At 35.7% G+C, this 66,614-nt stretch overlaps 4 protein-coding genes across 10 annotated transcripts in view; 2 read left to right on the forward strand and 2 right to left on the reverse strand.

Annotated features, from left to right (window-relative positions):
- Positions 1–64, forward strand: part of LOC131144044 (uncharacterized mitochondrial protein AtMg00810-like) — a 780-nt gene extending 716 nt beyond the window's left edge. Inside the window, exon 2 of the mRNA XM_058092391.1 lies at positions 1–64. This exon is cut by the window's left edge and continues 218 nt beyond it. Coding sequence (XP_057948374.1) covers positions 1–64 — 64 coding nt within the window.
- Positions 65–14,559: 14,495 nt separating this feature from the next.
- Positions 14,560–28,678, forward strand: LOC131144763 (F-box only protein 6). The gene is made up of 2 exons (XM_058093615.1): positions 14,560–14,917; positions 27,019–28,678. Exons 1-2 carry the CDS (start codon positions 14,745–14,747, stop codon positions 28,265–28,267), a joined length of 1,422 nt encoding a protein of 473 aa, XP_057949598.1. The 5' UTR covers positions 14,560–14,744; the 3' UTR covers positions 28,268–28,678.
- Positions 28,679–30,183: 1,505 nt separating this feature from the next.
- LOC131144764 (uncharacterized) lies at positions 30,184–33,409 on the reverse strand. The gene is made up of 3 exons (XM_058093616.1): positions 33,216–33,409; positions 31,687–31,843; positions 30,184–30,393 (listed from the first exon to the last, which is right to left on the reverse strand). Exons 1-3 carry the CDS (start codon positions 33,216–33,218, stop codon positions 30,347–30,349), a joined length of 207 nt encoding a protein of 68 aa, XP_057949599.1. The 5' UTR covers positions 33,219–33,409; the 3' UTR covers positions 30,184–30,346.
- A 2,875-nt stretch (positions 33,410–36,284) lies between these two features.
- Positions 36,285–42,413, reverse strand: LOC131144765 (uncharacterized). 7 transcript variants are annotated; one of them, XR_009133904.1, is made up of 3 exons: positions 42,095–42,286; positions 38,270–41,011; positions 36,285–36,878 (listed from the first exon to the last, which is right to left on the reverse strand). XR_009133904.1 is itself a non-coding variant. In XM_058093617.1 (2 exons), exon 2 carries the CDS (start codon positions 40,878–40,880, stop codon positions 38,370–38,372), a length of 2,511 nt encoding a protein of 836 aa, XP_057949600.1. In that variant the 5' UTR covers positions 40,881–41,032; positions 42,095–42,413; the 3' UTR covers positions 36,430–38,369. The 7 variants fall into 7 exon arrangements, 2 of the variants coding, with proteins under 2 accessions (XP_057949600.1, XP_057949601.1); XR_009133902.1 differs by having other exon boundaries at positions 36,285–36,883; XR_009133903.1 differs by having other exon boundaries at positions 38,270–41,032.
- Positions 42,414–66,614: the final 24,201 nt, after the last annotated feature.

The following is a 66,614-nucleotide window of genomic DNA, read 5'->3' on the forward strand; positions in this document are numbered from 1 at the left end:
TTATTTTTGTGCGTCATCATCTTCAGGACGGGACACTTCACCTTTTGTCGGTTCCTTCGGCTGATCAGTTGGCTGATATCTGTACGAAAGTTCATTCACCTGATCGTCATCGTGCTTTAGTCTGCAAACTTCAGATGATATCTTCGATACCACCTTGCGTTTAAGGGGGGATGTTAGCATATCTCCCAAAAATACCCTTGTATATCTGTATATCTCCCTAAAATATACATGCTAAAACACCCTTGTAGTCTGTCTCCTTCCCCTATAAAAGGATGGCCTTGTACAGTTATATTTATACAAAAAGATTAATAAAATTTGTATTAATCTTAATAGTACTAAAATGATTAAAAATAAAGCAAAATTTGAAGAAAAAAATTGAGAAGAGCTAGATCTTTATGGTTAAGCAATTGTGAGGCTCAATGTGAAATGAATTATTTGACTTTGCATTTTGTATCTCTTAAGTTATTCAACGCACGTTTTGGAAATTTTGCCCAACACTTACATGTTATGTGATCATGGCTGCCACCCCAAACACGGCCTTAATTGCCCAACTAGCCTTTATGTATCCATATATCCATGTGGAAATAATTATGATCACCCATGTGGCTATATACGCAGAAAACAAAATAAATAGATAGACAAAACCAAAAAAGAGGGGAAAAAAATTGAATATACAAATCACATTCTTCTTTACAAAGAGTAGAGTAGGAATTCAGTCAAAAGGAGCTTCCCAAGTTGACTCTCATGTACATCCCCAATGGTAGCTTTTTGGTAAAAATAAAAAAATAAAAAAAATCATTAATTTTGTTAAGAACTCTTGATTTTAAAATACAACAATTAATATATTCTCAACTATCGTTGGATTCAGTTTTTTAGATGCGTTAATTACGGCTAAAAGGTTGTAGATTCAAGAGTTATGCAACATGATTTCAAACTCATCATTGATTCTCACGTGTTAATCTATTTTTTTATTATTGTTTTAAGATCAGTGGCACTCCAATCTAATTCTCGATAAAAGCTATAATTAATTAATTTTTAATTATAAATATATATATTAAAATACGACATTTGGATTTTGGGTATATATATATATATTGTTGGGTCATTCGTGTTTTCACTTGTCTTACATAATTTCTTTCCCTGGGAGGAAGCCTTTTTTTGTAATTAAGATATTTCTTTTTGTTTCAATTTTGAAAAATTATCATATATGTTATTATGTGTGCACAATCTATTAATAAAAAAAAAACTATTAAAAGAAAGAATTGATTTCACTTTGACTCATGCAATGTGGGATTCTTTTCATTTTCTCCTTAATGACTCAATTATTCTACATCTTAATTAAAACTTATTTTTTTTAAATTAAAATTAAATGTAGTGTACAAATTGGGATTTGTAAACTTTAGAAAAGCATTTAAAACAAAATAAGTAAGGAAATTTTTGTTCTTTTTTTCAAGTTTGAAAATTTACATTTTTTTTCGTTGCTAAGTGAGAAAACTAACATATGTGTCAATACTTAGTACGGATATTTACATAACTACGATCAAATGGGTCTAATAATAATATCCATTAATGTCTAAAATTAAGACATTTGTTAACTTTTTAGATGTTAACTTTTTCTGCAGTCCATTACAGGTCCAAAATCAAACTACCCAATTAGGTATTTCATTTCTCATTCCATACATGCTGCTTCCGCTCATAAGGTTCTAACCTAAAACTTTCAATGTGAAAGTTTTGATTTTTGCTATAGTTTTATTTGTCTGAAAAAAAAAACAAAAATATTCTAAAAAAGGCATTTAGTTGTCTTTTTGGCACAGTTATTTAAAGATTGTATCTAAAAATGCTTTGCTTTCAAGATTATATAAGAAGTCTTACATTTTATGTAAATTGGGATAGAACCAAAAGCTCTCGATCAATTCTCACCCCATCATTCATGTTTCATCATCCTCCCTTCTTCATTATTACAGACTATCGGCCATCAACCCTTATTAGTGGCCACCGCCTATATCATCGTCGTCAACCACCGATGTCAATTGCCACAACTTAGCAGATCCACTATTGCATCAAACACCAAGAACCCAAAAAATAAAAGAAAAAAAAATTATCCTTTGCATCATTATGATTTACTATTCTCAATTTTGAAAAACAAGAGTATGTATGCTTACAAAGTTTCACATCCTTAAACAAAATGGGCCTAAGGAATCTACTTTAAAGGGCAGTTGATATGTTTAATTTGCATCTTTTGGTCTTCTCCATGTAACCAAAATGCACACCAAAGAAAGAAGCTCAGATTCAAAAAGTGATGGAATGAGAAAACCAAGGCACACGTAAAAGAAGGAATCCATGATGATGATGATGATGAGACATCATATCTCACCCACCATGCCCAATTTTAAACTCATCTTCCCAAGACCATGATTCATCTCCTTGCTCCCTTTGCCAAACCTAATAATTGTGAAAGCCTTCCTTCACATTAACCTTAACTTTATACCCCACCTTCTATGTCATTCATCATCATTGCTTTCACCCAACCAAATTGTCCAAACACCCCCTTAAAATTTCATCTCATACCATTTTCCCTCATCTTCATTTGTAAATTCCTTCTAAATACACTAATATAGTTAAGATTGTGGCAGTGTTTTTTTTTTTTTTTTTTTTTTTTTGCGATTGATGTATTTTTTTTCTTTTAGTAATTTTTCTAAAAATTAAATTGAATTGATTGGTCCAACTAGTTAAATACAAAAAAATCATAGGTTTCTAACTCGACTTTAAATTGATTAAATGAGCGAAAATTGCATAAATTTGATTGAGTTGTGTAATTTTTTTCTTTAAAAATTCTTTTTTATAATAAATGGCCTAATTACAAAATAAATCATGTGTGTTTTATGAAAATCCAAATTTAAATTTAAATTTTCAATTGTTGTAATTTAAGGCTTAGATTATTGTTAATGATACAATACAACAAATTAATGAACTTTAAATTTTTGTATGTGAAGTGCACATGTTCTAATGATTTTTTTTTTTTTTTTGGGGGGAAGTCATATACAAATAGAAGCCCCACCAAGTTTGTGGGATACGATTGGTGATCCGAAAGGGGAAAGAATAGAAAAAATAATAGAGGGGACTAAAGAAATAAAATCATAAAAGGAAAAAAAAGTTTTGATTGAACTTTATTCCTGTATTTATGAAATTCATTGAATTGGCAACTTTTTTACAAAATCAATAAGTCAAAATTGAAAAATTAAAAAATTATAATTTTAAAAGACACTTCTTAAAAGACATCTGAAAAATTAGAGTTTGTGAGTTTTATGTCTAATGTCAAGTGTTGGAAGTGAATACGAAAGATATAAAATGGAGAGGAGCTGGTTTTTATTGCGTAACTTGGGTGTCGTGGTCCTCTACTTTTTACGGCACACATCGAGTTAGCCCCAAATGCACCTTATATATATATATATATATACACCATATCTATAAACATAATTTCGATTTTACACATCAGTAATGTTTCATTTTTCTTAATTTTTAATCATATTAAATAAACTTTCATTTTTATAATATTTAATAGAGAAGTAAAATGTAAGGAAAAATAAGTTTTCTCCTTATTTTCCTTCCCTTTCCTTTTTTCAAGTAAAATTCTTAAACCAAATGAACCCTTAGTCTAAACCTTAAATTGCACAAATTGAAAGTCTAGCACATAAGTAAAGAATTTTTTTAATTAAGCATAAAAAATAAATAGCACAAAAGACATGAGCTCTCAATTTGACAAAAAGGAGTGTCCCAAATTATATCCATCAACAATAAGTTAACCAAATTGATAAAAGAATAGAATGAAATTTCAATAGACAATATGATCAAATCAAATGATATATTTGATTATATTTTTTTAAATTTCATTCCATTCTCGTGTATCAAATGTACTGTAATTTTTTTTTATATAAAATTAGTATTCTATCCTTAAAAAAAATTATTTTTATTTAACCGTTAACCAGTTCAATCTTAGAAACACTACTTCTCTTGCTTCTCATTCAAATTCCATCAATCAAAATTTTGAGAATAAATTACACTTTATTTACACAATACTTTTTATGGTTACTTTAGATATTAGGGTTTGTGTTTTTTTGTTACACCGGGTGTCCTGGCACCCTCGACTCATCCAGTTATATGATAGATGATCACTGATGGCGTCACGAGGTACACTCAGACTAATCCTTCGCCCACGTTGTCTGGTCCCACAGCCAACGCATGAGGTAAATTCAGGTTTTTGCTCACCGAAACAGGAATTGAATCCGAACTTATACTATCAAGCAGCCCACCGCAAATTCCCTGCCACCTGGGCTAGCACCTGGGAGCTAGATATTAGGGTTTGTTGATTGCACAAATTGTGGATGGTCGTAGGCGTACTTTCATTGGTCAACATCATTTAATTATTTTAATACAATACTCCTCATTTCCCTATGTACTTACCTTACCCCAAATTAATTTTATTTATTTATTTATTTTATTTTATTTTAGGTCTCAAACACATCGCACGTGCGCGGTTGAGTAGGCCATTCCAAATGAAAGCTTATGGATGGCATAGGGGACACGCATTCCTTGCCTTTGTTTTGTTTCTTGTTTTTTGTTTTTGTTTTTTTGTTGTGACTATTTTTGCTTTTGAATGAAATTCCGTAGATTTTTTTTGTTTTTATATTTTTTTATTTCATTTTTAATACCCAAAAGCCTCTTCTAGGCTTTTAGCATTGAGAATGATGAGAATTACAAATCACCTTAATTTTTTTAATGAAAAATTAAACATTATCTTTTTATATACTATAGATAAATTAATTACTAGGCTCGAGATTGAGTCAAAGCGAACAGTTTTTTTATTATATTGAAACTTGTTAGTAGGATAGCTTTAAAATATATTTTTCATTTTTTATTTTTATAATCGTTTAGCTATTCATAAAAAAAAAATGGATGTTTTGAGTGGTTTACATTCAGGGAAATATTCTACTTTCATCGAGTTAAATTGATCTTAAAATTATATTTATTCCAAATAGTATATGTAAATATTTAGGTAAAACTCATGAATTATTTATTTGAATAGTTTGAAAAGTGATTAGTGTCACATCACCTATATATTCTCAAGAAATTAACTACAGAAGAGAACCTAAACACAAATTTCAATTCTGTCAAACATCAAATTAAAAGAGATAATTGTAGATAATCTTACTCTGAATGGTGACCATTGTTATGCTTTGTCAAAAAATGATTGATACAAAAGCTTAGTGTAGTGTTATTTTCTTTTTAATCAAATCACTATTCTTTCATGGTAATGCATCAATATAGGGAAAGCAATAGTGCGGTCGATTTTCGTACTAAAGAAGGAGAAATAGGAAACAATGTAATTTACGAAAAACAACACCTTCTACCACGTTATCTGAAAGGTATTATTCGGATGGATAGGTGGGATCTCATTTCCGTTCGTCGTTAGTTCGTCTCTAGAGTTTCACTTTGTATTGATTTTGGTTGTGTTTATGTTTTTATCTTCTTTCTTAGTTATATTTTAGTTTTGTTGTCCTAATTTGGTTGGTTTGCTGGTGTTGGTTTTTTTTTTGGAGGGTTTTTCTGTACTCTCCTTTTTGTTTTATCTTGTAACCACGGTATTCCTCCGCCAAAAGTGAGGGTATATTAATAAATAAATGGAGGTGTCGCCATCTTTTATCAAAAATAATTAAATAAATAAATAAAATAAAATAAATCACTAATCTTTTGAAGAGGTGGAATTTGCTCACATTCCTTTATGAAGTTTAAATGAGATGAATCTTTAATTTGAGGAGTTTGAAGAACAGTAAAAATTTATATTCACCCATCCTTAAATCCAACTTATATTTAATTAACGAGTCATTACTTAATCCCTGTGACTAGTTAGTACCTTGCTTAAGATAATAAAGAGACAAATTTAAAAACCATGCCTTATTTACGCTACCTTCGTGCACCCATTAATATTGAGGTCAAATAATCGTCCATAAGGTGTATGGGAAGCCCTACTGACATATGTTAGGATGGTGTCTTACTTGACTAGCACACGAGAAGGGTCGAGAGCCCAACCTCAAGATATGAAGATACCCAAAGAGGCGAATGCTGCCCCGCTTATTACTCAAATAAAGTATTTACTAGAATCAACTGGTAATTTGGCCATATTTTGTGAGATTTTCTAAAGGGAAAAATAATGACAACTAGGATATGAAAATATAATAGATGGTCGAATATGTAAGACTCGGTCATTTGGGACAACTAAAAATTATAATCAAACAAGGCAAGTGTCACGACCTGCTCATTTTCCACATTTTTTTTTATAATAATATCAACATCATACATCCTAGCTCAGCAGGTCACCATGCACCTGGACCCGTGAGTACCAGGGATTTAACAGAATATATATAGCAGAAGCTTAAGAAGCAAAAAACATATAATCATATACATCTCACCATAACATGCATTACAATATACCAGAGTCACTATACCATTGTATTTCTTTATATATACACCCCAAAAATCATATCTAGGGACATTTCCCACAAAATCTAACTGTCCCTACAAAACTTACATTTTGTAGAGGGCAGATAAACAACAGTAGCTCAGCGGGGCTTTTCCCGCTCTCCTATCTAGGGCTCCTGAAAAGTTTATGGAATTTAGGGGTGAGACACCTCTCAGTGAGGGAAATAAACGAATACTAGTGTGTGACAACATGAGTATTATGTATTCTACATATATCATGTATAACATATTCATTACTGTTTATCAAATATGGGAAAACATATGTATATCAAAACATGGCAGAATATACTGCATTTCATAAGCATATCTCATCTCATATCAAAATAATAATAATAATATAAAAACAATCCTGGTAGGTTAACTGGTTATTGTCATGTATTACCCCCACATGACTAGATTGTGTGACCCGAAGGCGGGACCTGACAATGGTTGGCCGACTACCGTCAAGTCAAACAGTAGTCTGTAGGTCCGATGGGTCTGCCAGACCTAGTCCGTACACTAGGGGCGATCAGCACACTTCTTATAAATCACATTGACCATCCAATCTCACATCACTTTGTATAGCGGCGTTAACACAAATAACATGATCACGAAGACCATGGACACATAGCAACTGTACCGTGCAAATGCTAGCCTAGACCAAGCCAGCCAGGTTCTGATATCATATAATATATTCTAAAACGGTGATACATGGATATCTCATATCATTAATTTTCACATCAATCATATCATATTGTATATATACGTGTATCATGAAAATCATTGGCCCGTACGCTGGCAAATTACAGTCACATAGCACGGCCCATATGCCGGCAAACATGGGCTGTCAAATCACATCACATAGCACGGCCTATACGCCGGCAAACATAGCACAGCCCATACGCTGGCAAATCACATCACATAGCACGCCCCGTACGCCGGCAAAGCATATAAAATCTCGGCCCGTACGCCGGTTTTCCATCATAAAATCCATATCATCCACATTCCCAGAAAACAGTATTTTACAACATTTTTACTCATGCCGCACAAATGTATTTTCACATATTCAACATACGATTATTTTCACAGTATTTTGTAAATATAAATCATATATATAAATATATTTATTTTTCCTGAAACCAAATGCTATATATACATATACGTGCATTTTTTCAAAACGAAACTAGTTTGGTTTATCCCCTTACCTGATTCCTAAAAAGCCCCTAATAAAACTGCCCCACACCCACAGGGTTCCTAACTCAACACCCTGAAAATGAAAACTCCGAGTATTAAAGTTAGGTATTTTCGTACGTACAACATTTTCTATAACTACCACTAAGTCAAATTTGGTTTAAAAGTCTTACCTCAACTTAGAAATGATTCCCTACGTTCCCAATTCAACACCCTTGGAAACAACATTACCCAGAATTAAAGTTTAGTATTTCTAAGCGTATAACACTTTTTACAACTGTCACAAATCCAAATATTGAGTAAAAGACCTTACCTTGGATTTAGGATGGTTTCCAACTTACTTTCACCAACGATCCGCTCCAGCAGATTTGGAGAGAACTTCCCCATGAGCGTCATGGTGACTTCGGATTGTCAATTCGGCGAAGATCTGGCTTGAAATCGACGAAAGAAACAGAGAGAACCGAAGAGGAGAGAGAGAGAAGGAAACTTGCTTAATAGTGAAGATAAAATCCGGATTTTTCTATTTATAGACAGGGGATTTCGTCGACGAGACACGTCACCTCATCGACGAGTCTTTCATTAATTTCTTCAACAAGACCCTGAATTTGTCGACGAAATTTAGGCTGCCCCAGAACCTCTCTCGATATTTTCTCGTTGACGAAACTTTGTGTTCGTCAACGAATTTTCTTATTCACTCGTCGACGAGACCTTGTATTATTCTATTTCTATTTCTGTTTCTGTTTCTATTTCTCTCTTTCTCTCTCTCTCTCTCCCTCTCTCTCTCTCTTATTATTAAAATTATATTATTTTTCGGGTCACTACAACAAGAGAAATTGGTTATAAGGTATGACATCCCAAATTCATGTATAAATATTCATATATGTAACTCAAAAGGAAAGGAGGTCGATTCATAATAAACAGTCTGATCAATCATTTAGTTTTGACTTTCGTGCCATTTTTATCATCTTATTCATCTTTCTCTCTATCTCTAATTATATTTCTCCCCCTGTCTCCCTCTGATCTCTATATCTTCTATTCCGAGCCCAATCACCTCCTTTCTCTATTTCTTTTTATGATTTGTATATTTTTTTTTACATTTTTATATGCCATATACACTTATCTAGCATGATATTCTCTTTCGTGGTATAGTACTTGTATTTTTCAAGGAAGTAGCTCGATCGAGTTTTCTCTTATACTCATACACCGAGAGTTCTAAATTTTTAGAACTAATCATCAATGAATATAATTAGAATAGAATGTATTTAATTTTCTAAAATTTAAAATTGAAATTTTAATTTATACATAATGCTTGATGTGACTAGATAGTTAACCTAACATTTTCTTTTCCTATGCAATCATACAAGGGAAGGTGTTTAGTGGTTTTTTTTTTAATTCAAAATAATTGAGTAGAGTGTTTAATGTTGACTTCCTTCTTCCAAAAGCTAGACATCCACGTAGTTGTATTAGAATATGAATTTGAAGTTTGTTTTTACACTTCAATTTCTTCAAAATGCCATGATTTTCATGAACCTTAGTATTTATTCAAAAGCAGTAATTATGCCTTGCAATATTTTTCCAAATAGCATGAGTTATTCCCTCTTGTAAAAAAAAAAAAAAAATCATATGTAAATAAAGAAAAAATATTAAGATTTATTGTTTATAAATAATTATTTTGGCATTAGTTTTATAAATTATAGCGGGATTGATACCTGTTTTTTATTTTTTTGAAAGAGTCGAAAGTCACCCACTTAATGGCTCCATCCCAAATTTATTAATAACCAATAAAACACCCCATACATCAAATCAAACAAAAGAAAAAAACAAACCTATGCCAATACCAAAAGGAAACCAACTAAACATAGTTGTTAACCTAATACTTGCATGTGACGACATTTTTAATTAACTATTTATTTTTTAACTAATTATTTTCTAATAGTGAGACTCCTTGCCATATAACAAGTACTTAATACTAAATGCACAAATATAGTGAGGAGCCCGATATCTTTATAGTTTTTCCAAATTATACTTAACATTTTAGAGTTTGAAATGAGAGAAACAAATTAAATGAAAGAAATTGAATGGACCAATTATATTTTTTTTATTTGAATATTTCATTAAATTGCAAGAGACAATTAGAAAAATAAATGATAAGTTTAATGTTTTCTCAAAATATGTATGACAAATAATTAATTTTCAATAAATTGTTTAGCAAAACATAGTCAATGAAAATTTTGAACATAAATTAACTTTAAGAATAAAATTAATCATTGAAAACCACCCAAAGAAAAATCAATTTCCAAACCAAACTATTACCAGTTTGCAAGCAATTTTACACTATCCAATTATCTTTACTTCAAAGTTTTCTTTAATATACCTAAAATCCTTTCAAAATACTATACTCCAAAATGGTTATGAACATTGTTGATTAAAATATTTATTCATAATTTTATTTAAAAATTTAATAAGAAATGTCATAAGAATACCCACAAAATGATTTTATAGGATACTTGACAATTAGAGTTGCTGAATTTTAATCTTGGACATAATTATTTTATGTTTCCTAACTCAGATCTAATAAGCTTTTAAAATGGCAAAAAAAAAATTTCTTAAAATCTCTTTAATATTCGGGACAAATTTATAAAATAACTTGCGTAAGATCGTAAAATAATGTACCTAAATTTCAAAACCTCAAACTAATTTTATATAACTCGAAATTTTGACAATTTCTTGCAGAGTTTGAGAGATATCATAGAACTCAAAAATTATCTATCACGGGAATGATCATGGCATTTAGCATTATTCAAAATTTTTATTTTTATTTTTATTTTAAAAATTAAAATTAAGCAAACAAAAAAAAAAGTGGTCAAAAGATGGAACAAACGGTCAAGGGCAATTATGATATTTCAGTCAAAGATGCACCAAATTGGTACTTCACTGTTCCGTAAGTCTAACAAAACCATCATAAACGAAAAAAGAGGTCTGGGGACAATCCTGCCGTGTGCGTTGAGAAAGACGGAGAAGAAAGAGCCCGGAGAGCGAAAGATGCAATATCAGCCGTTGATCTAGCCAGGAAAGCTGGTATCCCGTGGGCCCCCCCCCCTCTTCTTGACCACGTGATGCGTTCACACACGTGGAACGCAGCACTGGAAAATATTCGCTTTCCGGCAAACACCGAAACGTGCCGCCATTGCCAATTTACTCTATTGCCCTTGCGCTCCACAGCTATTACTGGCGTAGTTGCCAATTTAAGATTACTGGCGGGGCCCGCGGGTAGAGATCCGATGTCAGGCCATCCACTTGATTGCAAGTAGTTGTAACCGTTCACCAACACACATTCACACCCAATCAAGGACTCCGGCCCATCCATCGGACCGCGTTGTTAACACCTAACAGCGACCCGTCCATTATACGGATCCGTCCGTTATACGGATCCATCTGGTACGGGTTAGATTCTCGGCCGGTTTATTTTATTTTATTTTCCGGATAACTTTATTTGCATCGGGTGGGGTTCAATGAAACCCCGAAAAATGCGGATGATAATTGATATAGTGGGGATAAAGAAATTAAAAATTAAAAATTAAAACTATAAGACATTAATTATTGACACACCTGTTTTTTTTTTTTATTTATATTTTGAAATTAATTAAAAAAAAGCTATATTTATTGATTGTTTTGATTTTTTTTATTAAATTATTGTTCTATGTTTTAAATGTTTATCCTCTATCCATTTTGAATTGTTGATGATAAATAAGGCAATGAGATTGAATAATCATAAATTGTTATGAGTAGCTTTGAATAATGAAATATTTATTAATTATCCATAAAATACTTAGATCGTGCTTACTTGTAAATATAATTATTTTTATTTTAAATTAAAAATAACTACAAAACGTTACCTTGATTTTTAGTTTTTTAAATTTGTTCAAGAAAATTAAAATATATTATTTTATTATTGGACAAAAGATACTGACCTACTTTACGGTTTGACAAAAAGATGGAGATATCTCTTGATATTTCAAAAATTTCACCCTCAAAAGACTAATCTTTTTTATAAAATATAATAGTGATTTGTGTCTTTTCTTCAAGGGAGACCCTTAAATTTCTTGAAATCTTAAGGAAGATTTTTGAAAATTTGAAATCTCTGAGAATGTGAGTGTCTTTTTATCAAACTTTATGAGAGATTAGTCTTTTGTCCTCTATTATTTTATAAATTTATTTTAATTTAAATAATTAGGTGTTGCTCCTTTAAAAAAAATCAAACAAAATAAACGAGCATTGTAATTATTTTTGTATCAAAGTTTTAGTTATTTTTATTTAACATATGCAAATTTGTTTTAACAAGGTACTACTCTAAAATATCTTGACCTCCTATTTGAGAGTTTAATTACTTAAGTATATGGGTTGATACTTTAAATTTGAATTTGTCTAAATTTTAATAAAATATAAAATATAAAAATAGAATTATATTGATTTTTTTTTTAATCTACACAAATTCAAATCAAATTCTTAAATCCGTGCTCCTAAATATAGGAGAATTTTGAAGGCATTGAAAGATAGCTCGGTAAATATTACTGAATTTAATATGTTAAAGACATAGAATTAATTTGAATAATATTAGAAGACATATAAGAAAAATCTTCCAATTTATTTTTTAAGCATATGAAATTGAATATCAAAGTTTGTAATTCTTTAACCCCGGTCCATGAGAGTTTGAAGGTTGGATTTGGATTTATTTAGATTCAAATATGCAAATTTGTAATTAAATTTATCTAAATTTGTGAAAATCTCAACTTAAGTCCTAAATTCAAAATTAAATTTGGAATTGTATTGATTTAGAAAAAACTCAATATGAATTCCAAACAACATTTTATTTAAATTCGTACAAACCCAAAGCCTGAAAATATTCAAACTCCAAGTATTAAGTGATGTTTGATTCACGAAATGTGTATTCAAAGGATGTAACAATTAGAATGTATATAAGAATTTTATAACTAACAAGAGAAAATGTATTATTATTATTATTTATAAAGAAAAAAAATGACTTTCTTTAATGAATTCATGATCTTATCATAAATTTCATAATAGGAATGTCTATCCTATTTTTTTCAATACTAAATGAAATAATGCAAACTTTTACACAAGTCATATATATATATATATATATATATATAGTCATTAATTTAAAAAAAAATATATTTTACTTTTGAAAATAATTGTTATGCTATCCAAACGTAACCTTAATTTTGTTTTTTCAATCTTGTATATTGTTATTGTTTTTTTCAAAATTTTTACATCTTCCTATTACCTTTTTGCATATTATTGTTTTATCACAAATTGTTAGTTTTTACCTTTGATTCGCTATTATTTTTTCTTTTTGAAAGTTTGTGCATGTTATGAGTATGTCACCTAATTTTTAAACATCCAAAAGATTTATAACTCTGATGTATGCATTCTTTATTTGCGTGATTAACTCTGAAAAAAATCTAATTAAAATGTGAATAGGAATGTGTTTTTACATGGCCGACAATATTTTACTGACGTGTCAAAATTTATTGCAATTCAAAATAGATGAATATTGCGATTATTTTATATAATTATGGATATTTTGAGTAAAATAAAAGCAAAATATAACATTTCATTATTTTTTTCTAAAATATATTGAAAATGTTAAAACTTGATATATATTGTTGGTCCACAACCTAAGAGGTTAAGTTTTTAAATAAAGTGGTAACCTAACATGGTATTAGAGCTACCAAGAGGTTTTGGGTTTTAGTTTCGTCACCCACTTTTATTCTGTGGTGTTTAAAAAAATTATGTTCCCTATCATGCGTATTATTTATCATGTGTTAGAGGGAGTATTAAAGCTTGATATGCATTATTGACCCACAACCTAAAAATTTAAGCTTTTAGGTAAAGTGGTATTCTAATAGAAAATATCACCATAGAAATACTTGGAAACTTTTTAGAATTTTTCTTGATAAGTGCACAAAATTGTCCAAACTTAAAAATTTAAAGACAATATATAGAGTTAGCCATATGTTATTAATCTCATTTCAAAATTTTTAAGCACAGAAAATGAAAGTTCAAAATATCATATACTTATTTATGACATATTATGAAAGCATGATCGAATAAAGGCGCATGATAAACATAAATATTTTCAACTAAAATGCATTTATACTATGTGTGAATCTTTTTTATTTGTTATTTTAAAAAAAAAGATATTATCAATATATAAATTTTATTTATTATTTAATGTACATTATTACTATTTATTTTGAATTTCCATATAATCTTTAAACACATATTTGTGAATTTTTGTCTAAGTACTTGGCGGCATGAATTTCAAATTTTAGAATTGACAGCCTAAATTCAACAATTTTAATTATTTGTATTTATTTATTTACGTATTTTATTGTAGATAGTAGTAATTAAAATATAAATACAAATATGCATACCCAAGTTTTTATGATATAAAATAATTTTAATTATGATCCCCTTTAATTGTTTTTTCCCCAATTGAAAGTAAAAATAATTTTCAAAACATTTATTTTCATATACATTATATTGTAAATTCTTTTTTCATATTATAAAATATTATTTATTATTTATTAATATGGAATAAAGGGTGAGTTATGGAGCACTCATAAGAATATTATTATTGCAACGTAAGCGGTAAGAATTTAAATTACGAAAGCGACCTCTCTCTCCCGTGTCAAATTAAAAATTGTGTATTTTTGGCCTTTATAAAAATCCATGCGTTGGTGAGGGGCATTTTGGGGAAGAAGGGGGACACAGAAGTAAATATTAAGGAGTATAAGGACAGAGCGGGGGTATGGAGCTTATATTTATGGAATTTTGTTCAGAATTATCGCATGGGCCCTGCTGAGGTGGAAAAGAAGAGTGGGTTAGGGAGTGGAGAGAGAGAGGTGGAGAGAGAATAAGCACAGAGACAGAGAGAGAGCAGAGACTGGAGAGGAGTGGTTTTAGAGAGAGAGGAGAGGGAGGGAGGGGGGAAGAAGGCGGGCGGCTGGGGCATGGAAGAGCTGGCCATGCTGAGGCAGCTCATCAGACAGCTTCAGGAGCTCTTGGAACTTTACGGCTCTCCTCCTCCTCCGTATAATCATCAACATCTTCATCTTCATCACTTTCAGCAGCGTCTCAATAATCATCCACTGCCTCACAGCCACCTCCAACAACAGCCAAACAGGTCTCTCGCTCTCTCTCTCTCTCCGTTGTTCGATTAATCTTGCGTGTTTTGGTTTTAGATCCATATGTGCTTATGGTTTGTTTAGTAGGGACTGAGAGGGTTTTTCTCGCTCTATCGTTGATCGTTATTTTATTCAACGGTTTGTTTTTGAATTTGGATGTTGCTTGTTAGGTTTAAGTTTTATTCTTGATTTGCTTCCTTTTTAACTTTCTTTGTCGATTAGGCGGTTTTCTTGGTAAAACTGTGTTGGCGATTGATGTCGTTTCCTCTTTAGATTGTTACAGGTGTTCGTGGCTTTTCATCGTTTGTGCCTAATTGAATTGTTCCATCTATAGTATATACTGTTGCTGCGGTTCGACTGTTATTTTGTACTATCAGTGTGTGTGTGTGCGTGTGCTTTGCTTTATTGATTGTTTCTTATTTTCTATTTTTTTTTTTTTTTTGAAAGCACCTGCTTCAAATTGATTGTTTTTACGTGCCTAAAATTGTTATCTCCGGTCCCTGTTAGTATCTAGCAAACCGCTCGCATGGACTCTAATTCTTACAACAGCCCTACCCTCCAAAAAAAGAAAGAAAAAGGATACTCACTGGTGCTCTTACCACAATGTTTCCTTCATCTACAAAAAATTTATCACAGAAGTTGATATATTAATGCGCTTTCCAATCTCACCGATGATCGGAAAAGAGCACCCCTTTAAAACAATTTGCTGCAGAAGACCATAAAGAAGCCAAGTACTGAGTCCTTTTCCACAGCAGAGAGGATTCTTCTTCCTTGAGAAATACGAGCATTATTCCCCATAATACTGCTAAGATCCCACAAGTGCACAAAACCCAACCATATCGATTCTTCCCAAATCCTATATAAGAAACATGTAATAATTCCTCAACCAACCCAGCAGACCCAATTCATCAAAAAATTGAGGTGATGCAAATTCTTAGCTTTCAAAGCACAAGAAACAAACATTTTCTAGGGCCTTCAACTTCGCAGTTGGTGTTGACTCTATTAAAAACAACCAACCAAATTAAAGCCTTTATCTTAGAGGGGATTTTTTTTAGCTTTCCACAAAAAATGGAGGGGGAAAAGACTTAAAAAGGTTTTTGGTCAAATGCTTGAAGGAAGAGAAGAATAGACTCACGAAGAATCGAACTCCCAGGAAAGGAAGTTGGATTTAGCGGCCTATGAAAGTGGTAATCCCTTGAGTTAGTGCACCCATTTGAAGAAAAGAAAGGAAGTTAACCATTAAAAGTAAACCCAAACATAAAAATGGAAATGAAATGCTGGAATGAGCATTCCATTCCATTATTGCATGCCTAATGTGGCTTTCCAGATTAGTTTAGTCCATTCCTAAAAGCAAAGAGTTGGTAGCACTAAGGATCTAACAGATGGGAAATTGTTACCTACTTGTTTTCACCTCTTAAATGAATATGAAGAATGCTATCCTTTAGACATTGACTTCATTGATTTTGTTGTAAAACCTTGGGAAACTATTGCATAACCGAAAATTAGCTATGCATAGGCAAACTTGAGAAGTATAACACGTGGAACTTTGAAAATAGAACTCCAAACACTTTTAGTCTCACACATAGAAAGGGGCTTAATCTAATTCTACTTTTACCTAATTGCTTTCATTTAGAATTTTGAATATTTTCAATTGATTCCATTCTGAATGCAACTGCATCACAGAGGAATAATTTTCAAATTCATGAATTTCATCAGATGACTCACACCCACAATTACCCTGCCTCAAGAAAAGAAAAGAATAAAGGAAACCCAAAAAAGCAGGAAAGGAAAGGTAACTTTTCAATTTGATTTCAATTGATCTTCTCAAAAAGCTTCTGCCGGTTACCTCAACAAAGCACCAATTCCGACATGGGACATAGATACGACATGACAATGACATCTGTTTTGGCATTTTGTGAACATGAAAATCAGGGTACATGGCATTTTTTCCCTTTTAGATGACAAAAATTGAGGTAATTTTAATTTAAAATGAATTACAGGCATCATTAATGCTCAATTATGCACTACACGTTCTACAAATAAATCTGGTGGCAGGTGGGTCATAAAAAAAAAAAAAAAAGTGGCGATGGCTTTGGACTTTGGACATTTGGTCACTTGGTTTTCCCTCCCATTTTGTGGGAGGGGGGGTGGGGGGGGGGGAAGAAGGCTATATAATAGTTGGCTGAGGGCCTGAAGCTTGAACTAAAGAGACAATTTAGCAAAGGCCCAAGGAGCTTCCTTTGGCAAGTCAGTGACTCCTCTTTGTCGTTGTTGCTGTAGCGTTGCAGGGGAATCTGGGGCCTGGGAGGTCCACTGGTGCTCTGCAAGACTGGTGGCTGGCTTTATTTTTTTGAGGGGGGGTGGGGGTGGGGGAGTGGGATTGGTTACCAAATTCAAGTGTGAACAAAACATTGCATTTCATTGCGAGGCATGTCATGCTTTCCTTGCCATGTGTCCTTGCCATGTCGGGAAGTGTCAAGGCATGTCACAAATGTATCTGGAAATGAAAATAAATTAATTAATTTCTGACGTTTGTCAGAAACATGTTGGGTGTGTTGGGCATGTTACATTGTTACGTATCCGACATGTGTTGGATAGTAGTGTTATTGCTTCCTAGCCTCAACATTGCTCAAAATCATTTTAACATAAAAAGTAAAAACAAATGACCACTGCTTACCAGCCAATAAACAGTGGATGAGAAGTGACCATTTTGCATATCCCTTCGTATGCAATGAATTTGGTTAACTGAATTTCTGCCAATTTAGTTATAGCGGTATTTTGTCTTGCATTGCTGTCCAACTTTGAATTTAATCGCTGTAGTTGTAGAAAGCCCATGCTACATCTGCTAATGGAACCAGTGTTCAGGGGCACTTTAAAAAAAGTGTTGATAGCACTTATCAATTAAAATAAGCACTTTTGCTGCAGAAGACCATAAAGAAGCCAAGTATTGAGTCCTTTCCCATGGCAGAGAGAATTCTTCTTCCTTGAGAAATTCAAGCATTATTCCCCATAATACTGCAAAGATCCCACAAGCACACAAAACCAACCATCTCCATTCTTCCCAAATCCTATAAAAGGAACATGTAATTCCTCAACAAACCCAGACAAGCCCATTTCACTGAAAAATTGATGTGATGCTAATTCCGAGCTATCAAAGCACAAGGAACAAACATTTTCAAGGGCCTTCAACTCTGCAGTTGGTGTTGACTCTATTAAGTACAACCAACCAAATAAAAGCCTTTGTCTTAGAGGGCCCTTAGCTTTCCAAATAAAATGGAGGAGGGGAAAAGACTTAAGGTTTTGGAATAGAAGAATGGACTCATGAAGAATCCAACTCCCAGAAAATGAAATTGGATTTAGTGCCCTGCAGAAGTGGTAGTCCCTTAACTTAATACACCCATTTGAAGAAAGAAAGGAAGTTAACCATTAAAATCAAACATAAGAATGGTTATGAAATGCTGAAATGAGCATTCTATTCCATTCTTGCATACGAAGTGCGGCTTGCGAGATTAGTTAAGCCCTTCCTAATAGCAATTGCTTTTAGGAGAGTCGGTAGCACAAAGGATCCAATGGATGGGAAAATTGTTACCTACTGTTTTCCCCTCTTAAATGAATATGAAGAATACCCTGCTATCCTGTTAGACATCAACTTCCTTGAGTTTGTTGTAAAACCTTTGGAAACTATTGTGTAACCAAAAATTAGCTATGTATAGGCAAACTTCAGAAGTGTAGCATGTGGAAATTTGAAAATAGAACTCCAAATGCACTTTAGTCTTACACATAGAAAGGAGCTTAAGCTAATTCTACTTTTGCCTAATTGCTTTCATTTAGCATTATGAAGATGTTCAATTGATTCCGATTTTGAATGCAACTTCAGTACAGAGGAATGATTTCCAAAATTCATGAATTTTGTCACATGAATCACCCACAAACACCCTGCCTCAAAAAAAAAAGAAAAAGAAAAAGAAAACCCAAAAAAGCAGGAAAGGAAAGGAAAATAAACTTTTCGGTTTGATTTCAATTGATACCCAAAAAGCATATGCTAATTACCTCTATGAGGCACCGACTCCGACATGGGACATAGTCATGACATGATAATGACCTGTGATGTAGCAATTTTGGGAAAATAAAAATGAGGGTACCTGGCATTTTTTTTCCTTTTTAGATGACACACATTTAAGTAATTTTAATTTAAAATGAAATATAGGCATCATTAATGCACAAATATGCATGACACATTCTACAAATAAATCCTGTGGCAGGCGATGGCTCATCAATTTTTTAAAATTTTTTTTAAAAAAAGTGGTGATGGCTTTTGACATTTGGTTGTTGTTTTTTTTTTCTCTTCCTTCTTGTGGGAGGGGGATGGGGGGAGAAGAGGCTATAACAATGGACTTAATAGTTGGCTGTGGGCTTGAAGCTTGAACTAAGGAGGCAATTTAGCCAAGGCCCAAGGATCTTCCTTTGGTAGGTCAGTTTCTCTTGTTGTTGTTGCTGTAACATTGCAGGGGAATCCAGGGCCTGGGAGGTCCACTGGTGCTCTGCAAGACTTGTGGCTGGTGCTGGGTCTCCAAACATTGCATTTCACTGCAAGGCATGTCATGCATGTTCCCTTGCCATGTTGTGAAGTGTCAAGGCATGTCACAAATGTATCTGGAAATGAAAATTAATTAATTAATTTCCGACGTTTGTCAGAAACATGTAGGAGTGTGTTCAGCATGTTACTGTATCCGACACGTGTTGGATACTGATACTCCAATCTCTTAGTCGTGTTAGTGCTTCCTAGCCTCGACATTGCTCAAATTTGTTTTTACCTAAAAAGGAAAAAAAAATGACCATGACTTACCAGCCAATAAACAGTGGGTGAGAAGTGGCCATTTTGCATATCCCTTCATATGCAACAAATTTGGTTTAGCGAATTTCTGCCAATCTAGTGATAGCACTATTTTGTCCTGCATTGGTGTCCAAACTCTGAATTTAATCACCGAAGTTGTAGAAATGTCCATGCTACATCTGCTAGTGGAACAAGGAGCACTTAAAAAATGTGTTGATGGCACTTATCACTTAAAATAAGCATTTTTATAAAATAAAAAAAAAAGTGGTGTTTGGCTTCTATTGTAATAGGTACTTGTTATAAAAAGTGTTTTTTTAGAACCACTTATTTAAGAGCCTTTTAACTGAATTTTGAGAAGCAATGGGAGGTAGCTTTGTGGCCACTTATAAGTGAGACTATTTAAAGGCGGTGACAGTTCTGTAAATTTTATACCAAATTGGGCTTGATTGCAACTTTCCTCTCTCTTTTTTCCTTCCCTCCCACTTTTGCCTTCCCTCCTTGCTTGAGCCTCTCCAGATCTTAGCGCAGGCCTTCCTTTGCCGCTGCTGCCTCCACCTCGTGCTTCCATTGCTGTCAACTTCTCCTCTTCCTCACTATTGCCACTTCCTCCTTGCCCTGCTGCCTCCTAGTCCTCAGCCCACCTCCTCTTCCACTCACATCCTCTGCCGCTGCTACCTGCTGCTGCTCCTCCGCCTCCTCCACTCTTCTAGTCTAGGGTCAGAAATATTAGTTAATAAGATATTAATATGTTAATTAAAAATATTGAGTGAAAATAATAATTTATATAGAAATTACAAATTGTAACTAAAAATGTCAATTAATATAAAATTAATTAAAATGCCAATTAAAAATATTACTAATCTTAATTTAAAACATTTATTAAAAAGATCTTTATATTTTTAAGAATATTATATCTAACAATTATATATTAATTTATTATATATTATAATATATTAGTTTTATGTTGAATAATAATATTATTATTTTTAAATTAAGCACTTTAAATTCATACAGCGGTTGTTGTAAAATTTAGTTTCCAAACGGCACTTATTCCATCAGCACTTATTTTAAAGACCACCAAACTGCGTTCATGACTAGCACTTTTTCAGTTCAACACTTTTAAATCCAATGCTTCTTCAGAAAAATACTTCTTCATTAGCGGTTCCAAATGATTAGGACCTTTTGCCTTACCAAATATTTGCTAATCAACCCAGAGCAAAATCTTCTCCTGCATTGTGTCCAATCTCTGAATTTAGCTGCTGAAGGGGCAGAGAGGCTGTGCGGCATCTCTCCTTTTGGAAGTAGGCCCTAGTGGGCATCTTTGTATACAAGTAACTTCCTATTTGATTTCCTGATCAAATCATGCAGCGCTCGGCATATCTGGTTCAAATGGCACTTTCATCCAGTTCTTTATTATATTCTTTGAAACATCTAACATTTGTCTTACTTTATGATGTGGGAAATGAGATTGAGGGCTTGATTAGGTAAATCAGGATGTGAAATTAAAGGTGATATATATGCTTCATCAGAATATGTGATTAATAATGTGCTTGCATTTAAGTTTTCCTTTTCTTTTTTGTTGCCCCAAGAAAATGGAATTTATGCTGCTTCAAAAATTCTAACCCTATTATACTGCATATTTTCCATTTGAGAGTTTATAAAATGTGTTTACTCAATGATGCCATGTGTAATCCTGTTTAATACTTATACTTCATTCCCCCCCCCCCTCCTCTTCCGCCACTATTCCCTAAGCCATAATTACTTTTCTATTTGGTCTTTTTACCTTTCTCGTTTAATGTTTACATGTATTGTTATGGCCAAGACCTTTCATAGTGCATTCAACTCTTCTCTTGTAATATTAAAATTTTTAAAATTCAAAATATTCATTTTATCACACAGTTTGACAACTCATAACATCAATTTAGCCGTAATACTTGGGTAATCAAGGGCTGCTATTGTTTTGGGTCCACTAGGAGTTAGGAGGCTTTAATTAGTACTTGCAAATATGAAGATATGATTATGCTTGAAATGTGGCATAGGGCATAGGGACTGCAATTTTTATCTATTTGGAACTTTATTAGGCCTAGGCTACACAAGGACAACCAATACCCCTTTTTATAATTCATCCCTCTCTTCTCCAAAGTTTCAATATAAACCCTGTAGTATGAAAGTGCCGCGATCAAACTATTGGGATGCTCCATAGGAAAGGGGGTTGTTTGTTATTTCTGGGGAGAGTTAGGCTCGCCCACATTAGGTGGAGGATTTCTTGGCCATTTCCTTTTAGCTGTTTTGTGAGGTATTTGATTGGTGAGGAATGCAAGTATCTTTATTGGGAAGAAGAAGTCTTGGCCTTTGTTATGGCCAAATGCCATAACCACCAATCAAATACCTCACAAAACAGCTAAAAGGAAATGGCCAAGAATTTTTTTGTAAAAGGAGATTTTTGGAACAAAAATTTCTATTCGACCTATATATATATATATATATGTATATGATAGATAGGTCAAATAGAATCTTTAAATCTTGGTGGGGGCAATTATGTATGTAGCTCTGCCCCATGCTTCTCGTGCATGACTAAATTGTTCATGTCCTAACAATGCTCAACCTTGTAGAAGTCCTAGGCGACTATAGGTGATATTTGTGTGTAGGGTAGAATCTTGTGAATGCCTGGAAATAAGTGAAATGAGCAATTGTTCAATTCGTTGGATGTGTAGTAGTGGTTTGGGAAGAATTGCGTTGCTGATTGGCATATGCTGTTCTAGTAATGGCAGATTGTGATGAGCATTATGATTAATGTGTTTACAAATTTGATGAGGAATTAGTCCTTGTGGTTAAACATGCCTAGTAAGAAGAGAACTCTTAGCCTTTTTTTTCCCTTTTTCCTATTTAGTTGAACAACATTCTTTTAGATTGTTCTTGCTTTCTTTATTTTTTTTATTTTGTTGTTCCATTGGAAGTGGCAAAATTATCTTGCACCTCATACACGCATGTCGAGTGGAGAAGAAAATTTAAATGTTATACAATAAGACAAAATGTTAGTATTATTAAATATTATAGATAAATATTTTTATGAAAAAAGAAAAGGGAATGTTTAAGTCACTACTTTGACCATTTTACCTAAAAGCTTAATTTGTTAGGCTGTGGCCAACAATGTAAATCAAGGTTTTCAACCCTTACCATCACATGCACCCTGGTCTTGCTTGTGGAAGCAAATGATTGACTTAGTGCGCGAGCACAAACAAAACAAAGTGCTTTATAACAAATTATGCAGAACAACAGTGAGGATTACTGCTTTAGAGAAATAAAGAGAAGGGAAGAAGAAGGAAGAAAAGGGAGGAGAGGAGGAGGAAGAATAAGATAAGATGGGGGAAATTATGTTAACTTCTACTTTCAAATTCACAAAAAAAAAAAAAAAAAGGCCAAACCCTAAAGATAGAAGAATTACAAATAATCCCACATATGCACAAGCCTAAGTACAAATTAAAGTAAAAGCACATAATACCTTCTATTTAACTATATGCATTTGGGTTTGAGACACAAATTCTATTCTTTGAAATTCCCTCATGTTGTGTAAAACGAAAACTCAACTCTGTTCTGTTGGGGCACCTTGGAGTCCATCACTGTGAAAGAAATAATCACGCTTCTTTAGAAACAAACCAGCGGTGTGCTTCACTTTGTTTAGTGGAAGAGCTCGAGATGACATCATGTTATACCCTTTTCTTGTCAACGGAGAAGATATTTGAATTTCATAAGTAGGATATTTAACCTCCTGTCAAAAACCATGGATGCCCCAAAAGGATATGGCCAATCTTGAGAGAAGGATATGCATGGTCTCTAGAGTTGAAGTATTCTTGAATGTAAGCATTAAGCAAGCAACAATCATGGACCTTTAAGTTTGTATTTTTCACTCACGAAATCTTGTATGGATTAGGATGTTGCAAAATTCAAATTTAACCTTCTCCCAACTTCTTTAAAAACTATATTTGTACAACCACTAGTATCAATATCCATAGCACAAAACTGCTTATGACATATTACCGAAGTTTGGAAAATGATGTTCATCTCCAATCTTCATTTCTTTCAACCTTGCGGGAGGAGAGACTAGGTTGAAATATTAAGCAATCTCCTGTGTTGCCATCTTCATCCTTGTCACTTGGGACTCCTATCTCAGATTCAATCTCCTAGTCACTTGGGACTCCTATCTCAGATTCAATTACTCGGACGTCATCATCATCATGTTCCTATTCTTTTTTGCGATTTCCATGATTTGTTTAGGACATTGCACAGTTCGATGCCCTTAAAACCTAACATTTGAAGCACTTGAATGCTTGTTGGACCTTAGAAATTGTTGTGAAGTGCTCTGAAGTCTTCCAAAAGGTTGTAGTTTAAACTCTTTCTCCCAACTGCTCAACTGGTCTCTTGCACGACTCCTCTAGCAATCTTCTCTAATCAAAGGGTTAAGGTAGCCTTATAGGATTATGCTGCATATCCTTTATCTGAGTGGCAATGTGCACAACTTTAATGAGATGACATGCAACAAGCTTTGTGGTGATAGCTAGTGTTGGACATTTTGGTACAAAATGCAGTAATAAAATCTGACGCATCATGCTGGCAGTGGTAATTGTTCCTCTAAAATTTGGGCCAAATACTAGTAGTCAAATTCTACCGGACAGCTTCAGAATATGGTGAAGAAAATCAAAATCTGTGACTAGGACAGAAATTATTTTTGCAATTGCAGACGCATCAGAAGAAGGCTGTTGTTTCCGCACATGCATCACTGGCGCGTGGGGTGCGGTCTCCTGTGCTGGTGTCTGGCCAAAGTTAGATTGGGGGATTGTGAGCCAGATTGTTAAGAAAAGAGAAGATTGAACATTTGAAGGGGCGATGAATGGAATTTATTTTGCTGGAGCATGGGAAAATTCTCTTTTTATTAACTGAAGATAGAGATGAAATCTATGCTTTTAACTTTCTTTGATGGGTAGCTTCCGCAGACCTCATGAACATATTTTGAAACCTTATTGATACTTTGGCTTAACACAATGTAGTTTTACATATTTATGCACACACATGAGCACACATATTTATGGTTGACCCTCTAATGATTGATTAATAACCTTAATAGGTAAAAAAAATATAATTTGAAATGGTAGGACTTCACTATTAAAACAAAAGTAAGGTTCATTGCATGTATGATTATAGGCATTTAAAAATAAGTTCTATATGAGTTTATTCAAGCATTTTTTTTTTAACACAATATATAATATGTCCAACCTTCTCTTAAAAAGCTACTATCTTTTTGAAGAAGAAAAGATTGAGATTCTTGTATTTGTTGATGCCTTGCCTTCATTTGAGAAGTTCTGAAGTAAATAAGAAAGTTATAGTTTGTATATATCAGTTTTCTTATCCAATGTTTGGTATGCTAGAATGGAACGGATTGGGAGTGGAATGGAATGAAAAATTATATGGTGAAAATATAAAATTATAAAAATTTACTTAAAAAATGGAACTATTAATGTGCCTCAAAAAATGGTTTCCACAAAAAATTATTGACTTTTAGAATTATTAAGTAATAAAATATTAATGAGGCTCAACTGGAGATGGATCATATAATCCTATTTCAGTTGCACTTTTGAGAATTCCAAATTCCTAATTGGTATGTTATGGTTATTTTAACCATCCTAATAATTTTCTTTCTTGTGCTTTTCCCATTCATTTTGATCATTTACTTTGATGCTGATACACTTCTTGCTTTTGCAAAAGGAATCAAATTTTTACAAATTAACCAAAAACAGAAGTGATTTGTTTCTGATAAATAAGTTTCCTTTGATCAGCTTAGTTGAATTTTGACCTGGGTTAAGGTTAGAAACTCTTCCTGTTCACAGTTTCATATGACGAACAAGTCAAGTGGCCCACGTATAACTTTTCTTTTGCACCTTTCTTTCAATTTTTCTAGTCTGACTGAGCGATACTTCTGCTGTGTATATAATTTTGCAGATTACTTGAATTACAATAACTGACTCTATGGTAAATCATGACTTTAATTTAAATCACAGATCTTCAACCTTGAGAGAATCATCAATTTATTTTGACAATATCAAATTTCAATAAATATCGAAATTCATCATTTTTCATTCAACATAGGTTTTAATTTTGAGAGGTTTTTAGATTTGACATAGATTTCCCTTGGCACATGTTAGGTGCTTTATTTGATACTAGCATCACTTGATTCGGTTGCTGAATGTGCTGTGGTTTGACTTATGTTAATAAATGCAAATTTCTCATTACTTATATTAACCTGTACTCACCTTTCTCTGAGAATGTATACTATACTTTTTGAAATGAGGTTAGTTTTTTTATGCAAAACAATGTCGAAGAATATGAACTAAAAAAAAAAAATTTATGGTCTATGCTTGTGACATCTCTCAGAAATAGGCTATGTTTTCTCTAGACTTCTGCAAAATTTTCAAATATCTATCACCACACACCATTTGGCTGGGAAAATATATATCATATTGTGCAATTTTATGTTGGGACATGGTAACTCACCTTTAAGCTTTTCGATTTGGGCCAGCAATGTCTATCAAGCATCAACATTCCCCGCCCATAGGACGGTAAATGAACAATGAATAACATCAATTAGGGAATAACTGAATTACAGCATTCAATTTAGGATAATTGAATTACTTGACGATAAATGAAAGAAAATAGAACCTTATAGCAACCATGGTGCTGATAACATGTTATTTCAACTGCTTGATTAAAAAGCTTATAAGCTATTAGGTTATAGACTTACAAATACAATTCAAGCTTAACAGGACAGTTGCTTTGTTTTCTCAACAATTCATGAAGATTATGTTGTCTGGAATCTGAAATTGCATTAGGCTTTGTGGTTCCTCAAGAATTTAGGCAAATTATGGAAAAGGTGTCGATAGTTGTTGAATAAGCACAGGTAATTATGAGACATTGATAACTAGGAAATGTAGGAAATAAGATAATTGCAACAAGAGAGTGCAACCGTAAGAGCTTTTATTTTAATGTACTGTTTTTGACATCACCAGGGCTGCACTCAGTATTTTAATTTTCCCAGTTCATGCTCTTTGTGTAATTCAGGAATGAATTGGCCTTTGTTCTTTTGCTGCCCTTTGTCTGATTATCCTTTCTCGCAATTTCTTTGAACCAAATTGTTTTGGAGATAATACTTTGTCATCTGTATGCCAAAGTACTTTGAAGGGAATCCTAATGCACCATATGCTACATTTTGTGCAGATGGTGCTTCCTCAATTTGGATGACAACTCTCCAGAAGATGGTTCTCGCAATCTCATAAACAGCCCTGGGGAATCTGAAGGTTTCAAGATGTTGGAACCTTACAAGCCTCCACCTCTGAAGAAACCTAGAAAAGAGAGAAATCGAGTAAAATTACTGGGAACCAGTGCTTCAACTGAGATAATGGAACAGCAGATATGGAAGGAATTTCCTGAAGACCTGTTTGAAGCTGTCATAGCCAGACTTCCAATTGCCACATTTTTCCGCTTCCGTTCTGTTTGTCGAAAGTGGAATTCCTTGCTGAATTCTGATAGCTTTTCTCAGCAATGTGCCCGAGTCCTACAAGCACAACCCTGGTTTTACACCATAACTCATGAAAATGTGAACACAGGAGCTATGTATGACCCGTCACTGAAGAAATGGCACCACCCAACTGTCCCTTCTCTGCCCACAAAGATAATTGTCTTGCCAGTAGCTTCAGCTGGGGGTCTTGTTTGTTTTCTTGATATTGGTCACCGGTACTTCTTTGTGTGCAATCCCCTGACTCGGTCTTTCAAAGAGTTGCCAACCAGGTCAGTCAGAGTCTGGTCTCGTGTTGCCGTGGGGATGACTCTGAATGGAAATTCCACCAGTGGGGGCTACAAGATCCTCTGGGTAGGTTGCGATGGGGAATATGAAGTGTATGACTCGGCGAAGAACTCTTGGACACGTCCTGGAAGCATGCCTTCCAATGTCAAGCTACCACTGTCACTGAACTTCAGGTCACAAACTGTGAGCATTGGTCGCACGCTGTACTTCATGCGTTCAGATCCTGAAGGGATTGTTTCCTACAATATGTCCACTGGGGTTTGGAAGCAGTTCATAATCCCATCCCCGTTGCATCTTACTGACCACACACTTGCAGAGTGTGAGGGACGGATAATGCTCGTTGGGTTGCTCACAAAGAATGCTGCCACATGCGTGTGCATATGGGAGCTGCAGAAAATGACGCTCTTGTGGAAGGAGGTTGACAGAATGCCAAATATATGGTGCTTGGAGTTTTATGGGAAGCACGTTAGGATGACTTGCTTGGGTAACAAAGATTTGCTCATGTTGTCCTTGAGATCAAGGCAGATGAACCGGCTAGTTACATACAATGCATCGAGCAGGGAATGGCTGAAGGTTCCTGGGTGTGTACTGCCACGTGGAAGGAAGCGACAGTGGATTGCTTGTGGCACTGCCTTCCACCCATGCCTGACTGCTTCGGCTTGATTCATCATCTCTGTGCCTGGAATTTTCAGCATGCTAGAGATGGAATTTATTATTTGGTACTAGTTTGGTTTTATCTGTGATGGTGCTGGTATGGCTTTTATCCCCCCATTTTTGTTTGTTAAACAAACCGCATGACACAGTGGGGATTATGGTGACCCTTTTTTCCTTTCAGTGTACAAACATATGGACGTAGATTTGATTTCCTAAGACAGTTTAGAGTTTCCTTCTTCCCTGTTTTCTGGATGGAATCCAAAAAGCCTGAATCGAAGTTTAGACCAAAACCTATATTGTGACTCTCTTCCATCTTAAGCCCATCAATGTTTTTGGTGTGTTGGACAGGAGACGATTCAGGGTATGAAAAACTGCCTTGTTTCTATATTATATTGATGCGCCGTGCTGTTGCCTTTGAAAGCGTGATGGTACTGTATAGTATATATCTGTTTCCATTATCTTTTGCAGAGAAAGGTTGTATGGTGACAGTTGAATCAGGACATGCATTCCTTCGTTCATCCATGGATCTCACAGGACATTGAGCTTATATAACTCCTATTCTTATATTCCTATTCTCATAACTTTTGAGCCTTTGATCAAGTAAACAAATATATGTTACGAGAATTGCATGCAGGAATTCAGAATGGCATGGATGCAAGCCCAATGCGAAATGGATGCATTATGAATACCAGTGGTGCTACTACTGGATTCGATGAAGCAGTTGTGGGGGGAAAGTAGGGAATGATGGGGTGGAATTCAACTGCTTGGCACACATGGGCATTGAAGTCATTGTTCGTTGAGTCTGTTTGGATAAAAAAATTTTACTTGCCAGAAGAAAAAGAAAGAAAAAGAGGAAGAAATTCATTTTTTCTTGTATTTTCTTTTATTAAATACTATTAAAAATAAAATTTATTTTAATATGACTAAAAATTAAAAATAACTAAATATTAATGATGTGTAAAATTAAAATTTTGTTTATAAATTTTTTATGTTTTTTTTATTTTCCTTCTCACGTTCTTTAATAATCAAACATGTCAATATAAATTTTTTCACATTTTCCTTTACTATGCCTAATATTTTTTGAGTTCTAAAGAAAAAGCTTATAGTCTGGGCCAGCATGAGAGGTTAAAAAGGGAGGGCTAGCATAATAATTTCATCTTTTTTGTATAGACCTCCCAAAAAAATAAAAATGCATCTTTGTATGGATACTATTCACGTCCTTTCACAATCAATCAATAGATCAAAGTATTAATATCATATTTGATTTTTAAAATAAAAACCAAATAATCATTATATTGTGTTTTTTTTTTTTTGTGGGAGTGGGGGAGGCAGAGATGCATGACAAGCGACTGCACAGCACATTGAGCTCCATCCAATCAAATATAGAGTACCATATAAATATTCTATCCTCATGTTCAAATTAAGAATAATTCATGAAATATAATTTCACATTGGTTAGAACAATACTTTGCCAGTTGCTTGTAAGCAATACTAATTAAATTTTACAACCATATAAACTATTTGACCAACAACGTGACTAGACTGCATGATTCTGAGATGGTGAGAATTTAACACTGAACCATTCAACTCTTCTTTTCAAGTACAAATAGGCACGTTAAGAATCTGAATGGCTCGATCATATGATAAGTTACATGAACATTCGATAAACATGTGCGCGCCCACACACACAAACATTATTCTTTGAAAGCACAAATGACACAATTTTGGTAGGGGAGAGACATGAATTATCCTCCTCCACGCTTGCAGTTGAAGGAGTCTTCAGTTACGGAACACTTGGAAGTTGGAAGAACACATAGCCACGTTGTAATAAATGTAAAAACTTAAAAACATATTTCCACGGAGGGATTATGCATCATCTAGGTTAAACACGAAATCATAACTAAAAAAATGTTGGGAGATAAGGATAGAGAAGGCGTCTCATTTATTCAAAATCAGTCGGTCACAATTACGCAAAACACTATTACAAATTCCTAATTGTGGGGCTAACACAGTTTAAAAACACACACACACACACTACAGAGGGTTAGGCCGGCAGCCATCTCATATCATTATAGAAGTTCTGGTTGTCTATGCCATGCCTGCACTTGTAGCTGTCCTGATTATCTGAAATAGAGCTGCCACAGACAAACATCACAAAAAACCATTAATAATAAAACCAAAAAAAACAATCTACACGGTAAACATCATCTACGGAAGTTTTTTCCATCTCTCAATCTGAAGTTTTGACTAGGGAGTAAAATTTCATCTTGGATCATAAAACATTAACTTGGAACTAACCACAGCTTCTTTTATATCAAGATATTTCATTAATTTAGATATAATAACCACTAAAATCATTTTTCTAATCCAATATTTAGATTCTAAATGGAATGTGCCTACAACATTTGGCATGCGCGTGTCACGGTCCCACATCAAATGTGCAAGGCACCTTTTATAGGATACACCTGTGAGACCAGTGGGCATCAAATGTGTCCTACGAAGATCTTGGACTTATAAGGAAAGTTTGGGCTCCAACTAAGTGAGGCGCCTTTTATAGGACAAACCTATGAGGCCAATGGACCAAATCAGACACTAATTCACCGGAGTTGGGTCCAAGACTATTATAACATGTCATGTAGAGAGCAAAGAGGTTTAGCATTGATCACCCAATCCCAGAAGTTGGATATAAATGATGAGCGACTATCATGCTTGATTTCAAAGAAGAGGCCAACTACAAGAAAACCCAAGAGGCAATAGATTCTCCTATTCGGAAGTTGCAACATTAGTTAGATATCTGATTGACTAAGGGCAAATATGTTCCTAACTCGATAGAATGGGGAAAAACAGCAAAAAATATGTCCTTCATCCAATAGCAAAAGCTCCATTCAGACATTTGACCTTGTTTTGGAGATGTCAAAAAAACAAATCTTCTTTCAATTGCACTATTAAGGTGGCATTTGGTTTGTGGGATCTTTTAGGTTATGTTTGAGACCATGTTTTTAGGGCCTTGGACTTGAAAAGAACTCACTATAATTGTAAACTACATATCCACATAAATCTACTAAATCCAAGGTCCAAAAGGGAATAAGGATTTTTGGGGTAGCATCCCATTCTCATGTTTGTTTGGGGCTGAAAAGAGACATGGTGGTAATATCACATTTCACAGGAATCCTGCAACACGGATAAAACGAAAACATTCTTGATAGACATCTTGTTCTCAGAAACAAGATTCCCAGAATATGATATTCAAGAGCGAAACTTAGTTCCCACAAAACAAACAACACCTAAGGGTGATGTGATGTTCATTTGTTGCAGAAGACACTATTTAACATAGTGCAGCCCAAAGAACAAAGGGAACATATACCAACTAAATAACAGTAAAAAAAATATGTCAAAATTTGTTGGAAGAAAGAAATCAGGTATCTTACATGAACCAATGACAACAAATACGAAAAATCCAAGAAGAATAGGCCCCACAGGGTAGTCTTTTCCCTTCTTAGTAGCTGTTTCAGGCACAGCTCCTCTCTTGGTAATGTTCTTCTCAAACTTCTCCACCTTCCTGTCCGCAAGACGCTTTGAAGTTGTCTGCATATACAGCAAATAATCGAATTCAAGATCATCAAAAGAGGCACACAAAAAATAAAAAATACGTGGAAAAAATCCCCTTAAAAATAGCAATCACTTCATGCATTTAATTTGGGAAATAAGGGGAAAGTAATTGCATCTTAGTGTCTTCAGGGTCAACTCAACCAGAATACGAAGAATACAGATAACAAGCCATAGATATATATATTTTTTTTTACTGCATACAAAGGATTCACTTTGTATTACACATCTGCCTAAAAAACAAAAGAATAATTTGAAAATTTTTAAAAGCTGGGAACACATGACATCTTGTTCAAAAAGGGCAAGTGCAGGTTTTTAACTAACCATGTCGATGCAACCAAAAGCGGACAGTAATACCTAATTATTTTAATCAACAATGATGCTACAACTGGTTATCTACAACCTCAACAGGCTTGCATCAAGAATCAAATTGTAATCGAGGCCTAAAAATATTTGCAATGAGATCAAGTTAGTTCGTGGTGGCCATATATTAACATAACAAGCACATAAATCTCTCTATGCATATAGAACCGTGAAGTCCTCACGTCACTGCTGTCCATATTTTACTCCCTAAAAAAAAATCTCCACATAGCAATAAAGCTAATGAAAATAATGTAAGAAAACATTAAGTATTCCATATTACTAATAATTAAAATCAGAACTCATAAAAACTACCTACAGCCCTTTCTTTTGTTTCAATTTTTAAAATCATAATATCTATAAATCAATTCTAAATTTGAATACAAAAAATTTGACATTAGTCGGATCATATTAGCCAACTGGGAAAAGGGAAAATATATTGCACGATAATTATGGGGGAGTTTTTTAGATTCTAAAGTGTTTTCAGGTAAACAAGGCTAGCACATAAATATGTTTGGGTCTATGGTTGTTGTTCTCGTATTCCTCGGTAGTCGGTAATGACAATGTTTTTAGAAATATAATCCATTCAATCGTTGGTATTGACAATTGAGCAATTCGTAAGCCCGATCTTACGATTTTCGCCCGATCTAAAGATTTTCGGGGACTTCTGAGAGAACCTAAATATAATCCTCCATAAAACACATGTGAACGCTAAACCCTAACCCTTCCGGCTGAATTTTAAATAAAGTAAACGATTAAAAAAATGAGCTTTACATACGAGGAGATCAACGAGGGAAAACAAAGAAATTCTCAAATTGAAATCGTTCGTTGCCGTTTGGCTGCTAAGAAAAGATCGGAAAATAAAGTATACTCGAATTCCCGATCATATACATATACTTCACAGGCCTAAATCTACCAAAACGAACGCGCTAGATCGAATCAAGAAAATAAGAACTGAGAAAGAAAAGAGAGGCAAGAAACGGGAAAATACCATGGTTGCGAGGAGATCGGGTAGCCGGCGACGATCGGCGCAGAATACCGTCAGTAAATTTCACGGCGAGTCGTTCTCTTCTTCCTCCAAGCGAAAGAAGAAAACGACCTTCACTCACAATATCTTCTCTCCCTCACAACAACCAGAGGACAAATGAGAGCTCTCGTTGCCTTTTATACAGCTGGAAGTGGCTGGGCCGATAAAGACAAGGTCTGTTTTGCCACGAATCCGGTACACGCGGCACGTGTTGATTGGATGTAGAAGTGCTGTCGTGTCCCACGCGGCCGCGCCTGGTAGAATTTGGGATGAAACGGTCTCCTCACCAAAATTTACTATTAATATTTGATTTTTATTTTTTAATATATTAAAGATTCATTACTAGCATTTTAAAAATTACTAGCGAATTCCATTTTTCATTTTTTATATATTAAATAATAATTTTATTTCTTGATTTTTTTACAAGTGAAAAAATGAGAGAGAGAGAGAGAGAGAGAGGAGGGGGCAAATTCGTCATTTCATTTTATGAGAAAAATTGATAATTTTAAAGTACCACCTTTCCTTAAATAAATTTCGTATAATTTTGTTCATATTATCTTTTTCTTTAAATTCATATAAACTAAAATCTAAATATAAACTCAAAATTCTTAAAAATATATCAGTAATGAGGATAAAATGCTCTCTTCTCTCCTAATACGAATTATATTAGAAGAATTCAAACACCATACAATAAAAATTTTGCTTTAGAGACAACAATGCTAACAGCCACATGTGCTCCCCTTTGTGAAGCAAATAGGGCAAGTGATGGAAAGTATTTGTCAACTCAGGCAAGTGAAAATAAAAAAACTTCATAAATTCAAAGAAACTTTATCACTTTATATCTTGGATCACGCATTTTAAACCACTCAAAAAATACCGACAAACAAAAATTTATACTATGTAGGGGTGAAATATATACTACGTAAAAAATTTTTTAACAAAAAAGATAAATTAAAAGGTAGACTAGGAAAACTAAAAAGGGTTGGGGGAGCAACTATTCCTCTTAGTTGACCTATCATGTAATCTTATGCTATATTTTTCTCAATAAGACCTTTGATATTTTGTGGAATTTCTCAAATAGTTGAAAAAGCCTAAAGTAGGATCTTGATCGAGAGTCATGCCTAAATCCTCTCCTTTTTTTTTCATAGAACATGCTTAAATCTTCAAAATTATGTTCTATACCATATTTAACATTTAAGGGCCTCACCCCCCCCCCCCCCCCCACCCTCCCCAAAAAAAAAAAAAAATTACCAACCTCGAATTCTCGATCATGATGTCAGAGTTATCACTTGTTGAGTTAATAGTAAGCTCAAGATTCTCCTCAATGTAAAATATGGTGTTCCCGTTTTTTTTTTCTTTATTTTAAATGTCAAAAAAGTTCTGTTCCTTATAATAGACACATCGAGATTTGCAATTATCTTTACTATAACCTTGTATTTTAGCTTAGATATATGTTTTTCCAAATGTCAAATGCTACCATAGTTGCACCAAGTTTTATTAACTTTTTCATACTTAAATTCAACCTATAACGTACTCATCTCATCTATTTTTTAATAGAATGGTATTGATTCTTTATCCTTAATCTTATCATGTTGGTCCCATATCGATCTCTTGTTTTTACAATGAACTAGGTGATCCAAATATTTCACTATCTCTTCGCAAATTTTATTTCGTAATCTTCCTAAGGGAGTCACTCTACCTTGATCTATTGAGTTACCAGATCAATTTTCAATTTTTTTCCCTTTATGAAGATCAACATGTCATGTTGTCATCTAGAAAATAGAATTGTTGTATGACAAGATCCATCTCATCTTTTGAAGCACTTTGTCTCACCTCATATTGGCATTCTTCTCTTTTTGCAAATAGAAGAAAAACAAAATCCTATTTAGCTCTTGTACAACGAAATTAAGTTTTTCTTCATTTCATTTATCATTTTCATTTTCATTTCTAATCTCTTATATATCCCAACCCTGATATCCCCATGATGAAATTTTGGACTAATTATTCTTTATCTATTCCATATTATGGATTCATAAAATATTTTATATTGTCATTTGTTTTATAGTAACAACATAATTTCTTCCACAACTAATTGTAACTAACATATAAAACTAATCTATTCTTTGGATTCCGCAAACCAAACATAACCTTAAAACATACTCAAGATTTTGTTAGCATTTAGGAACCCACATTCCCCCACCACGATTCACACTTTTTAGCCTTGATTTATGAATTATTTTCAAAACTCTTTAATCATGACATAGTATATTCTCGTAGTTTATTCAAATCTTAGCTTGTCCCGTATTACATTACACTACTATATATTTTTATGGTTTTAAATGATAAGTTTCAATTTACTCCATGCCCTTACCCTCTATTACAACAAGACAAGAGGCAAATAGATTAATAACAGAAAATAGGATTAGAATGAATTGTTTGCTTCATCACATAAATAGAATTAGAATGAATTGTTTTCTTCATCAAATCATCACAAAATGTATTTTAATAGACAACCACACAAATTATTATGTTCATAGCTTACCACACCTCAATTTCATCACTACACATAACAAATGAAACCACTTTCCTCCTAAAGTCAAAAACAATATTGGTAAAACATCATTCTCACACAACCTTTAAACACAAATTCTTTACTCCTCTCCCACCCCACCAACCCACCCCCCCCCCCCCCCCACCCCCTCCTTTTTCTTTCCTAACTTTGAACAATGAGGAAAAGTGACATTCCAAGTCACCCTTTGGCCTCCAACAATTTCTGCCCATTGGGGATTTTTTTTTCCTAATCTTGCCATGGCATTGAAGAATTTCATTTCATTGTTAAAGGGCATTATATCGAATAAAATTTTCTTCTATAGCCAAAAAAATCAGTACAAACCACTGAGAAGGTGAGCTCATGAATTTTCCAGTCTTGCAGTCCAGAGGAGTTGGGAATATCAGCCTCAGTCAGGACATTTTTAAAGGGGTCTTAGCACACTCACGCAGCAAGCTAAATCACCTTCCTTACAAAATTAATAATAAGAGGAGAATTAAACTATACATTAAGGAACAACCTTTGCAGTACCCATCACAAATCTTTACCTAAATACAAATTTGATACCGCAAGAAGAAATGAAAATAAAATTCAACCTCCGAGTTGACACAAAACTCACAAACCCACAAAAAATCAAATCCAAATTACAATTCACCTTCAAAATTCACCCAGTCAAATGACAATTAGAATCAGTTACCCTTGAAGCACATACTAAAAAAACAGAGGAATTAATCATGGCTATAAATTTTGCTGCCACCATCATCTTTCATGTCTGCATATATAAGGAACACAATCTAAAGGAAACAAGAATCCACCATAACAAGACTGACTGTCATTCTGCCTCCAATTCTCCTTCGGATAAAAAAAAAGTTAGTTCCAATAAGAATCTGCAGTACTGCAATTAACCTAATCCATACACAATCCAAAGAAGTCACCAGTCATCCTCAAAATAGGGCAAGTTCCGGCTGCCAAAACAAAAGGCCAAAGCAGTCAGACACACAACTCAGAACTCAAGTTGCTGGATCTCCATTCAAACGTCCAATCCAACATATTTTACCACCAAGAATTTCATGTGTCTCCTGCACTGAAAATAACTGGATGTTCAAAATTATCAAATAATCATATCAAGTAATCACACCATTTGAATTAACTGTGATCATAGTTTCTAATCATTTGAAGATCATAAGAAATGTGGACTGAAGACATTTGGTACGTAAAACTGGAGTAAAATAGCATCAAAATTGGTAATACTAGTTCTACCCATTGCTCATTCAACTTTTCATTCTATTCCATTCTCATCCTCTTTCATTCTACAAACCAAATGTGATTTAAAAACAGAGTTGGCAATTGGCATGATGAAGTGATTTGAGTCAGGTCATGAACCACCGGACCCAAATTTTACTCTTTCATCGAAGGGCACAAAGTGAACCAAACATGTATGCCTATCATCAATAATACTAAAAAATTATCCCATTGCCATTTGCCAATAACCAAAATAGAAAAAAAAAAAAAAAAACAAAAACAAAATAAGAAGCATGCCAATAAGCATGCTTACATGAAATGAGGGAGTTTAGATGGTAATCACACTGCACACCTGAGAAGTAAGAGGTGACACTAGCTATGGGTAATTAAAAATAAATAGATATTATATGGTTCCACTTGATGAAATAAGGGACTGCAAAAATATGGATGACATTATAGTTCAGGTGAAGGTATTACAACATCATAAAACACAAGCAGAATGTCAAGATTATCACAATAGAGGAACGAGAGAGAGAGAGAGATGGCTTACAAACAGATGAAATGAATGCATGGCTTCATATAAGCATGATGGAAAAAGGCTCTGGTAATCTAATTCAAAGGGGAAAACAAGGGACAGGCTCAACAAACCTCTTGGGTGAAGTCATTCATCAACATCTTTATAAAATACAAATAAACAATGGACTATAGTCTATAAGTAACCATAAAGTGCAAATTCCATTGCCACTGATGCAGCATGAAAATTAATTTTGAAAGCCTATAGATCATCATTTAAATTCTAATAGTATGATATATCCCTTAGCATGATTCAAACAAGACTGATCAACTTATAATCTACACTATTATTTGAATTCTTATCACAACTAACAGAGCAGCTCTACAGACTCATGAATTTCATAAAATTAAAAGATGTGAAAAATAAAAGAAAAAATGAGCTAGTAAAGTGCCATGGAATTTTGAAAAATGGCAGGTCGCGGGCAGACTCATATTAACAAGCTCCGACTGATAAATGGATGTTCTCCGGGAGATAAAATGAGCTTCTAGGGGAGGTAAGCGCAACCCTCACCTTACAAATCCTGGAAAATTAGAAGCTGCAGTAGGCATCAAATATGCCAGAGAGAGCTTTCATACCTGAGCTGCTCAAACTACCAGGAACCACCAAGTACACCTTCAACACTATCTTCAAGTTGCAGATAAGAGGTTAGATTACCTTTGAGGTATTTCCTGCATATCTTCAAGTGAATTGGATAGTCCCAACTTTAAGAGGAACTACCCAGAAGTCAACAAATTCTATCTGCATCGGACCAAACTCAGCTGTTTGTCTTCGCTTTGGCACAATCCAATTTCTCAGCTTCCGCTGTATCCAGTCTATCATCCAAAATTTCTGCTTCACAAGTATCTTTGGAACTCACTGAAATCACATCTTTCTTTTCTTTTTCAGAATTTCCTAATATCTTCTCCTCATTAGTCTTGTCAGCATTAACCCCATTCTCTTCCTCGTTCTGCACAACTTCTTCTTCCTTGACATCAGTTATTATTTGAAGAAGTTCCAATGGAGTGGCTGCTGTGTCCAACTCCCGGCAACCTTTTGGAGCATTTGCAGCTTCTTGGCCAGTAAGCAAATATGAAGGGACATGATGGGAGAACCGAAACATCTCTTCTCTGGGAATCCTTTTCACTTCTCTGGGGTCCAAATGCTGGTGAAAGACCGTCTTGAATCCAGCAACTTTGACCAAGGGAGTAACGGTCACACCAAGCTCTTCATTGTAGTCTTCAAGCACTTCCACCATGTCATACTTGTGTATGACTTCATTAGCTGTCAATTCATTCCAGTCAGGGGACCAATTCCGATAAAGAGCCCAGACATCCCCCTTCCTAGGATATATACAAATGGCTCCACGTGCCCCTTTGGACCATCTTACCTTGTGTGAGAAAGAATTGAGTGAGCTGTTAAATTCATATCGGCCTACTCTGAAATCCCCACAAGTTTTTGAGAAACCAGAACCCACCCAGTTTAGCGGGCCCAATTCGCTGTTGGTTTTCGAGTTAAGCCAACTAATCCTCATCTTGAATGGATTCAAAGAAATCACATTATGGATCAATGCATAATAGCGAGGCATCCCATCATCATCATCGTATGCAGCCCATACCTGGTTTTCTTCAAAAGCTTTTTCAGTTCGATCCTTGTCAAAATCATGAAAATCTGGATCTGGGACATTTATAGACATTGATTCAATCATTTCTGCATCTGAAATGACACCAGAATTGCCGGAAAAAGGCTTTGTACAGACTCCATTCTTGTTGGTCAATAGCTCACAAGACTTGTTATGGCCATGAGTATCCCTGTTTACTGGAGGGTTTTCTCTTTCTTTCTCGTTCTTTTTATCATTCCTAATCTTCTCTTTGATAGCAGGTTTGGCTACAGTACCTGAGTTCCATTCATTTAATTTCTTGCGAATTTCTGCTCGAGCCTTAGTCATCAGCATATTCTGAATTTCTAGCTGGCTGATGTCCCTCATACCGTTGGACTTGTTAATCCCATTAACCCTAGCCATTTCAAAATTAGCCTGTCTAGATCCAGATACACTTGATATACCAGCCCCAGAAGTTTCCATGCCAGTTTGCATCGAAGTAACCCTTCCATAATTGCCTATACAAGCATCATCCATGCCTTTCCTTTTCTTCACAGCATTAGGGACCCCAGATGATGAAACACCTCCCATCTTTCTAGAGACATTATTCTTCCTCTTTAGAGCCTCCTCTCTTTTAGTGGCTGCCTGTGCTTCCTCACGCTCTCTCTTCACTTTCTCATATGCCTGCTGGACCACAGTTGCAGCTTGTGCTGTAGTTGAAGCACCAGTTGCTCTTGAGAATGGACCCCATTGGAAGTTTGACTGATTAAATGAATCAGTACCATTAAACCCCCCCTGTCCAACATTTGAAGGTGCTGCATTGTTCCTTCCTGTATTTATTGTGTTCTTGTTTGCTGTTTGGTGATTTGAGTTCTGTTGCTGCTGGGAAAAGTTCCATGTGGTAGACGATTTAGAACCATTAGTAGTTGGGGGTGCAGTTTCAACAGCGAAAAACGGCTCATGGCAATTGGGACAGAGTAGATTATGGTTGAGATAAACCCTGAGATATTCATACTGCATCTTACATCGATGGCACACAGTCCAAAATGTATTGGGTTTTGATTTCTGAAGTGGAGGAGGAATAGAAGAGGGAGCCACCCGAGAGGTATTCTTTTGAGCCTTCGCGGTTGAAGTTGTAGGTGGTGGAGGAGCAGAAGAGGGAGCCACCCGAGAGGTGCTCTTCTGAGTTTTCACACTTGAAGATGTATTTTTGGTGAAATTATAGACACCATTAGCCCCAGGTGGCACTGGTGAACCCCAACTGGGGGCTGGACCCTTCTGCTGGAAACCTTTTACTTTCCTCTTCTGGTCATATGCTATTCTCTTAGCCTTATCAGATAACAAACTCCATGCCTCTGATATAAGCTTGAAAGCCCCATCAGCACCAAGAGACTTGTTTTTATCAGGGTGAAGCATGAGAGCCAGCTTTCTATACTGTTTCCTGACTGTATCATCATCAGCGTGTGGATTGACACCAAGTATCCCATACCAATCTGCCTCCCCATTTATTTTGTTCTCTGCAGAAATATACACATCTAGTGTTGCTAACATTTGAGGAAGCCCGTCCAGCCCAGGATATAAATTTTGTGCCTTCAAAGCAAATTTCTTTGCCCCAGCAATGTCTTTTGCCGTGAATTTCTTCTCAGCGATCTCTTTTGCCCTGGAGGCCTCATCTTTATTACACTCCATTTACTAGTCTACTAGTTTAGTCTTAGTGGTTTCCACTGTGTAGTCTTGATACTGCCACCACTGAATTCAACAAAACTTACCAGCTATCTGACTTCACAGATTCTGGGTTTTCTCATACTTCAATGAAGGACCTGCGTCAATAGTCAAAAAACCTAATTCACAAAAAAATATCAATCAATCAATCAATAACCCAAGTTGGACAATTATTTCAGGAGAAACATGAAAGACATGGAAGCAAAACATGCAGAGTTTATGGTACACTCATTAGTCATCAACACCTCATTTGGTTGGAAAACAAGAGGGGAGAAAAATATATATACATAATACACGCGCGCGCGCGCACACACACACGAGAGAGGGGAAGAAAATAGAAGGGAAAAAAACTAGTTCCTCTCCACTTTGTTTGGTTCAATATGAGAAAGAATGGGGAGAACAGATGGAACCAAAACAAAAGTTTACTGTCATTTACTATGGTATCCTCTACATCCTGTACTCTCGCCACTTTTTAAAATTGTCCGAGGGTGTTTCACAGTTTTTGAGTTGTTTCTCTCCATTTCTCTCCAATCTGGGGTAGAAAATAAAGTTTCCCTTTTCCCTCTCTTCTCTCCACTTCTCTCTAATTCTTTTCTATTTATCTCCCTCTATGTGAACCAAACGAGAGAAAGGGAGATTCTTTTCTCTTCCCTTCTCTCCACGTCTCCCCAACCAAACATACTGCAAATCAGATTTAAAACGACAAAGCTTTAATCCAAATCCAACATTTCCATCACGAAATCATCGTCAACAAACCAGCATAGTAAAGATTTCGATACTACAATATAGTACCCAAACATCAAGAAATGCAAAAGAACAGTAACAGCATCGGGCGCTAAGAATTCAAATAACATTAAACCCAAATTCTAAGCACTTCTGCCTCCGCAAAACCTCAAATGCTCACTAACCAAGCCCGGCAAATACTACGAGCAAACAAAACTCGCCCAACAAATAACGAAAAGAAAATTTCCACGTAAATTGAAACCAAACAGCAAGAACCAAACCAAGCAACAGTACAAGTAACGGATCTACGTAAATCAAGACGTCAATTAGCTCTAAGGCTGAAATTCTCCGATCAAGTCCTCTGCGGAAATGAAACCCTAGAATCTATTCTCAGTGCATGGTCAGAAACTGAACAGTTCCACACGAAGTACTGTGGAAGGGAGTATAAGAGAAATTACCCATTTGAAAGTTTGAATCACAGAGATGACACCATGGACGGACCTTGCATCACCAATTTTTCATTTTGTGCCCCTCTTTTCTCGCCCAAATCGAAAAAATCCCCAAAACTAGACTTTTTGTCAAAACTACTCAAATAACATAAAGCAAAAACTATTAAAAATAAAAGGTGGGCAGGGCAGCTTGGGCTTTCTTTCCTTGCCTTTCAAGCATTTTGTTAACCCTAACCCAACCTTTTTGTAAGTGGTTGGAACCCCTAACTAGGGTTAATTTTTAACTCTTGAGGGTGGTGGGCATGCTTGCCCATTTTAGTGATGGCATGTTTGCCAATTTTAGGGATTTGAAGTTTTTATTTGAATGGGTGCCTTGATTTTTTCCTTGCTTGAAAAAATTGTTAACCGTCGATGCACTTGAAATACATACTCTTAACTTCTCTAACAAAATATCTAGATTTATCTGGTATAAGGTGGACCCCACAATTTTTTTCATAATTTGCCTTTATACAAAAAGTTGTAAGAGACAAGGCTCATGATATAACCGAGTTATCCTACTATAATTTCATACAACCATCCCTACTAGTTAATCACTCATTTTGAATTTTTTATACAAAATCTCTTGTGTGCACGACTCGGAGAAGGGGTCACCCAACTTCTTTTAAGAGAGCACTTCACTAGTTGAGGTGTTATATTTAGACCTTTGAGGGGCTTCCTCTAAATCAACCAAGGCAACTACTTACTCTTCCTACATGGATCTCCTACATATATTGGCCTCTTGTTAAGAAAACAGGGATCGGAATTCGATCCTCCTTCTCGAGAAGCTTGGGAACCTCTTCTTTTTTTTTTTTGCAATGACCATCTAAGAAGGATGGAGATGGTTGTAATGACCTCAAATTCCTTAGTATAAAATGTAACATAATAAATAAAAAGTCAACCTGAACCCGTGGGTAATGGGGACACCTGTCAATCACAGCGAAAACCTAAGCAGCAGCAAGTATAAAATCTCAATCATCCATCAATAATGCATAATACCAGAGTTTACTACAACATCATAAAATTGTATTTATATACATCCTCCAAAACATCAAAAATAACTCGAGGATCATACAACAAAATAATCCTGATCCTAGTACATTGCTTACCCTCCTAACGGGGTAATATCACTGACTCAACGGCGGCCTCAACTCGCCAGTCTCTCTAGGTTTCCTGAAAAGTTAATTAATGTTGGGAGTGAGACACTTCTCAATAATGGAAAATAAACTAAATACAATTGTGTGACAACATGAACATTTAAGGCAATTATACATATATAGTACATTTCACATTTCTGTAAACATTCATCATATCGTATTGAAAAATCATATATTTTCATATTTGCTAATAAATCATAACGTTCATATATTGTCTGTTATAACTGATAATACTGAAAAACATATCCAAGATGAATAGCTAACTAATGTTATGTATTACTCCCTATGACGGGTTGTGCAGCCCGAAGGCGGGACCCAACAATGACTGGCCGACCACTGTCGAGTCAAAAATGTCTGCAAGTACGATGGGCCCGCCGCACCCTAGTCCGGATTGTCAGGTGGACGTCTACAACTCTACACTGAAAGCAATATCGACTATCCATCTCCCACCCCCTCGTAGGGTAGTTAGCACAAGTCTGAACATAGATATCTGATTTATATAGTTACGGTACCAAGCTCCTGAACTGAACTAAACTAACATCCGGGTTCTGATAACATATAATACATGATATATATATATATATATATATATATATATATATATATAGCATCTTTCATAATTTCATAATATGGCCTCGTGCCAATATTTCATAAATACAGCCTCGCACTGAAATCATACGTAAATACGGCCTTGCGCTGAAATCATATATAAATACAACCTTGCGCCGGAATCATTCGTAAATATGGCCTTGCACCGAAATCATACATAAATACGGCCATGCGCCAAAATCATACATAAATACGGCCTTGCGCCGAAATCATACATAAATACGTCATTCTGAAAATAATCAATTTATCATGTATTTGTCAACATCATAATGTACTGTATACTTTCATAATTTCTCAATCATACTGCATTCATATAATTATCATATCATAATATTTCTCCACGTAAACTAATATCCATGCCACACATTTGCTGTATAAAACCATACATTGTATTCTAAAAATCATGATTTCTAGCATCTTATACATATATACACATTTCAACATAATAGCAGTATTTTTCCCAAACATGCATTTATTCCATAATATTCAAATATCGTTAATAATTTCAGGAAATCAACTTACTCATAAATAATAGTAATTTGCGTGAAAAGTAACTGCTTTAGTTATTCCCTTACCTGGTTACTAAGAAAAACCCCTATAAACTCTAGGCTCACACCCGTAGGACTTCTTGATCAATACCTTGAAAATGAAAACTCCTAACTTTAAACTTCAGTATTTTCATGTGTACATCATTTCCTATAACTACCATAAGACCAAATTTGACTTAAAAAACCTTACCTCAATTCAGGGATGATTTTCAACTTACTTTTACCAATGATCCGCTCTGGCGGATTTGGAGAGAACTTCCTCAGGAGCGTTGTGGTGACTTCAAACTGTCGATCCAGCATAAATTTAGCCTGAAATTGAAGAAAGAGAGAAAGAGAGAGCCGAAGGGGAGAAAGAGAGGAGAGAGTTAGCTTAGTTGAGAAGTTAAAACTCGGATTTTTGACATTTATAGAGTAGGGGATTCGTCGACGAGCCACGTCATTCGTCGATGAATCCTTTAATAATTTTGTCGACGAAATTCAGTCCTCGTCAACGAAATTCAGTTGGCTCAAAACCTCTCTTGGTATTTCCTCGTCGACGAATCCTATTTTCATCGACGAATTTTATTATACCCTCGTCGACGAATCCTGTCTTCGTCGACAAGTCCTCTAATAATTTCCTTTCCTCTTTATTATTTAAATTCCATTTTATTCGGGTTGTCACAATGGTAATGCGGGTACAATAAGAAGAAGGAGCACCTAGAGACAAATGTAAGGGGCAAGTCACCTCCTTGACATTTTTCTTCCAATTTGAGATAGAATGATGATAAAGGAGAGACAAAAGACATTTTTCTTCTACTTTCATTTTGCAGTCAATTGTCTAGACTACAAATTGAAGGAAAATAATTGCTCATGCATATCCTTCATTCCTCTTCTACTTCTAGCTTCCCAGCCTTCACCAATCACAACTTAAAGCAAAATCGAAGTGTAAAGGGTACGTCCACATATCTTTTGGTATAGCGACATACATGTGAACTCACACCATGTTATCTTTGTAGATATCCGATTTTGTCTGGGACTTATATGACATAATTTAGTTTATTATGCATAATTGAGTAAATATCCATAAATACAATAAAATGAGAAAAAACAGGGAAAAAAGCAAAAAAAAAACTAAATACATGAAAAAGAAAAAAATTGAATACAGTGAAAATAAAAAAAAATAAAAATGAATGAAGAAAAAATCAAGTGGGCCAATATCTTCAAACGTGCAAGCACAAAATGAAATGAAAATTAGACATGTGGAAAATTGCACAATTAACATGTGAGGAAATCAGAGTTTAATAAATAATGAGTTTCATAAGGGTAAGGGGACGGATTGGGATAGTGGAATTGCTCATTGAAAAAAAAAATTGAGAAAGAATTGTGAGAGAAAACTAAGTGACTAAAATTGAGGAAGTGAAGAAAAGCATAAGAACAAAAGGTTTAAATTGCAAAAGTAATAAAAGATTGGCAAAAAAATAATTCAAGAGGCTCGAGCAAAAGGAAGAGAAGACTTGAATTTGGAATACGCAAATCTAGATTAAAATATGTATAGCCATACCTGTAATGACCTGCTATTTAAATGAGTTTTTTTTTTATACCATAACATTTAACATGCTATGATACCATACAGAATTAAACCCAATCATCAACCTAAACAGCAAGAAGCAGAAATCAAATAAACGTATCCATATATAATTATATACAGTACTAGAGTGCTAATAGGTCTTCCAAAATATACATATATGACTGTTCCCCAAATATCCTCAACTGGTGAGGGCTATACAAAAATACTCCCAAAAATATACTCACTCTCTACTAACAAGGCAGTACTATGGCCCCTCTATCTGCGAGCCTGGTCTGCTCGCCTACCTGGATCACCTGAAAAATGTTAAAATAATTGGGATGAGCCAACGCTCAGTAAGACGAAATATGTTATTGCTAGTGTGTGGCAAATGAGTTACAATACTGTGAAAATCTATTATTACATAGTCATGCATCACTAAATCTGTAAAGTATAATACCAGTAATATAAATATTCATCTTTTACCTGTTACTTAATATTTCTGTACTTTAGGTTTCTATTCTAAATACTGCTAATATATATATATATATTGTTGCTGTAAACATGTATTAACATAGTAATAACTGTAAATTTCCCTGTGGATAACTGAGTGTCATGATTTAACCCTTCATGACAGGATTGTGCGGCCCATAGGCGAGATTTACCCTGGCTAGCCAACCATGAATAAATCACTATACTCTATAGTCTAATCAGCCCTCCTCTACCCATATCTAATGAGGAGCCTGTCCACTTGTGGGCTCTATGCGATCGACCTTTATACCACGTTTTATGTAACGACCCGAATTTAAAAATGGGAATTTGGGTAATAAAGAGAGAGGGAAATAGAGATAGAAACAGAAGGAGGTCGTAGACTTCGTCGACGAACGCAGAGCATTTGTAGACTTCATTGACGACATTGCATTTGGGGAATAAAATAATTTTTAAGAGATTGACTGAATTCGTCGACGAACACAGGATTTCATCGACAAACACAAGGCTTCGTCGATGAGAAAATACCGAGAGGGGTTCTGAGGCAGCTTGAATTTTGTCGACGAATACAGGATCTCGTCGATGAAATTTATGAAGGACTTGTCGACGAAGATCGGGCTCGTCGACGAATTTCAGCTGTCTATGTAATGACCTCCTTAATTAAATGGTTTTTATATATATATATATATATATATATATATATATATATATATATATATATACTGTGATTATCTATATGCTCTGATACCCTACTGAGTTAAGTCCATTCATAAACCTAAGCAGCAAGAAGCAGAAACTGAATAAACACATCCATATACGTTACGTACAATACCAGAGTGCTAGTATGTAATCTCTGAATATATATGTATTACTGTTCCCAAAATAACCTCAACTGGTGAGGACTACACAAAAATGCTCTCAAAAATGATACTCACTCTGCTGACAGGGCACTACAGACGCCCCTCTATTTGCGAGCCTGATCTGCTCGCCTACCTGGATCACCTGAAAAATATTTCAACATTGGGATGAGCCAACCCTCAGTAAGAAGAAATATGCTATTACTAGTGTGTGGCAAATGAGCTAACAATAATGTGCTAAATCTGATTTCATATAAACATGTATAACTGGATCTGTTAAGTACAGTATCAATAAGAAAATGCATTCCCTATCCATGTTGCTTAACATAACGGTATTGTAAGTTCTAACTCAAAATACTTCTAATGTACATAAGTAGGGTCCCCGAACCAGTAAATCCATACGTATGTAATAATAACTGAAACTGTTCCCTGTGGCTATCTGTGTCATGACATGCCCTTTATGACGAGGTTGTGCGGCCCGTAGGCTAGATTTACCCTGGCTGGCCAATCAAGAATAAATCACTGAATTCCGTCAGTCGACCTGCCCACCTCAACCCATATCTAGATGGGGAGCCTAACCTCTTTAAAGGCCTAGGTGGTCGACTTTACCACGTATATCTGAATAGGTGGTTGCACTCATAAAGTAACATAGTATCTGTAGCAATGGTACCATGCTCTATAGCTGCAAGTCCAACAGGGTCTGATATCATATAATATATTTCTATACATAACTAACTGATTTACCATGATTCTGAAGTACTGAAATAACCATGATGCTACATAACGTACTGAAATCTGAATAATCATAACATGGAACTGCATATTCGTAATACTGGAATTGGTAAAATCATGGTACTGAGATTCATGAAATCATGGTACGGAAATATCGTAAAATCATGGTACTGAAATCCGTAAGATCATGATACTGAAGTTCATATAACCATAATACTGAAATTCATAAAATCAGGAAACTAAATTCGTAAAACATATCCCCGTACCATATACATAATCACAAGCCACATCATACTAAAATACATAATTTTCATAAATAAATAAATTGTATAATATTTATAAATTTCCTAGTATAGCATATTTCCCTTACCTTAACTCTGAAAAGCCCCTACTGTACTCTAACCCGATACCCGTAGGGCCTCCTATAAAACACCCTGAAACCAATATTTTCCAGAACTAAACATCAGTATTTTTCTACCTGTATCATTTCCTATAACTACCACAAGGCCAAAATGAGACTAAAAGGCCTTACCCTGAATTTGGGATGATTTTCAACTCTGATTTCCCGACGATCCACTCCGGTAGATGCGTGGAGAACTCCGCCAGGAGCATCGTAGTAGCTTCAGATTGTCGATCTAGCGACCGATGGGGCCGGAAATGAAGAGAGAAGGGAGAAGGAGTCGTATGAGAGAGAGAGGAGAGAGAGAGAGCGACGAGTGAATGACAAAAATCCCGGGTTTCCACTATTTATAGGACAGGGTTCGTCGACGAATCCTTTAGTAAATTCGTTGACGAAGTCCTGTGTTCGTCGACGAAATTCTGAAGACCTTTGTCGACGAAACCCTGTGTTCATCAACGAAGCCTGGCAAATTTATTAAAATTAATTTAAATTATTTTATTCTTCAAATTGCAATGTCGTCGACGAACGCGGATACGGCCTCCTTTTGTTTCTGTATCTATTTTCTCTCCATTTTAATTATTAAAATGCTATTATTCTTCGAGTCACTACAGTTTATATATATGAAAAATCCGATTTTTATTCATTTGAAAGCTTCCTATTCACACTCTCTCTCTCCTCTTCGGCCCTCTCACTCTCTCTCTTCGATTTTGGGCTAGTTTTACGCCGAATTGAAGATCTGAGGCTACCACGACACTCCTGACAAAGTTCCCTACAAGTTTGCTAGAGCGGATCGTTGGGGGAACGAAGTAGGAAATCATCCCAGAGTTGAGGTAAGACTTTTTAAGCCAAAATAGACTTTGAGGTAGTTATAGAAATTGATGTACGCATGAAAATACGGATGTTTAATACTGGAAATTTTGAGTTTCAGGGTATTGAGTAGGAAATCCTACGGGGGTCAAGTTAGGAAATTTGAGGGGATTTATCAGTAGTTAGGTAAGGAAATAAACTAAAATAGTAATTTTCCATGCATGTTATTATTAATTATGAGCACATTTATTTTCAGAAAAGCCTATGCTATCTTTGTATATTACATATGAAACGTATAATTGGAAAATACTGCCATTGTGATGAAAATGTATATGTATATATGAGATGCCAGAAATGATGATTTTAAAATATGAAGTAAGACTTAACGGCACACGTGTGGCATGAACATTATTTTAATGTGAAGCGAATCATGATATGAATGATTTTACGAGCAAATTTTCAGGTATTTTGAAAAAAAAAACCAATTATGCTATACTGAGTTTGATGAATATATGATAAATGAGTTATTTTCAAAATATAAATACCTGAAACGATTTTGGCGCGAGGCCACATATATGTTATCGGCACGAGGCCGTATTTATGTTTTGGCGCGAGGCCATGCTTATATTATCGGCGCGAGGCCATATTTATTATGATTTTGGCACGAGGCTATATGTATGATTTCGGCACGAGGCCGTATCTATGTTTTCAGCATGAGGCCATGATGATATTATGTATTTTCATGTATTATATGTTATTATAGCCAAGATGTTAGTTTAGTTCAGTTCAGCGCTCGGTACCGTAGCTATATATGTAGATCAGATATCTACTTCAGATTAGTGCTAACCGTCCCACAAGGGGATGAGAGATGAATAGTCGATGTGGCTTTTAGTAGAGTGTGGACGTCCACCTGGCAGTCCGAACCAGGGTACGGCGGGCCCATCACACTTATAGACATATTTGATTGGGCAGTGGTCGGCCAGCCATTGTCGGGTCCCGCCTTCGGGCTGCACAACCCGTCATGGGGGGTAATACATGACATTTGCTAGCTATTCATCCTAGGTATATTTTCAATATTATAGTTATAACAGATGCTTATGTATGTTATGATTTATTAGCAAATATGAAAGTACATGATTATCCAGTATGATATTATGATTATTTCCAGAGTTATGAAATTTACTGTATATGTATAAGCACTTTAAATGTTCATGTTGCCACATAGCTGTATTTCGTTTATTTTCCCTTACTGAGAAGTGTCTCACCCCTAACATTAACACATTTTTCAGGAAACCTAGAGAAACCAGCGGGTCAAGGCCGCCGTTGAGTGAGTGAAGCTTCCCTACTAGAAGGGTAAGCGTCGAACTAGGACTAGAAGACTTTTTGTTGTAAGGTCCTAATGTCATTTTTGACTTTTTGAAAGATTGTAAATAAATACAGTATTTTGGGAATATATATAACTCTGGTATTTTATTTCATGGTTGAATAATTGAGATTTTATTTTACTACTGCTTAGGTTTTCCATTGTGTTTAACAGATATCCCTGCTACCCACGGGTTCGGGTTGACCACTTTTATTATTATGTTATATTTTATGGAGGGTCGCTACATATTATCTGAATAAGTGGTTGCACTCTATAAACTGTATGTAGCTACGGTACCGTGCTCTGTAAACTGTATGGTCCAACAGGGTCTGATACTATATAATACATTTCTATATACAACTATCTATTTTACCATGATTCTGTAATAGCTGTATAAACCATGATGCTATGGAAAATTGTATCTATATCAACTGTGTTTCTGTAATTAACTGTAAATCTGTATGTCATGGTACTGTAAAACTGTATAATCATGGTAATTCTGTAATTGCTGTAAAATATATTTACTGTCTTTATATTTTGTAAAACACATCTTTGAAAAAGACTGTAAAGCATGTTTCTGTACTATATCTATATTCTCAAGCCACATAGTAATTTTAAAACATATTAATTATATTTGATAAATTGTATAAATCTCTACTGTAAACAATACTCTGGTGAAACATTTATAATTTTATACTGAAAACATATTCAAATAACCTAGCATAGCATATTTCCCTTACCTGTTTCCTGTTAAAAATCTCCTACTATAAAGGGTCCTACCCTAGAGTGCTTCATAAGGAGCCATGCCAATTCTAGCCCGGTAGCTATTGTTGTAGGCAAAGTCCACCAATGGCATATACTGAGTCTAGCTACCCCCAAAATCCAATAAACACGCTCGCAACATATCCTCAAGTACCTGAATCGTTCTTTCTGTCTGACCGTCTATCTGAGGATGGAAAGCGGTGTTAAATGCTAACTGAATCCCCAATGCCTCCTGCAAGCTCCTCCAAAACCGCAATGTAAAACGTGGATCACGGTCCGATACTATGGATACCGGCACTCCATGGGGTCGAACAATCTCTTGTATGTAAATCTTTGCTAACCTGTTCATAGGGTAGCTAACTCTAATAGGCAGGAAATGAGCTGTCTTTGTCAGCCTATCAACAATTACCCATATGACAATCTGACCATGCAGCGTCGGCAGTAACCCAGTAACAAAATCCATGGATATGTGATCCCACTTCCACTCAGGAATGAAAAGTGGCTACAATTGACCAGCCGGCCTTTGGTGCTCAGCCTTAACCTGCTAGCACGTCAAGCACTACCGCACAAATTCTGCTATTTCCCTCTTCATGCCACTTCACCAGAAATACTCTCGCAGATCCCTATACATTTTTATACTGCCAGGATGAACAGTGTACAAGGATCTGTGTGCTTCATCTAATCGTCCTCCTAATGCTGTCATCCGCAGGCACACACAATCTGGTGCAAAATTTCAAAGCCCCATCGTAAAAAATGCTGAATTCCTCTCCCTGACCATCTCGTATTCTGGCTATTATTTCTACTAATTCTGGATCATCCCCCTGAGCAACTTTAATTCTTTCATATAGTGTAGGTTGTACAACCATACTGGCAATAAGCGCCTAAGGATCATCCTCCACTAATTCCACACAAAACCTTTCCAAGTTCATCTGAATTGGGTGCTGAACTACTGCTGCTAGCTGTGCTGCATCTTCTGATTTACGGCTCAAAGCATCAGCCACCACATTTACTTTATTTGGGTGGTAACTGATGGTACAGTCGTAATCCTTGATGAGTTCTAACCACCTTCTTTTCCACATATTCAATTCTTTCTGTGTAAAGAAATACTTTAGACTCTTATGATCTGAAAATATTTCACATCTCTCACCATATAAGTAATGTCTCCAGATCTTTAGCGCGTGCACCACTACTGCTAATTCCAAATCGTGAGTAGGGTAATTCTTTTCATATTCTTTCAACTGCTTGGAAGCATATGCTACCACCCTACCATGCTGCATTAGTACACAATCGAGCCCTTTCAAGGATGCATCACTGTAAATTACATAACCATCACCTTCTGATGGAATCGTCAGTACTAGTGCGGTGACGAGTCACTGCTTTAATTCCTAAAAACTTTGCTCACATTCTTCATCCCACACAAATCTGACATTTTTCCTGGTCAAACGTGTGAGAGGTCCTGACAAAGCTGAAAACCGCTCAACAAACTGACGGTAATAACTTGCAAGCCCTAAGAAACTTTTGAATTCTTGCGCATTTTTTGGCCTGGTCCAATTCACCACCGCATCAATCTTACTGGGATCTAGTGAAATAACATCTCATGAGATCACATGGCCTAAAAATGCAACCTTCTCAAGCTAGAACTCACACTTGCTAAATTTGGCAGAGTTTCTTTTCCCTGAGTGTCTATAGAACCTGTCTCAAATGCACCTCATGATCCTCAAAACTCCTCGAGTACACTAGTATATCGTCAATGAAAACTACTACAAATTGATCTAGATATTGGTGAAAAACTCTATTCATCAAGTCCATGAACACAGCTGGGGCATTCGTCAGACCAAACGGTATAACGAGAAATTCATAGTACCCATACCTGGTCCTGAAGGATGTCTTCGCGACGTCCTCTGCTTTTACCCTCACTTGATGATAACCTGATCTGAGGTCGATCTTGGAATACACACATGTACCCTAGAGCTGATCAAACAGATCGTCTATACGGGGTAGAGTATACTTATTCTTAATAGTAACCTTATTTATCTCCCTGTAATCAATGCACATCCTCATAGTCTCGTCCTTCTTCTTTACGAACAACACCGGACCTCCCTACGGCGATACACTAGGTCGTATAAATCCCTTATCCATCAAATCATGCAACTGATCATTTAATTCTCCCAATTCAACTAGAGTCATACGGTAAGGAATCTTAAAGATCGGTGCTGTTTCTGGAGGTAAATTTATAGAAAAATCCACCACACGTTTGGGAGGCAACCTTGGTATCTCCTCTAAAAAAACATCTAGGAATTCTTATACTATTAGTGTACCGTCAAGCTTCAATTCATTCTCTGACACTTCTTTTACAAAAGCCACAAACCCTTGACTTCCATCTAGAAGCAATTTGCTCGCCTGCATAGCGGATACCAATTGCGATGGCACACGTACACATGAACCAATAAACCTAAATTCTTTCTCACCAGGGGGTCTAAAAACTACTTATTTTTCATGGCAATCAATACTGGCATAAGTAATTGTCAGCCAATTCATACCTAGTATTACATCAAACCCACATATCTCTTGTAATAACCCCAAAAATGACTATACAAGATTAATGGGGTGAATCCCAAACAAAAAAAAAGTGAGAATAAGTTGCAAAGAGATCTCTGCGAAGCCCCTAGTACTCTCTCTCTTTCCTCTTGTTCTCTCTCCCTCTCTCCTCAGTTCTGTGACAGATTCTCGTCCGATCGGAAATCGGAAGATGCCGTTGGACTCCATTTTCCGCTGTCATCATTTTTACCAGAGCGGATCGGTGGTAGGAGCGGCGTAGGTGTACCTCCTGGGGTAAGCCAATTTCTACTTTCTTTCTCAATTTCTTACAAATTATAAGCCCAATTCATGATCGGACACCACCACGAGAATCTATGGATGATTCTCTACAAGTCTAGCGGACAAATTTCTCATGGGGCCGTCGTGGACAAAACCCCAAATTTGGTATATGAGGGTTATTAAGGGGTTTATTTTTAATTAATTAGTATTAATTTAGAAATTCTAAAATATTGAGCATCTGGGGTTAAAGTAGTATTTCTGAAATTTAGGGCCCGGGTGAGCTCTGTGGGTGTAATTTTGGAACCCGCAGGCTTAGTTCAAAAAATTAAGTGGGGGTGTCAAATATTAGTTTAAATGTTGACTTGGGGTATATGGAGCCTAGGGAAGGTTAGATGGGTATTATTTTGGGGAAATAAGTTAATTAATATGGGGAAAATGCGAATTTGTAGGAGTTGAATTCCAGGCGCCAAGGGTGTAGGATATGGGTGTTAACGAGACTCTCAATAAGTTAGATAAGGGGAATAAATTATAGCAGTATTTTTAGAATTATTATTTAAGTTAATATGTGAAAATGAACATATGGTATTTTGTCTGGAAATTATTATGATATAAATATAAGATAAATTGTGTAGCATTTGAGTAATTTTAAATTGTGATATTTTGGAGTGTGAAATTAATATTTTATGAATAATAGATGAAAACTATGTGGCATACGATGTATATTGAAAAATGTGAAATATAACGATGAGTAATTTCTGAGAAAATATTGAAATGAGAATTATTGATGTGATTAGTGAAAAATAATGAAATATGGTATTTATATGTGAGTAGAAATCCTCTGACTCTGCGCCGCTGTACCCCTCTGTATACCACTCTCAATGATCGCAGCCTTGTCTACAACCTCCGTAAATGTCTGAGCCTTGAAACCAATCACCCGCTCAAACAAGTTCTGCCTCAGTCCCTCTTCAAACTTCCTTACTTTTTTCTCTTCATCAGGTGCTAGATGTGAAGCAAAACGTGACAACTCGATAAACTGAGTCGTGTACTATGATACGGTCCTGTACCAGGTGCATAAACTCTAAAAAACCGAGGGGAAATATCGCTCGAATAACAACTCCTTGAATCGGTCCCAAGTTACTGGCACCGGAACCAACCTCTGCTCCTCTATCAGTTGCGCTGATCTCCACCATCGCTTCGCCTCTCCTGTCAGTTTAAATGCTGCAAATACCACCTTCTGCTCATCCGTACAAGGAAGCACAGCCAACGTCTCTTTGATGTCCTGGACCCAATTCTCAGCTACAACCGGGTCATCTCCTCTAACAAAGGATGAGGGCTTCATTCGCATAAACTGCTCAATCGTGCAGCTACGCTCTCTAGAGCTCCTGGCCATCTCAGCCATCACTCGCTGGTGACGCTACGCAGTACAACATCTATATCTCCTCCACCTATGCTGGAAGGTCCTGACCTGTCTCCCTCAGCCTTCGTGCCACTGCTTCCTAGGTCCATTCTGAAGACAAAGAACACACTTTAAGAATCTTATCTCCTGCATAGACCTAATCTATTTTATTCCACTCAAATCCCATATTCATAACTAACTACCTTCCCTAATCTTAATTCAGAATCTAGTTCTGCAACCTAGACACACAACCTAACGATAGTTTACTATGACTTTCCTGAAATCGTCACCCCAGGAAAAACACAGAAACCACCATAGAAATCCTGTACCCAGACTATAGAACAAACCTTGAATCCTCTCCTATACTCTAGTATTGCTTCCGCTGCATTCTAAAGTCTACAAAACCTAGAAACCTAGGCTCTAATACCAAATTGTAACGACTTGCTAAAATTCTATATATTTATATATTAAGTTAAATTGCGCTGATAACTCCTAATGGAATAAAACATCAACCTACGCAGCAAAAAGATGAAGTCAAGTATCCACATAAAACCACAACCATATATTTACAATACAATACAAGAGTACTATATCATTCCCTGATCTCACGTATATAATTGAATAGGGCTATACAAAAAAATTTTCTACCCCAAAAGACTCACCCTTCTAACAGGGCGGTATTGTAGTCACTCTACCTGCGAGCTTGATCTACTCGCCTAGTTGGATCACCTGAAAAATGTTAATATAATGGGATGAGATGACGCTCAGTAAGACGAAACATGCTATTGCTAGTGTGTGGAAAATGAGTTACAAAACTATGAAAATTTGATTCTATATAATCATGTATAACTGAAATCTGTAAATACGGTACAAGATAAAATGAACCACCCCTTTTATCCCTGTTGCTTACATACCTGTATTACTAAGTTTCTATTCATATTACTTCTATTGTACGTAGGTATGCTCCCTGTTTCTGTAAACTGTACATACATAATAATAACTGAAAACTTCCCTGGATGGATAACTGTATGTCATGATTTAACCCCTCATGACAGGGTTATGGGCGGGATTTATCACTGGCTGGCCTACCAGGATAAATCACTATACTTCGTCAGTCAAATCGGTCCTCCTCAACCCATATCTGATGGGGAGTCTGTCCACAACATAGGCATGATTGACTTATCTACCACGTATTATCTAAATATGTGGTTGCACTCTGAATTGTATATAGCTATGGTATCGTGCTCTGTAAACTGTATTTGTAATGGTCCATCAGGACCTAATACTATATAATACGCTTCTATATACAACTATCTGTTTTACCATGATTTTGTAATAATTGTATTAACCATGACGCTGCAAAAAACTGTATCTATATTAATTGTGTTTCTGAAATTAACTGTAAATATGTATGTCATGGTGCTGTAAAACTGTATAATCATGGTATACTGTAAAGCATATTCCCTGTCTGTATATTCTGTAAAACATAATCCTGAAAATACCGTAAAACATGTTTATGTATAAATACTATAAAACATGATTCTGTACTGTATCAATATTCTCATGTCACACGGTAATTTAAAACATTTTAAACATAACTGATAAAATGTATAAAATTCCTGCTCTGAATAATAACCTTGTAAAAACATATAATTTATACTGAAATCATACTAAAATTACCTAACATAACATATTTCCCTTACCTGATTCCTACTAAAATCCCCTATTGTGACGGATCCTACACCCGCATGGATCTCCACTCAACACCCTGAAAACAACATTTACCATAACAAAACATCACTATTACTTCGACTACTACATTTCCTATAATTGCTGGAAAGCCTAATTTTGAGTAAAAGATCTTACCCTAAATCTGGGATAAAATCAAACTTTGTCCCACCAACGATCCGCTCTGACAGACTTAGGGAGAACTTCCCCAGGAGTGTCGTGGTAGCCTCTGATTGTCGATTCGGCGACTAACGGAGCCATAATCGAAGAGAGAAGAGGGAGGAACCGTAGAGGAGAGAGAGAGAGGGTTTTTTTGTTGAAAATTTTTGCGTAAAATTTGAGTTTAGCACTATTTATACCATGGGCTTTGTCGACGAGTCACGCCATCTCGTTGACGAGGTCAAAAAGGAGGTTTATCGACGAATGCTATCTTCTCATCGAAGAAATTCAGAACTTGGAAAAACAGTCTCTCGGTATCTTCTCGTCGACGAAACATGTCCTCATCGATGAGGCCCTCTTGTACCCTCATCGACGAATCCCTTGTGTTCGTCGACGAGGCCCTGAAAAAATTTTTTAGGTTATTACACCCAAATCGGGAAAATAAGGAAATTAAATGAGAAAAGGGAAAAAGAGAACAATAGGCTTCGTTGACGAAGTCCATGTTCTCGTCAATGAAGGCCCTTATGTGGTTCGTCACCAAAATTTAAAGCATCGTCGATGAAGAGATCCAAAACGTCCAAAAATATCAGGTTTAGGGTTCATCGACGAAGCCTTTCTTTTGTCGACGAACGACCTTCTGTAGTTCGTCAACGAAGGCGCCGTTTCGTCGACGAATTTAACCGGGTCAAGGGGTCTATAAATAGGGTTTTTGTTTGCTTCTTCATTAAGAAAACTAAATATCTCTCCTTCTTTCTCTCTAACCTACACCCACACTCTCTCTTTCTACAATTTCTCACCGATCGTTGTTCGTATTGATGATCAAAAGTGAGAGTTATGGTGTATTCCCAAGAGGGGGGGTGAATTGGGTATTTAAAAAATTCTTCCTGGGTCAATTTATCCCTATTTTAATTTCATAGTCAGTATAACACAACCTAGGGTCTTTCTAAACAAGCATGAATCCCATAAATAATAATGTATGCAAATATTTAAAATAATTATAACATTCAGCACAAATTGAATATAAGCATACAAGTGTGGAAAGTAAAGTGCAGAAATTAAATAGAGTAGAGAAGAGGGAGCATAAACACAAAGTTTCTAACGAGGTTCGGCAACTTCCACCTACTTCCTCGCCTTAGGCAAACCACCTAAGGATTCCACTATCCGCTCCTTAAAACTGGGACGAAGCTTCTCATTACAATTTGCTTCTTACCAGGGCGAAGCTTCCCTTTACAATTTGCTACTTATACGAGGTGTAGCTACCTCTTTACAATCCGCTACTTACACGAGGCATGGCTACCTATTTACAATCCTCTGCTTCCACACAGGGCGTAGCTACCTTACCATGGTTCACAATCTGAATCGTAAATACAAATGATATAAGGAATGAATTTTTCGTACAATGAAATGCTTCTCAATAAGCTGAGTTGTACAATGTAAACACCTTAATGCACTCTCAAGTGATTTATAAAATTTGAAGCTTGGTAGAGTAAGGATATTCCTCTCACAAATATTTTTCAAGTAAAAATGAGAGAGTGGAATGATTTGCTCAAAACTACCTTGTAAAACTCAAAATATTTTCTCCAAAAGATTTTTCAAAATAAAGAGTAGGAGAAGAATATTTCTTCAAGATTGATCTTTAAAAACAAATAGAAAGAAGGCTCTCAAGCAAAATATATGGAAGAGAATATATGCTCAAGCCTTGCTTGTATAACCCAAAAGAATTTCCCCAAAAAGATTTTCAAAAAGAAAAAGTAGGAGAAAATATATTTTAATCTTCAAAGAGAGTATAAAGATGAATAAGAATGAAAGAATTTTCAACAAGACTTTACAAGTGTCTCTCTTGTCTTCTCCAAGTGTATAAACTTGGTATTTATAGGCAAATTGGAGATTTAGCCGTTTTATGGCTATTGGGATATTAAAATATGAATAAATTTGAAAACTAGCCGTTTTTCTGCCGTTGTGGCGCTTTCTACGCAGACACCCTTCAGTTTTTCAGCCATAACTTTTTCTATACAATTCCAAATTGAACATTCTTAGTATAAAAATAAAGTTTAGATAAAAAAACACAACTTTAAATTTGAACACTTTTTAAGATAAAGAGTTTTTTATTGATAAAATAGCTAATCAATGAGATGGAAGAAACATGAAGGGAATTTTTCTACTGCAGACACCCTTCAGTATTTTGCACATAACTTTTACTATATAACTTAAAATTGAATGCACTTAGTACAAACAGAAATTTAAGGGAAAATCCCACAATTTTTATATTGGACACGTTTTAAGATAAGGAGTTATTGATAGAGAAATGTGCTCATCAATGTGGCGAAAGAAACATGAAGGGGTTTTTTTGAAAAAAAAAAAGTTGTTTTGGAAAAAATGTTTTCATGAAAAGTTTATGCCCCTAAGGTCAATCTAAGGTCTTGATCATTTTGTGAGAGCTTCAATTCAAATCATATGATTATGCATGCACAAATTGAAACTTAATTACTATTACAACTTAGAGAATAAATAAAATCTTCATGCTTTTATTGTAACGCCTTGACCCTTTATACGGCCCCAGAGTGCTACTATACATACATAACCTGTACAGTCAGATAACATACATCAAATACCCACCCTAAACAAGGACATATGGGTATATCATATTGATTTGTACTTTCATATATTGCGGAAAAACATAAACATTTATATGGATTCTAATTGACGTACCAGAGTATCTAAATGTTCCTTACATACATTCACCCGTACGTAAAACATAAACTGTATTACATTCCCAAAAAGAAACCCATCTTAGCTAAAAACCCAAAACTCATACAAAACTTACGTCAGCTAACCAGACTCTACGCTCCAAAGTTTTTCTAGAAGACTAGGACCGATTTCCTATAGGACCTGAAAGAAAGGTTGTAAGGAGGAAGATATTACATCAGTGTGTGACAACATGTATTTAAATCATTAGTGGTAGTTAACATTCACAACATTCTCAGTACTATAATATAGGAGATATATATATATATATATAATTCCAGCAATAGATAACTCAGCATTGTAACAAAAGAGAGTTCTTGAGGTTAGGGTAGGGTACAGGTCCATACACTGCACAGTCCCTCCACCCGGTACTCAAACTTGTGACCTTGCCCATTAAAGCTTTTAAATCATGTATATGCATATTTTGAACTTCTTCCAGCTTGAAACTATCATAACTATGTCAGTAACTCCCCATGGCAAGGGTTGTACGATAACTATGCACTGATCGAACCTTATTCGTGCAGGTATTGTTAGGCATCATAACATACTGCAGCCTGACTTGTCCTTCACCACCTTGATCCCTTTTGACCAGTGGCCCTTCGTACCAAGCCGACTACTAGATACCCATACTAAAAACATGTGTGTGGTTGCACTGTACTTATCTGGTTTAGCAACGGTACTGCGCCTATATAATATAAGTTCTTTAAGGCTTCATATACTGTTGAGCTTCTTATGCTCTGAGTAACAAGTTGCGGTCCTAATTATCATATATACAATTTACCATAAAACGTATTAACCTGTGCAATTCCAGTATTTTCACAATCTCATTCATGAACTCTTTCATACATACTATCTTTCATTCATATTGTGGTAAAAACCGGCACATACCCTCTCGGTTTAACCCATTTCTTTTTTATATATGACACGGAATCTAATCGGCACCTGTTTTTCCTGAAAATCATTCAGAACTTCAGTTTCCCTATTTCAAAGATATACCAAACAATTTAGTATGTTCCATTTCATGTCATTTCATTACATATGTCACACCTATTTGATCAAATATACATTTCATATAAACTAGTTCGTAAAATATAATTTCTGCTGCTATTAAGAGTTCCAAGCATCTCCTACTTTAGTTTTAATGCAAAAAAAGTCATTTTAAGAAATTTGGAGATCATATGCCAAAAACCCTCATTTTTACCAAAAATCGTAAAATTGTAAGAACCGACATTTATACCCGGTAAAACTTTGCAAATAAGCAGTCATAACGTACATAATAGCATAGGTTACAGTTCTACCGGTTTACTTTTCAAAAACAACTGATGTAAACAAATCCCCTTACCTTAATCCCGAAAATCAGAACACGAAAGAATCGCTTTAAAACAACGACACGGGATCCCCGAAACCTAAAAACCGAAGAACATTACTTCACTACAATCCCAACTACTACATATCTACCAAACCAAAAATAGAATTAGATCCTTACATCGATTTTAGGGAAAGCCCAAAAATCCTCAAAATGAAGATCTGATCCACTATAACTATAGAGATTCTCCTTTTAATCCATGTAGCGACGTCGGATCGTGGATTACGGCAACAGACGACACAAAATCTTAGAGAGAGAGAGAGAAAGAGAGGGTTGGTTCGTGTTCTAGAGAGAGAGAAAGAGAGAGAATTGGGATAGCTTAACAATGAAGCAATGAATATTCTATTTATAACTAGGTTGACTCGGCCAACCTTGTCGACGAGCTTGAGATTTCAAAATTTTTGAAAATCCCTCGGTATCTTCTCATCAACGAGCCTATGCATCTCATCGCTGAACCACAGAAGAGACTTCGTCGACGAGAAAAGGAGCCTCATCGACGAACTCTGCTATTTTATTTTTTTAATTTCCCTTCTATTTTCTTTATTTATTTTTCAAATTCAGGTCCCTATAATCTCCTCTCCTTATAAGAATTTCGTCCTCGAAATTCACCAACTAATACAAAGTATACTCTACCTTACTTTGGAGACCTATGGAAAAGTCGGCAGCTACCCACAAAGCAACTCCAGTCCAAGTTTATTACCTACCCTCACTTATGGTGGAGGAATACCATGGTTACAACATGATGTTTCAAAAGATTACATGCACATACAAAACTCTCCCGAAAACCGTACCAATTTAACATGGACCACCTATACTACTATACATACTTACTTACCATAAAAAATAACTGCAGGTACTTCTGGCGTATCTTTGACTCTAGTTCCCATGAAGCTTCGTCCACTGCATGGTTACGCCATATTACCTTCACTAGCAGTATTTCCTTAGTCCGTAACTGTTGAACTTTTCTATATAATATATGTACTGGTACCTCCTCGTATGATAAAACATCACTGATCTCTAGAGGATCGTAACTCAGCATGTGTGATGGATTTGACACGTACTTCCTTAGCATTGACACGTGGAACACATCATGAAATCTGGATAGTGCTGGGGGTAGAGCCACTCAATAAGCAACCGAACTTATCCTTTCCAGGATCTCGAAAGACCCAATATATTGAGGACTTAACTTCCCCTTTTTCTTGAACCTCATCACTCCTTTCATTGGAGTGATCTTCAGGAATACCATACTTCTTACCTCGAACTCTAGCTCTCGTCGGTGAGTATCCACATAACTCTTTTGCCGACTCTGAGATGCCTTAATTCTCTCTCTAATCAACTCGACCTTTGCAGAGGCTTACTGAATTAGTTTTGGACCCAATATCTGCCGCTCACCTACCTGATCCCAGTATAACAGAGATCGACACCGACGACCATATAATGCCTCGTAAGGTGCCATCTCTATACTGGCCCGATAACTGTTGTTATATGTAAACTTAACAAGCGGTAGATACCATATCCAACTATCACCAAAGTCTAGTACACAAGCCTGCAACATATCCTCTAACGTCTGAATAGTCTTCTCAGACTGCCCATCCGTCTGCGGGTGGAAAGACGCACTGAATGTGAGCTGCGATCCCAAGGCATCCTATAGACTCTTCCAGAAACGAGACATAAAACGTGGATCTTGATCTAAAAAAATAGAAATAGGGACACCATGAAGTCGTACAATCTCTTGCACATACAACTCTGTCAGCCTATTCAAAGAATAGTTCACTTTGATTGGAATGAAATGTGCAGTCTTTGTCAGCTGATCAACTACAACCCATATGACATTCTATCCATGCATCGCTGTAGGTAACCCTGTCACAAAATCCATCGAGATGTGCTCCCACTTCCACTTGGGGATGTCAAGTGGTTGAAGTGGTTCTGCTGGCTTTTGGTGCTCTTCCTTGACCTGCTGACATGTTAGGCACTGCTCTACAAATCAGGTGATCTCTCTTTTCATCTTCGAACACTAGAAAGATTCCCTTAGATTCTGGTACATCTTCGTACTGCCAGGGTGTACGGTGTAGAGCGAACGGTGTGCCTTCTTCAGAATTACCCATTTAATCTCAGCGTCATTCGGTACACAAATCCTATCACCAGAGATACTGAAATCCAGCTTTAAACCACTCTGGACTCCTTCCATAACCTCAACTAGCTCTGGATCTTTCTTCTGAGCTGTTCGGATCTTCTCCTGTAAGGTCGGCTGTACCACCAAGCTAGCAAGAATAGCCTGATGATTTCCTTTCACAACCTCCAAGCCCAACCTTTCCAGGTCCATACAAATTTGATGCTGAACTCCCACTGTGAGACTGATACATCCACCGACTTCCGACTCAGAACATCAGCTACCACATTTGTTTTTTTCTGGGTGATAGCTAATAGTACAGTTGTAGTCCTTTATCAACTCAAGCCATCTACGCTGACTTATGTTTAGCTCTTTTTGGGTGAAAATGTACTTAAAACTTTTGTAATCAGTAAAAATCTCGCACCTTTCACCATACAGGTAGTGCCTCCAGATTTTTAATGCAAACACTATAGCTACCAATTTTGTATTATGTATCAGGTAGTTCTTCTCGTACTCTTTGAGTTGACGAGAAGCGTATGCAACCACCCTTCCCTGCTAGATTAGAACACAACCGAGACCCTTATTAAAGGCATCACTGTAGATAACAAATTCACCATGCCCAGATGGAATGGTCAAAACTAGAGCAGTAACCAGTCGCCGTTTCAGCTCTTGGAAACTCAGCTCGCACTCATTAGTCCAAGCGTACCTCACGTTCTTCCTCGTGAGTAGTGTCAATGAACCTGCTAAAATGGAGAACCCTTCTACAAAACGACTGTAGTAACTTGTAAGACCCAGAAAACTTCTGACCTCCCGAACATTCTTCGGTCTCGCCTAATCCACCACCTTTTCTACTTTACTTGGATCCATTGATACCCCTCCTTTGGACACTACATGCCCTAGAAATGAAATATATTCTAGTTAGAACTCACACTTCTTTAGTTTAGCGTATAACCTCTTCTCCCTTAGCATTTGCAATACTAGTCTCAAATGAACTTCATGCTCTGCAGCACTCCTAAAATATACTAGGATGTCATCAATGAATACCACTACGAGCTGATCTAAGTATTCATGGAACACCCAATTCATCAAATCCATAAATGCTACAGGTGCATTTGTCAGACCGAATGGCATAACCATTAATTCGTAATGGTCGTACTGAATTCGAAAAGCTGTTTTGGAACATTCTCTATTTTTACCTTCAACTGGTGATACCAAGATCATAGACCGATCTTAGAGAAAATTTATGTACCCTGTAGCTGGTCAAACAGATCATCAATCCTAGGTAGCGGGTATCTGTTCTTTACCATCACCTTGTTAAATTCTCTGTAATTGATGCACATCCTCATCAACCCGTTTTTCTTCTTTACAAACAGCATCGGTGCTCCCCAAGGTGAAACACTCAGTCGAATGTAACCCTTTTCAAGAAGCTCCTATAGTTTTTCCTTCAATTCCCTCAATTCTCCTGGAGCCATATTGTAGTGATCTTCAAAAAAAAAAAATTATTAAAAAAATTTAAAAAATTAAATTAAAAAAATATTATTAAAAAATTAATTAAATTAAAAATTAAAATTAAAATTATTTAATTAATTAAATTATTATTAATTAAATAACATAATATAATAATAATAGAATATTATAATGATAATATATATATATATATATATATATATTAATATATTATCACTTGAAGGATCCTGAGATCCTTCGGGAAGAATAAAGGAGCAGAGGCAGCAACAATTCACTCCTCGTTCCCTCTCTCCCACTCTTCTCCATCTTGTCTTCGTTATTTGACTGATCAAAAATTTTAAAATACCATTGGGCTCTGCTCGCCGCCACCGACATTTCTACTAGAGCGGATCTGTCGTGGGAGCGACGTAAGCATATCTCCTTGAGTAATGGAAAGAAGGGCAAGCTGAGCCCTAGATACATTGGACTGTTCGAGATTTTGGAGAGGATTGGTTTTGCGGCGTACATGATAGCATTACCCCCAACGCTGTCTAGGATACACAACGTGTTTCACATGTCCATGTTGAAGAGGTACGTTCCAGACCCCTCGCATGTGATCAGTTATGAATTGTTAGAGATCGGGGATACTCTGACATACAAGGAGGTACCAGTTCAGATTTTGGATCGGAAAATACAGGAACTGCATACTCAGGATATACCGTTAGTGAAGGTGCTGTGGCGAAATCATGCAGTTGAGGAGGCTTTATGGGAGTTATGCTTGTATATGGAGGGAGGGCTAGTGTCAGACGGGTAAGGGTATGCTTGTATATGGAGGGATTATAATAGGTTGTGTAATTAGTTGTGTGTAGTTTTAATTATGGATAGTCTTTGGAAAAATTTGTTATGGTCATTGTGATTTCCCAAAGGCGGTATTGTAACCGCGATGAGAAAGGAGCAGAGGCAGTAGCTGTTCACTCCTCGTTCCCTTTCTCCCACTCTCCTCCATCTTGTCTCCGTTATTCGGTCGATCAAAAATCTGAAAATACTGTTGGCTTCTGCTCGTTGCCACCGACATTTCTATTAGAGCAGATCTGTCGTGGGAGTGGCATAAGCATATCTCCTGGGGTAAGACCAAATCTCAAACTTACCTTAATTTCTCTTAAACTATAAGCCCCATTAACGAATGAAAATTTTTAGGAGACTCGTGGGGAGATTCTCTACAATCTAGCCGGAGCGGGTTTTCGAATTGGAACTTCGGGGTACCAATCCTAAATCGGGGGTAAGTTTGATAATTTAGGTTTTTATTGAGCTATTTAGGGTATTCAAAACTTTGGGAAATTTTAGGGAAAACTACTTTAGGAATTATGATGAATAATATAGTGAAATTTGAATTTCATGATTCAGGGGTTTTTGAATACCTGGGGCATAGGCCGAGGTGTTATCAGACTTTTTTAAGAAT

This window comes from Malania oleifera, chromosome 12 (genome assembly GCF_029873635.1).
Source record: "Malania oleifera isolate guangnan ecotype guangnan chromosome 12, ASM2987363v1, whole genome shotgun sequence".
Taxonomy (NCBI): domain Eukaryota; kingdom Viridiplantae; phylum Streptophyta; class Magnoliopsida; order Santalales; family Ximeniaceae; genus Malania; species Malania oleifera.

Coding starts and splice junctions, on each gene's coding strand:
- LOC131144763 (XM_058093615.1), top strand. CDS start 14,745: ATGGAAGAGCTGGCCATGCTGAGGCAGCTCATCAGACAGCTTCAGGAG. Junction 14,918..27,018: donor CTCCAACAACAGCCAAACAG/GTCTCTCGCTCT, acceptor CATTTTGTGCAG/ATGGTGCTTCCTCAATTTGG.
- LOC131144765 (XM_058093617.1), bottom strand. CDS start 40,880: ATGGAGTGTAATAAAGATGAGGCCTCCAGGGCAAAAGAGATCGCTGAG.
- LOC131144764 (XM_058093616.1), bottom strand. Junction 30,394..31,686: donor ATTTGTTGTCATTGGTTCAT/GTAAGATACCTG, acceptor TGTCTGTGGCAG/CTCTATTTCAGATAATCAGG.